The 72,089-nt window shown below is 35.8% G+C and overlaps 2 protein-coding genes across 2 annotated transcripts; both read right to left on the bottom strand.

Annotated features, from left to right (window-relative positions):
• Positions 1–13,230: 13,230 nt before the first annotated feature.
• Positions 13,231–53,059, bottom strand: LOC131152151 (probable RNA-dependent RNA polymerase 1). Its single transcript, XM_058103834.1, has 5 exons — positions 52,460–53,059; positions 50,533–51,184; positions 17,834–19,734; positions 14,931–15,081; positions 13,231–14,286 (listed from the first exon to the last, which is right to left on the bottom strand). Exons 2-5 carry the CDS (start codon positions 51,046–51,048, stop codon positions 13,459–13,461), a joined length of 3,396 nt encoding a protein of 1,131 aa, XP_057959817.1. The 5' UTR covers positions 51,049–51,184; positions 52,460–53,059; the 3' UTR covers positions 13,231–13,458.
• A 508-nt stretch (positions 53,060–53,567) lies between these two features.
• Positions 53,568–54,156, bottom strand: LOC131151487 (uncharacterized mitochondrial protein AtMg00810-like). Its single transcript, XM_058102727.1, has 2 exons — positions 53,883–54,156; positions 53,568–53,665 (listed from the first exon to the last, which is right to left on the bottom strand). The coding sequence occupies exons 1-2, from the start codon at positions 54,154–54,156 to the stop codon at positions 53,568–53,570; spliced, it is 372 nt and encodes a 123-aa protein (XP_057958710.1).
• Between the last annotated feature and the right edge of the window lie 17,933 nt (positions 54,157–72,089).

Below are 72,089 nucleotides of genomic sequence, written 5' to 3'. Positions count from 1 at the left end.
GAATCCAAAGAATAGTTATCTCCTTCCTTTGCTTCTGCACCTCCCGAATGTCAAAAATTATAGGTTGCATGATGTTAAGCTCCTCATGAATATACTTCATTTCTCAAAAGTAATCTATGATGCTCCTATCTACTTTTATAATTGATTACTCCTAGGATAAATCATATATACTTGTAATGTTACTAAGGTATAGAAGCTTGACATTCCCAAATCTCCTTGCATGTATCTAGATGCATGCATATCTGTGCAATCTAGGTGTCCATCAAATTCTACAAGAGGAAAAAAAATTAAGGCATCTTCCTGAATGCCCACTTTTTTATTTTCTCATTAGAAGGATTAAATTAGAGCAAGTGGTCAAATTTTCCTTACCCTGCTAAATAAACCTAAACAAAATTAGACCATTGAACATAATTGTTTTCATCTAACTTTTGAGTTGTTATCTATGGAAGCAATGAAGGAAACTTGTTTTTGAGATTCATAGACTCCATTATAATACTCAAAACCAGCAGCCACACCAATGTCAAACAAGAAGAACAATCAAAACTAATTGGAACAACCATAAACGAAGCACCAAAACAACCATGGACAAGGTGAACTACTTACCAACTGATATAATACTGTCACAACCTCACAACTCAACTTATGAACACTGCCACTGCTCCAAGAAGCTCACAAAAAGCCCTTTATGAACATCAAACAACAACTAATGGATTACCATAAATGCACGGTCGAAAATGGTTGGATCTTTGAACAAAAAACATGTTCAACACTTTGATAATATAATATAGGGAAGGAATCAAAACATGGTCGAGGAAAAAAAATAAGAAAAAGGTGGTTGAAATCTCTCTAATGCGCTAGTGCATGGGGTCGAGATTATCAATAGTCTGTCAATGTGCGGTGACACATGGGTTACTCTTTGACAATGTGGTTTTACAGTGTTTGTAGAAATCCAAAAAATTATAGTAATTAAATAATTAAAGGAAGGAGAAAAATAGAATTTCAAAAAGAGTGTTCAGCAGGGTCTTGTCAACGAGTGCAGAGCGTTCGTCGTCAAACAAGCTTCTTGGACTCGTCAACATGGACACACGCCTTGTCGACAAGAATTTATCGAGAGGGCTGTTTCTAGGGTCTGCAATTGGTCAACGAGGGTTAAGTGTTCATTGACGAATCTCTTCTTAGAATTGTTGATGAGGTGACGTGACTCGTCGATGAGGCAGTAGTGTATAAATATGCTTAACTCAGGTTTTCAGCGAAATTTTCATGCAGCAATTCTCTCTCTCTCTCTCTCTCTCTCTAAAATAATCTCCTTTACCTTCTCTCTTCATTTTCGGCTTCAGTTCTCTCAAGTTTGATGATCGGAAGCCTCCACGCTACTCCTAGGAAGATTCTCTACAAGTTTGTTGGAGTAGATTGTTAGTTAGGCCAACTTGGGTACCATCCTAAAATTTGGGTAAGTTGGATATTTTAAATTTTATAAGGTATTTGGTATTTATGGACTGAGGAAAGTGTAGTAGATGGAATAATACTGAAGTTTTGTTGGGAAAAATATAAATTTCAGGGTGTTGAGCTGGGAACACCGTGGGTGTAGGTTTGGATTAAATTGTGAGTATCTCAGTAAGTCAGGTAAGGGGAATAAATTATAGCAGTATTTTTATGGAAATTATGGATTGGAAAATATGTGAAAATGGTATATGATATTTACTTGAAATTTATTTATGATATAAATATCAGATGGAATTTGTGTGGCATATAAATTATGTTGGGAAACGTTTAAATTGGGATAAATGAATTACCCTGTGAAATATGTGATATTGAAATGTGTTATGGTATGAGAATTGAATAGTGGGAAAATGATGAAGTGAAATATGCAGGAAATGTATTTTTCTGAGAAAATGAGGAAATGTGAAATATGTGAATGTGTTTTAAGAAATATTGAATATTTTTGAAAAGAGATATTTATATGATAAAATGTAGTGAAATGAATCATGAACTGGGGAAGTATCATTGAAATGCTAAAATGTGTTGAGAGTACTGATTTTGAAATGTGTATATTGCAATGCAAAATTATGTAATATGAATATGAGGAATGTGAACATATGAAACATGATGATAAGAAATGTGAATATGGGAAATGAAAATATTGCAATGTTAATTTTGTAATATGAAAATGTGAAATATGATTATGGGAAATGTAAATATGTGAAATGTGAATATTGCACTGTTAATTCTGCAATATGAATACTAAATTATGAGAAATGAAATGTGGAATTCCGCACGGGGAATACAGACATGTGATGGATGAAATGCCAATACCACATAATGATTATTGGTATGTGGCAATGAAAACCATGATGGATGAATATTGAAACCCTAACGATGGGTTATGATATTGAGAGCATGGTACTGTTGCTAGTGGAGTAGTGCAACCACATGGGCTCGTGAAGCGTGTGGCATGACAGTAGGCTGAGTCGTATAGTAGAGTTGTTGTGCCCCCTGAGTCCAGATCAAGGCTTTGGCCGGCCAGTCGTACTACATACATGAGATATATGGTGACATTTGACCTAACCGGGTCGGCTAGCCACAGTTAGGTCCAGCCTTCGAGCCGCACAACCCTATTCATGGAGGGAAGCATGATGTGGAGCGAGATCCTCAGGGCAACCATGAGTACAAACACAAATACTTCAATATGGTGACACTCATGAGTTAGATATGGAAATGGAAATGAAAAGGGAATGAAAAGTGAAAATGAAAATGGAAAATGTAGAGGAAATGAGAATGGAAATGAACATGTAAATGGGAACAATAATGAAATGAGAGATGAATAGCGTGATTTAACAAATAATTAAAGCGAAGTAAAACACACCGCCAGAAGGCTTGCTGGGTAAGGTGAGTGCTCTGATAAGTATCAGTTGTAGCTGAACCAGAGTTAATCTGGTTAGGATGCAAACGATATCAGGGTAGAGGGAAGTTGCTTATATGGGTGGGTAAGCTTCCCTATTCCCATGAACTTCGCAGGTAAATTTGGGTTATACTAAATGATTTTGGAAATGGAAATAAAAGCTTTTTGAAAGCTTATTTTACATATCTATATTATAGTAAATGTGGAATGGTATATTTTCTCAGAAAATACTAACACTGGTATGCTTATATGTTATGATATAATGAATATCATATTTGTCACCCACTGTAGATAATTTATTCCGTCTTACTGAGATTTGTCTCACCCAATCAATTAAATATTTCAGGAAACAGAGATAGACCCGATGATAGAGCTCCGAGATAGTGGGGAGCAGATACCCTGAGTAGTTAGGGTGAGTATTTTGGGCTAGGGAGGTTTGATTCCCCTAGAGTTTCTGTACATTTTGTGTATATGGATGGTAGTACTTTGGTATGTGTATTCGTTGTGGTATGTATGTTATATGTTTGAAATGACTTCTGCTGTCAGGATTATGTATGTGTGTATGATGTACACCCGGTACCCACTTGCGTGTTGGGCTATGTATGATGGTATCAGTGGTTGACATGGCCAATATGTTAGGTTTATATGGAATAAAAAAAAAATATTGGTATGAAAATCAGGGCGTCACAGTGTTAGTTTCAAAGGGTTCTATTTTTGGCTATATGGTTGGTTTTGTGAAATATTGAAGGGTGGCGGTGGATTGGATAAGGGCGTTGATAGGAGCGTGGTTTTTGAAGATGGTTGAGTTTGACAAGGTTAGGTGGATCACGCTCTAATACCCTGTTGGGATTGTTAAGTAGCTAGAGCCAAAGACACGGTGCCATGTGTGAGTTGTTGAGCCATGTTGAGCTATAATCCGCGACTGTCCACGACTATTGATTGAAGTCAAAATTGATTACAAATTAATCCGCCATTTACTGTATTTTCTTTAGCCATCTATAAATAGAGAATTAAGTGCAAGTGAAAATATGTGTGTGTGTAGAAAAAGTGTGAGGAAGAGTGTAAAGAGAGTAGAGAGAGAGTTTGTATTTTCTCCCAATTTCATAGTGGATTGTGGTGTGCTCTGTGGACATAGGTCAATCTAGACCGAACATGTAATTTATGGTGTTTTTTATTTTTCTGGCATGTATTTATTACTCATAGATTCCTAACAAATGGTATCAGATCCTAGTTCGGAGCAGAAATGCCAGATTGGAGAAATTCACCGAAAATAGAGCCTTGTCTAGTGTCTCGAAATTGAATTTTAAGGCCACCATCACGTTTATCTTGTCGAGACGAAGCCAATGGTGCAACCCGAAGCTCGAAAGGAACTTAGACGGCACCACACGCGCCAGCACACGCCATGCCGGAGTTGTCTGTGTTGTCATGTGCCTTCACGCACCAACGACCTGCCGGCTATGCACCTGCATGTGCTCCACGCGTCTTCCTCACCTGACCACTTTGACCCGACCCGATAACCCGCTCCAGACCCATACCGTACCCGACTCAGATGCATATCGATTGATCCAGACCCGACCAACCGACACGTGGCATCCCTGTCAGTCACCACGTGGCAACTGCAGCAACTGACACGTCATCTAGTGAAACCCATAGAATTTGTCAATAGGTGGGCCCCACAGTGTCACATCAGCAGTGGACCCCACACTCTGCCACATTAGGGTGTCTATTAACGGTGTCAGTGATGCCGTCAGGAATATTCTGACAGTCAGAGGTATATTTCGTTAAGTTTGACTGTGTTTAACTAGATTTAACCGACGGTTTGATTGAGTTTTTTGAAGACATTTTGGAAGACTTAAACCATTTCTAAGGTTTTCGACCGTTCTGGATCCAACTGTGCTTTCCATTTGAGCTAATTCCATCTCTAGATTAGTGAATCAAGATGTCAAATGAAAAGAGCTTAAAGATCGAGATGTTTAGCGACAACAATTCAGTTTCTGGGAGATGTAGATTGAAAATTACTTGTTTGGGAAGGAGTTGTACTTACCATTGAAGGGAAAGCCAAGATCTATGAATGAGGATGAGTGGGAGTTGCTTGAACGGAAAGCTTTCGGAGCTATCAGAATGACGTTGTCAAAGTTTGTGGTATTTAATATCAAGCACATATCATCCACTAAGTCTCTGATGGATGCACTTTCTAACATGTACAAGCAGTCGTCATCTGCTAATAAGGTACATATTATGAAAAGGTTATTTACTATGACCATGTCTGCAGGTGAAAGTTTTAGCAGACATTTGAATAGTTTCAACGAGTTTTCGGATCAACTCGCTTCAATCGGGATTACATTTGATAGTAAGATTCGTGCCCTACTGATTCTCAGTCAGTTGCCCGAAAGTTGGAATGGTATTGTTACTGTAATCAGTAGCTCCGCACGAAAATCAAAGCTAGTATACGATGAGGTCGTCATCATGATTTTGACGGAAGAAATCAAAATCAGTCAAACCATGGTTTCACTTCGAGTTCAGCCTTGAACATGGAAAGTCGAGGTAGAGGAAGCAGGCATGGACAATCAAACAATCACAGAAGATCTAGGTTCAGGCGGTCCAAATCCAAAAAACCCAAAGGTTCTCAAGACACAGGTTCCCAGGGTACAAAGAATATTGAGTGCTGGAACTGTGAAAAAAAATTAGTCATTACAAAAACCAGTGCAAAGGTCCGAAGAAAGAATATAAGATGAAGGCGAAAACAGAAGCAAATGTTGCTTCAGAAAATGATGATATGTTGATATGCTCTTTGGAGAGCAAAAATGAGTCTTGGGTGTTAGACTTTGGAGCTTCATTTCATGCCACTTGCAGTAGAGATTGCCTAGAGGAGTATACACCAAATGACTTCGGTAAAGTATACATTGGCAATGATCAATCTTGCGACATTATCGACAAAGGGACAATGAAGATCAAGATGAACGGGTTAATATAGAAGTTGAGAGATGTTAGATATATTCCAGAGAGGAAGAACTTGATCTTAGTTGGTCAATTGGAAGATGAAGGATATAACACAACTTTCATTAGTGATGAATGGAAGATTTCGAAGGGTGCGTTGACGATTGCACGAGGTAAGAAAAGTGGAACTCTTTATGTAACCCCTAATGCATGCATGTCTATTACAGTTGCTACAGGAAATGATGATAGCAACATTTGACATCAACGACTCGGACACCTAAGTGAGAAGGGACTTAGGGTGATGCACTCAAAAGGAAAGTTGAGTGATCTACAGTCAGTGAAGATTGACCATGTGAGGATTGCATACTTAAGAAACATAAGAGGGCCAATTTCCAGGCGAACACCAGTACCCCAAAGAAGGAGAGACTTGAGCTAGTTCGTTCAGATGTATAGGGACCAATGACCATTTCATCCACAATTGGGAAGCATTACTTCATAACATTTATTAACGATCATTCTCGGAAGGTTCATGTTTACTTCCTGAAAAAATTTGATGTCTTTGATGCTTTTAAAATTTGGAAAGCAATGGTGGAAAATGAAACTAGTTTGAAAATCAAGAAGTTGAGAATCGATAACGGTGGTGAGTATGATGACACCGGGTTCAAGAAATTCTATTATGAGCATGGTATCAGAATGGAAAGAACTGTACTAGGTATGCCTTAGCACAACGGCGTAGCAGAACGGATCAACAGATCGTTGACAGAAAAAGCCAGAAGCATGCGTATGCAGTTAGGCTTACCAAAAATGTTTGGGCATAAGCAGTCAACACAGTAGCTTACTTGATTAACAAGAGTCCATCAATACCATTGGACTATAGACTATGGAGCGGTAAAGAGGTAATACCTTCACATTTTAGAGTTTTTGGTTGTGTTGCATATGTACATATCAATGATCATGTTAGGAATAAGCTTGATCCAAAATCCCAGAAATGCACTTTTGTCAGTTATAGTGGAGATGAATATGGGTATCGCATTTGGGATGATGAAAACAAAAAGGTGATCAGAAGCAGAGATGTGATTTTTGATGAAAAGGTAATGTACAAAGATATACACACGAAAAAACCTACATAGTTTGAAACAACCTATGTAGATGTGGATGATGTCCTAGAAGGTATAAGGACACGTCAGTGGAACATTGAGAATCCTCAAGAAGAGGAACCTGTGGAGCAGATTGTTGCACCACTACCTCCTACTCCAGCTCTAGAGCTTAGGAGATCTTCTTGGCAGCATATACCAAATAGGAGGTATGTGAATCATTTATTTCTTACAAATGGAGGAGAACTTGAATGCTATGTTGAAGCATGTCAGGCAAGAGATTCGAGCAAATGAGAGCTTGCAATGAAAGACGAGATGAACTCTCTTACCTCCAACAAATCATGGGAACTAGTTAAGTTGCCCAAAGGTAAGAAGGCTTTTCACAACAAATGAATGTATAAGATCAAAGAAGAGCATGATGGATCCAAGAGGTATAAAGCTTGGTTAGTAGTCAAAGGTTTTAAGCAGAAGGAAGGAATTGACTACACTAATATTTTTGCACCAGTTGTGAAGCTGACAACCATTAGATCTATCTTGAGTATTGTTGCCTCAAATGGCTTACATCTTTAGCAGTTGGACGTGAAGACGACATTTCTTCATGATGAACTTGTTGAGGAAATTTATATGTAACTGCCAAAAGGTTACTTAGCTAAAGGTAAAGAGAATCTTGTATGCAGATTGAACAAGAGCTTGTATGGTCTCAAACAAGCTCCTAGGCAATGCTACAAGAAATTTGGCAACTGTATGTAGAGGAAAAATTTTCAGAAGTGCAATGCCAACCATTGTTGCTACTTCAAGAGGTATCGTACTAGCTATATTATCCTATTGTTATATGTTGATGATATGCTAGTCGTAGGATTAGATAGAGAAGAGATTAGAAAATTAATGCAGCAATTGTCAGAGGAGTTTGACATGAAAGACTTGGGTCCTGTAAAGAAGATTCTTAGGATGTAGATTTCTATAGATAAGCAATAAGGTACGTTGCGGTTATCTCAGTCAGAGTACATTAGTCGTGTTTTACAGAGGTTTAACATGAGCAACACCAAAGCAGTAAATACACCATTGGCAGGTCACTTCCGTCTCTCTAAGGATCAGTCTCCCCAGACATATGAAAAAAAAGATTTCATGGCTTAGGTACCATATGCCTCAGCCGTTGGAAGTCTTATGTATGCTATGGTTGGTATCAGACTAGATATTGGCCAAGTAGTGGGAGCTGTCAACAGGTATATGTTAAATCCGGGGAAGACTCACTAGGAAGCAGTGAAGTGGATTTTGAGATATCTACGTGGCACTATTGATAAGTGCCTATGTTTCGGCAAAAGCAACTTGAAAATTCAAGGGTATGTAGATGCTGATTTTGCAGGTGAAATTGATCATCACAGAAGCACCACCGGATATATATTCACTATTGCCACAACGGCTGTTAGTTGGATGTCATAGATACAGAAGATTGTTGTTTTATCCACTATAGAAGCTGAGTACATAGCAGTGACAGAAGCAAGTACAAAGATGATTTGGTTTCAAGGTTTGTTAACTGAGCTCAGAATAAAGTAGGAAAGAAATGTTTTGTATACCGACAGTTAGAGTGCGATACATCTGGTAAAGAACTCTACATTTCATTCCAGAACCAAACACATTGGATTACGTTATCATTTCGTCAGATCTCTATTAGAGGATGGAGTGTTGACACTGGAAAAAATATAAGGTAGCAAGAATCCGGTAGATATGTTAACAAAGGTGGTGACTACAAAGAAGCTGAGGTTGTCTTCAACTTCAGTTGGTCTTCATACTTGGAGACATATTTGAGCACATCATTTATCACTGGTTGAGGAGGCGTCTCCGTCTCCAAGTGGGAGATTGTTGAGTAGCTGGAGTCAGAGACGCGGTGCCGCATGTGAGCTGTTGAGCTGCGTTGAGCTGTAATCCGCGGCTATTGATTGAAGCCAAAATTAATTACAAATTAATTCGTCATTTACTGTAATTTCTCCAGTCATCTATAGATAGAGAAGTGTGTGCAACTGAAAATATGTGTGTGTGTAGAAATAAGCGTGAGGAAGAGTGCAGAGAGAGTAGAGAGAGAGTTTGTATTTTCTCCCGATTTCATAGTGGATTGTGATGTGCTCTGTGGACGTAGGTCAATTTAAACCGAACCACGTAATTTCTAGTGTCTTTTATTTTTCTGGCGTGTGTTTATTGCTCACAGATTCCTAACAAGGATTTTGATTAAATGAATGACCTAACTTGAAGATAGGCCTCTACCTCTATTTATAATAGATATAAATAAATTCTAAGGACCATAACGCCCTTACTCTTAACTCTCAATAATTAACATACTAACACACTTAATAATAATACTAAAAAACTAAAATAACCTTGAATAGTTTCTATAAGACAACAATGTCTAGTGCAATATTGTTGCTTCTCTCATTGACTTCTACTTGTTGAGTGGAACCATCTCAATTGATTGATTGATTTGCTATTTCAGCTTTTGACAAACAACTCATGAACCATGTGATACATAATTGAATTTTTGTACATAAAGTGTGGCTTGGCATAGTTGTGCGATATTGGCCTATACATATGGTTGTTTTGGTTGATACTTGACATTGAAACATGCATTTATACTCGTAACATGGTTTGTGTGATGTCATTTGATCATCGATCATTTATAAGCTCGCTAAGGGCTTGCTCGATTTACATGACCCTTATAGAATCTAGCACACATTAAAATCACATGCCTTTTATAATTAGGACCATTAGACTTTTTATGACATTGGTAAGTAAATTACTTCCATTTTAGGTATTCACATTTGCTTTAATTATCATATATACTATTTTTAAACCTTTTATGTATACTATTGCCATGATATGTTTACATTCTACTCATGATATTGGTATGGTAAAACCGGAGGCAGTGCAAGCCCTTTAGCTTATAGAGGACGAGCATTGCATGGATGTAGTTGGTCGGGAGGTGCTAACTTTCTGCACCGAATCACATATGCCACTAACAACATCTACTTAATAGTTACTTAAGGCCATATAATGATAGGAAAAGGTGTAACAAGCTAGGATGACAAAAATTCAACTACATCATAGAGGTGTACATGTATTCTCCTTAGTTTAGGTTTGACATATGTGACATAACTTTTAGTAGGGAATTGTTCCATCAAAACATATGTTGATATAAAAAGTGGAAAATAGGTCAAATAATTTAAATACACACAAAACTGTCTGAAGGCATGCCATATCATGCTATGGTTGTAGGATAGACATAACTATATGTGCAATGTTGCAACTAATTAATAGCACCTACTAATTAAAAGGTCGCATCAAGTTAGAGAGACAAATAAGTAAAAATAAGTTCTTTTCTTAATTGTTCTTGTATATTTGTACTGCTCCTTGAATCATATACAATGAAAAATTTCTAACCACATTTATATTTGTCTTGTCTATCAAATTGAACTTCATATGGTCAATAGGTTTAGAGAAATCATGATGGCTAATAAATACTTTATGGATGCCGACCCTGAGCGAAAGAAATTTATTGATCTGGGCGTATGTTATAAAAAACTAAGGAACGAGTGTGATTGAGTATCACATCAATAATTTGACTGAACTTAGTGAGCAATTGCAACAACCTTTCCCTTGGAGCCTTTCTGAACATTAATGCTAGAAAAATAAGGAATCATATCTAACTAACTATGAAAAAACCATCCAGTGAATTCAATAGGAGGATGATTTTATGCTTCTTCAAAGAGGTATTACATGCTACAACAAATTAAGCACTTAAGCTAGTTATTGTAACAGGGAGATACTTTAGAGAAATGGAAGTAGACTTGACATACTTAACCACGAGAAATGTGTGTCTAAGCAAGAGACAATATCTAATGAGTAGTAATTTTATTGGTTTTCATGACTTTGTTTGTGTTCTCCTTTATTATAATTAAGTACGCATTAGTAAGACACCCATCTAATCAATTAATAATATTCATTTTAACAATCATAACAATAGAAAAAAAAAATTATTAAATCATACACATGAAATAGCAATGTAATATCTTGTGACACAACTAAATTTTTCTGTGGTTGATGGAGTTTAAAATTTTATCAATGAAAATATATACGGAGACATTGGGATATAATATGACTCATTGCAAGTGAAACCAAATTTTATGTCGTGCCTAATTCTACTTATTTTATGTTGCTTCATCTCCATCTTGACCTAAAAAAAAGTGGTTACTTATTCAAATTTGCATGTGATTATTTTCCCCTAATAAGTGATTTAACTAATTAATCAACAAGGTATACTCTTAAATATTTCACATTCTATGATCTTATACCCTCATTATGTCATCTAACTCCATTGTGGAGAAAGATGCAGACATTCAATTAGTGTGTCAACTTATCTTCATGCGCCCAGTTAATTAACCCATCAATTTATGAATACATTGTCAAGAGTAAATTTCATGTTCGTACCTTTTGTAGACAATAAAAACCAAAATTTGGACATTGCTAAAAGAATAGTATGCTATATATGCAACCATTTATGTATGTGTGTACACATATAGGAAAAGAAATATAAGCAAGTGAATTTCTAAGATATTGTAAAAGCTGTGATTTTCCATTACTTACCTTCTAACAAAAATTTCTACCATACCTTTTTCTTGCATTGACAACTTATAAATTTTGGACTATGGAAACTTGTATTGGGATAGCACATAGTAGATAGAAATTACTCATGAATGAATGACGCCCATGTATACACAAAGAATGGCATTCACCTATATATACAACTTTACACTTGATTCATTGTTAGTACATTAACAAGAGGGAGAGAAAGATAAAAAGTGTTGACATGATAATATAATCACTTGGTGGTGCTCATTGAACTATAATGGCCATATTAAATAGGTTGACCAATGATAGTTAATTATTGAGACAAAAGGGGGGTAGAGAGAGAGAGAGAGAGAGAGAGAGAGAGAGAGAGAGAGGGTTACATTTCCAAAATTTAAAATATTGATTTCTCTATATAATAGTGGGAGCATTACAAGTCCAACAAGAGGGATTTTCATGTGTTACTTTTGGTTAATACAAGGCCAACAATAGGGATTCTCATGTCTTTTGGTTTCTCACTTGACAACTAATAGGGTAACATACCTCTCACCAAGTACAAATAAAAAAGAAGAAAAAAAATAACTTAGCATACAAATCCTTTCCTGGTAAAGTATAACACCACATAGAATAAAAGAACCAATGGATTATGAAGAGAAGCAAATCAATTTCTTTTATAATTTTTCAAGGGCTAAGAACTGCTAATTAAACTCATTTTGTTTTTATATATAAAAAATGCATTTAAACCCTTCTAAAATAGCCTAATTATTACATCTTCTCACTGAAAATTCAAAGGTAATAATTTAAATATCCTTAAAGTATTGAATTTAAATTTTTATGTTATTAGTCCAAAATGTCATACAAAATTATATTGAAATTTGTTCAAATCTATACAAATTCAAACCAAAGGCATGAAATTCATGCTCTCAAACACATATTAAGGAATTTCTCCATGATTTGCAATCTTCCCAAAGTCTTTTAAGTGTTGAATATTTTAGAAATGGAATAAATGTGCCATTTCTAGCCAAGTGAGTTTGGGATACATAAAATGTCAAAGCATCTTCTCATCATGAAATCTTTAACAATTTTTTTACTTGGCTCATTTTTTTTTTTAATAAGATAATATATAGCTAATAATGAGAATGCATTGAATCACCCTTAATGGAGTTCTTTTTGGGCTTGCTTCTTCTTTCTCATAAACTTGTTGAATTTTTTCTTCTAATCCTCTTTTCACTCTCATCTTCCTTCATTGAAGAAGCTCTTGTGGGGCTATACTCTTCATTTTCCCATCATCTTGATCACTTTGTGTGGACTTCACAAAGCATGTATGAACCTCCTAGCTCATTATATAGTTAAAACTTCTGAGCTACTTTATTTTTCGAGCCGGGAGAGAGGGGGGGGGGGTCATCTTAGGCTTGCATGATTAATGTAACAGTGAATTAAAGAGGCCTCTCACCAAAATCTTAATAGTAACAACGACCACATCCCTTCATAGGTTCATAGGGCCTCATTTTGAAGAATTCATAACTATGCACAAGCATGTTTACTATTAGACTCCAGTAGCATGCATTAACCCATGAAAATCATCCATGGCCTAGTTTAAAGCCTCCACTTGTATATGATGTAACCAATTTAACAAGAAGAAATACCAATTGTTTTAGTTATCGATAGGGTAAAAGCATAGATGTAACTATTTGCAGCTTCTCAGCATGGGCCAAAAGCATAGGACTACTTTATTTTAGCCTGTTGGTATATTCAAACCATAGACTTTTACTAATTCGCAATCATGTAGTGCCGCCCTGGTTTCCCAGTTTCTTGATTTCTTCCAACAAGATAGATGCTTAGAAAAAAAGATAATAAGTTCACTCCATACTAACAAAACACACAAGCACATGAAAAGAAAGAAGAAACAGCTTCTCAAATCAACTTCACACCATTGCTGAACTGGTGCTCCAGAGATGAAACTTCGGGCATCCATTTTTTGGCACCAATTTTATTCCGTTTGATGTAAATTAACTTGTCATATATGCACCATGGGAAACTCAAGAAGTGGTTCCTATTCCCCTGTTTGTAGTAGCATCCCCAATACATGGGATGGTATGTCACATGATACCATGCCGACGCCTTGGCATACTCATCACCAGCTGCTTGAGAACCTGATTCGCTTCTCTTCTCGGAAAACCAAGCTCTAACTTCCTTCTTTAAAGACTTCACTGCCAAATCCACAGCCTCCACATCCATATACTTCTTAAATGAATTTGACATGTACCCGCTAATTACTTCAGCTTCAGTTTTGATCTTGAAATAGTCCATGATGCCCCATAATTTGGTATCATATTCCATTTTACAGTGGAAGGCATCATCCACATAAGCCTTAAAGCCATCAACTTCCATCTCAAAGTCATATGATCGCTCCACCACTTCTGATGAGAAGGATTCCATTGCTTGGGAAGCAAGGTTTTTCACCTCTTGAAATAGCTTCCCAATCACGCGCTTTGATTTGTACATTGGCTTGTCAAACTTTTCCATGAAATCTGGAAACTCTTTGGCCTGTAGATGCGGGGGGATTCTAGCTGGGACACCAGTCTTTGCAAAGTCAACAGCAATTGAGTGGAGCCTTGCAAGCTCTTGACAAACATTACTCTCTGCTTTGTTATATTCCTTATCAGCAAAAGCAAGGTGGGCATTGGAAATGATTCCTAAGCAATCATTGACCATGTAGTCTACAAAGTATTCCTCAACTTCCTGCATATAAAAAAGGGGAAAAAAATCAATAAATACTCTTTTCAATCGGGCAGTCACAAAGATTAATATTGTGTTAAAGAAGTAAGATGCTATTGTGATTTGCAAAACCCACAAATACTCCTTTTCAGCAGGACAGTCGCAAAGGAACTGTTAAAGTGACCATGAAAAATTATTGCCCCATGAAATTGAATAGATAAAAATTTAACATTAAGCATGTGTCATACTATGGTATGCATCATGTGTTAGGATCTTATAAAATGATTTGATGCATTTATTAGATACAAATCTTCCTTGAAACACTCAAATTTACCTCTTCAGGCATGCAGATGCACTTTGGTCCTGTCTTTTATTTTTCTTTGAAGAAAAATAATATTTTGAGCAAGCCTAGTCAATATTACATATATTCATGTAATATTAATCATTTATATTGCTTAGTCTAGCAATTATTTTCAATTAATAAGATCAGCTCTATTGCTTAGTTTAGCCTTTCTAGCAATCATTTTCCATTCGTAAGAACCTGACTTCCCAACCACTGCTACTATCCTTTAAATGTACTTTAACTTGCATTCTAATTCTGGCCGAAAAACAAAAGAAAAAACAAAAAACAAATTAAAAAAATCTATATAAATATGTGAGATTCATACCTCAATCGTAACCACATGATCCAATATGATAGGTTTTGGTGGAGTATAATCCATGGGTTTGACCTGGCGAGGGGGAATAAGTTCTGGATCCCAGCTGACAAAGTAAAAATCTCCATCCAAATCACTGCCTGAACATTCATTTGGGTGAGGCCTAAAACAATATATCAAGGAAACAATTTCAGAAGAAACCTGAGAATCTTTATTGTGTCTGTTTCATTTCTTAATATAATACATAATTAATTAAAAATAGATTATGCACAAGAATTCAGAGAGCCTAAACAATGGCCTGCCGCAATTGTAATGTGGTGGATTTGATGGGCAAGAACTAGAGGAAAGGGTTAGGTATTTGAAAGGTATACAAAATTATCTTTGGTTAGACTTGGTCAGATGGAGGAAGAAATTAAGCTGAAAACCTGAGTGCACAAGCGTGCGAGAGAGAGAGAGCTTGGAAGACGGAAGCAGGTTCACACAAATACAAACTAAAATTCTCATTCATTAACACTATCAAGTAAAGATCATTGTATTACTACAGTGATTTGATTATGAGAGAGAGAGAGAGAGAGAGAGCTTGGAAGTGTGAAGAAGGTTCACACAAATACAAGGTAAAATTCTCATTCATCAACTCTATCAAGTAAAGATCATTGTATTACAACAGTAATTTGATTATGTGATCACTCATGTGTCTTTGGGCCATTCTATGTCCTAATATTCTGGCTTTATTTTTCTATGCTCCCTTCTATTTATCAGTAATTTAATTTCTTTTAGGAAAGTTATTTAATAGGTCCAGGAGAGTCTTCATGGGCAGGCTTCAACCATGTATATAAACACACATGTTCTGCTCAAAATTTTCAACTGTACACACTTACAAGTGAAATACTCAACATTATTTGACCTTTTAAATAGTTGTACGACTATTCAAGTGTTTTTTAGTGAGTTTGATATATATTTTTTTTATTTTCTGCTAAACAGATTTACAGTCCTTAGACTAGTTCAAAATAAAGGCTACAATGTTTAGCATCCAAAGAATCATTTAAAATCTTTGTTCCAAGTTGTATTGTGCAGCTTTTGGATGATTTAACGCTATTCTACAGCCTGCTACAGTAGGTTCTTCATCTCTTGTTCTGCTAGAGATGGACACGTGATTTTTCTTACTCTCAATCTGTACGGGTGTTCATACTTCATAGTTTGGGTAACTGAACCAAATTGCTAAAGAGTAAAATACTGAACCAAACCATGGGCATTGGTTTAGCAATTTTGATAGTTGAAACAGAACCAAACTCATTGTTTAACTGTTGGTGGTCCGGTTCAGTTATCCAATCTGAAATGTCCTCATGATATCACAAATTATTTAAAAAAAAAAAAATCCTTAACACTCCAAAGGAGATTATCATTTCAGTCCAAGCTCCAATATGTAATATTGGTGAAGGGGATGAAGGAGACTAATTCAATATCCAAAATAACCACAAGTAGTGTTTTGCAGTTTTAGGATATATTATAAATATTGTTTTAAAATTATATATATCATATATTATAAATAAATACATATATTGGTTTGGTTTGAGTAATCTTCGGTTCATGAACATTAAAAGTGAACTGACAACTGAGAAACATAAAGCGGGTGAAAAAACCGGTTAACCAAAATTTTAGTTTGGTTTGTGTTGGATTTGCGTCATACAGGAATACTAACCTAGATACCATGTTTGGCTAGCTAAAAAAGTATAAAAAAGAAAGGGGTTACAAGAATACTAGGCGTCTATGGAAACTCATTGGCAAGCACTTGACCAAGCCATATTTTAGATTTGCACACTAAGTCTGACGAAAAAGATGACTACAAGTGGCTCATCACCCAAAATTACAGCCCATATCCGTCAAATAAAAAATTACTAATGCTCTTTGTTCTCAAAACTTCAAAGGCATGAAAAAAATTAAAATTAAGAATAAAAAACAACCATGGACGCTGTTTTTTGGACAAAACATTCTTGCCTAGTGTAATGGTTCACCTCCAATGATGATATGCCTTTGTCTAATGAAGTTGCTACATCACTGGATCTTCCTAGAACATTTCTATTCTTCATGATCTCTGCTTTTTATTCTCTGTCGAATGATGCTGCAATCACTTCTATCATTTGCTCCAAAAGAAGAATATAAATGCATGGGTGATGGGGTTTAGGAGTTGAACTTTCTAGAACATTTCTATTCTTCATGCACATGTTTTTCATATGTTTTCCGTATAGGCATGTTTAGATTGGTTTATTTGGATTATTGTAGTGGTTTTTTTTTTTTTTTTTTTTATGCCTGGCATGGTTTTTATAACTTATGTATAAATCCCACATATCCTACTCGTAACCACGGCATGCCTCCGCCATAAGCGAGGGCTATCAATAAAATTAGGGTTTCGTAAAAAAAAAAAAATGCATATGTTTTTCACAAGAACATGTATAAATGTGTGTTTCCCTGTAAGCATTACACAGGGGGTATGCACAAATGCAAATTATTGGAAGAAATTAAAAGGAAAAAAGAAAATTCAGATTCTTTGAAATGCATATCATTTCATTAAATTCAACAAAAATAGTTCAATTCTGCTAAAACAAACATACCTTACGAATGGAAGTTGAGACAGAATGCTTAAAGATATTAGATCAGAATTTCTTTTAACTGTTTTGCAAACTGCAACTATCTATAAATTTCTATAGACAAATAAGAAGATAATATAAGTTAAATCTAAAACATTAAACATATTTCAGTGATGAACAAGGATACATAGGAACTAATTACATCAACGAATAAAGATCATCCAGCCTGTTACACATGCTCAAATGCAGTATAAATTACATAATTAGGGGAGTGATACAGAATCTTTCAAACAAGTGCTATACAGAACAGGAAATTATAACATGTCTCACCGTTTTCCTTTCTGTGGAAAAACAACGCAATCCACCATATGGTGCAAAGCTGGGACATCAACAGCAGACAAGACACGGACATCACCAGGGTGGAGGCAGGGGTTTTTAGCAACAATTACTTTCCCACATACGACAAATCTTTGGTGGTTTGATTTGTTTCTACCTAATATAAGCAAAAAGGAAGCCCCTTGTAACCGAAAAGGGTTGATATTAGACACTTGCACAAATACCTGCCCATATTCCAAGGTTCTAGTTTCATCAAGACATCCCATCAACTGCCTTGCATCAGGAATGAATATTCTTGTTTTAGTCTTCATTTCGAACAGTTTGGATGCTCGAAATGCCTTCAGCATCATTGAAAGGAAGGGTTCAACATCTGGTTTGTAACCACATTTGAGCATTTCCTTGAGAAGGTTGGTGGTCTCTCCCTGGGACATGATGGCCAATGCTTCCTGTGCACCTAATGGATCTGTTAAAATGGTGTCCAATTGATCTAAAGCTGCCTCTTGTTTTCTCTCGAAGACATCATCATCCACACCAAGGGTTGACAATAGAGTGATAACTTGACGGTTTAGGAAACAGGGTTGAAACTTGCTCCGAGCTAAAACATCTAGGCTTTTAAGTTTAGACTGGTACTTGCACATGCTATCTCTCAAAGACAAATTCATCGTTGATGTAGGATCAACAGCCACTACGCCTTTATAACCGCCATATCTTATTTGGAACGCAGATGGAATGCCATCAAAGCCGCATTTTATTGCTACTTTCTCTGCAAATTCAGCAGATATTTTCCCAATACCATCAGAAAAAACATATTCCACTCCTCCTGTTTCAACTTTAACATCAGGAATAATTTCAACCTCATGTTCGTCAACAACTAATGTTTCTTTCGAGGAACTGAAAGATTGTCCAAGTCTAGCTCCATACTTTGGCACATTACGTATCTCATGAAAGTCGCCCATCCACTCTCTAATATCAGCAGCAGTAAGTCCATCTCTTGAACAAAACATCCATGCCGAATTTTCTCGCAATTGGCTTGATGCATATGCTAGGAAATCAAACTTTTTATCACCAATAGTGATTCCATTTTTCAAGATGGAAAGTATTCTGTAATAAACTCTAGTATAACTTTTATCATTCGCTGAAGATAAGCGTGGAGATAAATTTGATGAATGCAATTTATTCGTGTCCTCATCAACAAAGGAAATACGTATAAAATTATCAATATCGTCAGGATAATTACGCAATACGCGATTGGAAACACTAACCTCTGGACCACAAAAGTATACTTTTGTAGGAGTAATTTGGACTTTGTGAACATAGACCAAACCAGAATCCAAGGAAACAGGAGGCAGCTGAGAATGATTAGGCGATGTACTGTGTCTCATGTAATGCTCATTGAGCCACTTGACAGGCTCATAGCAGCCATACTTGATATTATACAACTTTTCCAATGCATGTTCAATGGAGGCAATAGGTATTCTCTGAGGATCAACCAGCCTGAAAAAATCAGCATCAAGTATTGGCCCTGGAACGCACCCGTTTTGTACCAGGGCACAAACCTTAAATAAGATCTTGAAGGGCAAGTCAACTCCTTCAGGAGGGCTGACAATAGGGACCAAATCCAAAGTGTGAGAAAAACTAGCACCGTTCTCCATGATGAATCTACCTTCACAATCTTTAAAATCAAGAAATTTCTTATAGAAGTCTGGGAGTCCACAATTGTATGGAAGCTCCAAACAAATAGCAGAAGCTTGCCCAATGCAACATGATGGAGTGAAATCAGTTGCTCTCACCCACTCATAATCTGCATTATCCATAAAATAGCTTGATTTGGGGTTTTGGGATATATTTGCTGCAGAGGACCTATATTTCTCATATATATGAGGGGCACCAAATACCTACAAAAATTTTCAGAAAAATCATGTGAAAATTTGCAGTCATATGCTCCAACTTTAATAGGATGTTTGAATGAACATTCTGAAGTGAGTCACATGGAGCTACAGGATGCAAAATGAACTGATAAGGACTCCAAATTGAATGATTATCTTATGATGTCAAAGACGTAAGTCACAATGTCTGGGTATTATTAAAAATTAGAAAGAAAACAAGGGTTACATTACCAAGAAAATAATATTGATGGGCTAGTATTGGAGGAAGGTTGGCCACAAGTGAGAAAAATGGAACAAGATAGTTTAAAGAACATAACCACTCAACATTTTTTGAGATTAATAAAATTCTTACTGTAGGGACACAAACAACTTACTAGTTGATAATCAGCATCAATGTTTGTTATGTTTACACATTCTCATAATAATTGTAGGTTAACAAAGAATTTTGTTCAAGTTACACAAACCATAAAATACCTAATTTAATTTAGTTATCCTAAAGAAAGATATATGTTTGAACAGTTTTTGTGGATGTATATTTCAACAGATGGAAATGCACCACTCTGGTTTGCAGCCTGGAAGCAGAATTCAACTCCCTTAAGGGGATGCAAAGCCAAAAAAAAAAAAAAAAATCCATAAAAGGGGAAGTGTTGGGGGGGAATGGTGTAAGCGACATTTGGCTGCCCCTTTGCGGGCAAATGTAGATAGCCACACTGCAAAAAATAAAATAAATAAATAGATTAAATAAGCACACGACCTGCTATATGTTGGTTTTTTGTTCCACATTGGTGGAAAGATTTTTTTAAACTTTTAGTTTGAGGGTATAAAAGGAGCTTCCCTCATCATTTGTAAATACACCTCTCATTTGTAGAGTTACAATTAGTATTTGTACTCTAGGGTATTTCTAATTTGCTCAAGTTGTAATTTTCTGGAAGTAGTGGATTGATAGTCGGCACCCAAGGACGTAGGTAATTCTGTACCGAACCTCGTAAATTCTTGTGTTGTTCTTTATTGCTGTTTTTTATTATTAGTTTCTTCATTGCTTTAGTTTTGTTATATATTCAATAGAAATAGTTATTGTATTGGTGTTTGACACAAGTGGGGTGCCCGACACAACAATTGAATACGTAAGGAGTCACCAGTTGAAGAAAAGACCAGTAGTACTCAACAATAGGTGGAGGTTGAGACAATTTTGGGAAACCCAACGAGAAATGAGGCTACACGATATAACTCTCTAGTTATAGTGGGGAATAGTGTACAAGAAGAGGAGATTTCAATCCGAGAATCTTCACAGCAACAAGAATCAATTGTTTCTCAAAGGCCAAGAAGAGAAATTCGAAAACCTGCTCGGCATGTTGGGATGGTGGCCTATGCACTTCCAGTTGTACATGATGATATTCTTTGCACTTTCAAAAAAGTAGTGAGGAACTCTGAATCAGACAAATGGAAAACAGCGATGAATGAAGAAATGCAGTCTCTTCATAAGAATCAGACTTGGGAGCTAGCCTAGCTATCCGAGGGTAAGAAAGCAATTGGTTGCAAATAGGTTTATACAAAGAAAGAAGGATTTTCAGACACAAATAATGTTCGCTTCAAAGCTAGATTGGTAGCTAAAGGGTACGCACAGAAGGAAAGTAATGATTATAATGAGGTATTTTCTCCAATTGTTAAACATTCTTCCATCCGAATTTTGTTGGCTTTGGTAGCATAATTTGATCTTGAACTAGTTCAGCTCGGTATAAAAACTGCATTTTTACATGGTGATTTGGAAGAGAAAATCTATATGATTCAGCCAGATGGATTTAAGGTTGCTGGAAAAGAAAATTGGGTATGCAAAATGGGAAAATCGTTGTATGGTTTAAAATAGTTCCAAGACAGTACTACAAATGATTTCATCAGTTTATGATTAGTCACAAGGACATTAGAAATAAACATGATCATTGTGTTTATTTTCACAGACTACAAAATGGATCTTTTATATATTTACTTTTGTGTGTTGATGATATGTTGATAGCTTTAAAGAAAAGGGAAGAAATCAACAAATTGAAAGGTAAGTTAAATCAAGAGTTCGAGATGAAAGATCTTGGTGAAGCAAAGAATATACTTGGCATGGAGATATGCAGAGACAGAGTGAGAGGGAGAGTTAGTTTGACTCAAAAACAATATTTGAAGAAGGTAGTACAAAATTTTGGCAAGTCTAAGAAATCAAAACCAATTACCACTCCGCTTGTTCCTCACTTCAAACTTAGTGCATCTTTATCTCCTAATTCAGATGAGGAACTTAAGTATATGTCGCAAGTTCCTTATGCAAGTGCAGTTGGTAGTCTGATGTATGCAATGGTTTGTACAAGACCTGATATTTCACAAGTTGTTAGTATGGTGAGCAGGTATATGCATGATCCGAGTAAAGGGCATTAGCAACTGTGAAATGGATTTTACGATACATTATGAATACTATTGATGCTGGTATAGTATTTGAGAAAAATAATACTATTGATCAACATGTTATTGGATATGTGGATTTTGATTTTACAGGTGATCTGGATAAACATCGATCAACTACTGGATATGTATTTACATTTTCTAATTGTCGAGTGAGTTGGAGGTCTACCTTACAGTCTACTATTGCTTTGTCTACTACAGAAACCGAGTACATGACAGCTTTAGAGGCTGTTAAGGAAGTTATTTGGTTGCAGGATTTACTTGGAAATTTGGGAGTTGTTCAAAAGCACATTGCGGTGTTCTGTGATAGCCATAATGCTATTCATTTGGAAAAGAACCAAGTCTACCATGCACGAATGAAGGACATCGATGTTTGATTTCACTTTATGGGGACATAATTGATTAAGGCAAAATACGTCTTCAGAAGATTGCCGCAATTGAGAATCCCGCAGATATGTTGACCAAGATTGTGACAACAATCAAGTTCAAATATTGTTTGGACTTAATCAATATCCTGCAAGTCTGAATACTTCTGGAAGGCACTGATGATGTGGAACTCCAGAGAATGTTTGTGACTGAAATTTTTTTTGAATTTATCGTCAAGGTGGAGATTTGTTGGTTTTTTGTCCCACATTGGTGGAAAGGTTTTTTTAAACTTTTAGTTTGATGGTATAAAAGGAGCTTCACTCATCATTTGTAAATACACCTCTCATTTGTAAAGTTACAAATAGTATTTGTACTTTAGGGTATTTCTAATTTGCCCAAGTTGTAATTTTATAAAAATAGTGGATTGATCGTCGGCGCCCGAGGACATAGGTAATTCTGTACCGAACCTCATAAATTCTTGTGTTGTTCTTTATTGCTACCTTTTATTATTAGTTTCTGCATTGCTTTAGTTTTGTTATATATTCAATAGCAATAGTTGTTGTATTGGTGTTTGGCACAAGTGGGGTGCCCAGGACAACACTATCATGTTTTTAAATACTGGGCATGACCATAGAAAAACAGATTTTAAGGGTTTCAATAGTGCTACACCCTGCAAAGTGTTCGAATGAATGAAACTAATAAATCTAGTAGCTGCCACAAGACTGCAAGAGCTGCTACATGAAGGATACGAATAACAGCTTTAAGAGTATTGAAATGTAATGAAAAATAAAACTTAGTCATAACATTATACTTGACCTTTCTATCCTTTTATGCTTGATATATTTGCATAATAATTAATACTTAACTGATTTATGAAGCTCATTTACATTAATTTGAATATGAATATGCTTAATATAGTTATTACACCTTATATGCTGCATAATTGTTACTGATGTACTAAATCTTGCATTATTACATTAATTTACAGTTTCTAAACTTCTGTAAAAAAAAAAAAAAAAAAAAAATCCATGCTTAGTTATTAGTTTCCTTAATTTTTAAAATTCAAAATCAAAGCCAAAGTTGACATACAAATTTCCATATTTTGAAATCTCAAAATTTTAGTCGAAATTGAAATTTAAAACCCTGCCACTAACAATAGAGATACATGAATGTTCTTATCACCACCCAAAAACCCCACAAGAAGCAACCAAAGAAATACAATCTGTTTACCCTAAGTATTATGGTTTAATGAGTAGCATAATGAGATGTCTCGTTCACATCACCTTTGCTCTTGCACGTTTTGAACTCTATTTTAACCAAACTTCTGACTCAATTTTGAAAATTAATTTCCCTTTAATTTTGAAATGTTTGGATTATTAGATATATCATTGATTCATTAGAATGAGGCCAATTATCTTATCTTCTGTGCTTATCTTCTTATATTGGCGGCAATTATTTTGGTAGTTGAACTGGGGATTGGTTCAAATCAGTAGTTCTTTTAACTTTTGAATCTTTATATCATGACAAGGTAAAGTTCTTTTGGAGGTTGTGGAGAAGGAGATGTGTGGCTAGAATGGAGGGGAAATTGGAGAGTAGTACAGATGTGTGGCTTTCCATTAAGTATTGGGTGAGGGTTTTGAGCAGGAACATGACAGGAATAACTCAGTTAAAAGATGCTGATTTTCGGATATTGCAGAATTTGGAAGTGCAAATTGTGAATAAAAGAATTAAAACTATGCAATGTGTGAGATGGCTAAAACCGGGGCAAGGGAGGTTGAAACTAAATTTGGACGGGAGCAGTTTGGGGAACCTAGGGCCGGTGGGTAGTGGTGGCATCCTTAGAGACCATACAAGTTCTTTTGTGTTTGGTTTTTCAAAATATTTTGGTTCTTGTTCAAATAAAGAAGCTGAATTGAGAGCTGTGTTGGAGGGAATAAAGATTTGCAAACATTTGGACCATACTAGCATTGATATTGAATGTGATTCGAATATTGTTCTAAATTGGATTAGATCAAGTAGGTGCTCCTTGTGGTATTTATGGGATTTTTGGGAGCAACTGATCGATTTATTGGAGGGAGTAGACTTTTCGATAAAGCATTGGTATAGAGAAGGAAATAAAGTGGTAGATGCCTTGGCTCGTCAAGGTGCTAGGGGGAGGAATAGTTTGTTTACAAATAATAGTCAACTCCCTAAAGTTATCAATGGGTTGTATAAATTGGAGAAGATGGGTACGACTTATATGATGTATGTTTAACTGATTTCCTGTTGGTTTTGGTCTATGCATTATGATGTTTATCTTTTGTTTGTTTTGTTGCGTGATATTTGTTTTGTCGGTCCTTGTTTTGATTTGTTTTGATTGGACTTGTATCCTGTTTTGGCTGGATGTTGGTGTTGTTATTTGGGAGGCCTTTAAAGTTTTGTCTTTTGTTTCTCCCTTTGATTATCTTATAACCACGGTATTCCTCCGCCAAAAGTGAGGGTTTATCAATAAATAAATGGAGGTGCCGCCCTTCTTTTAAAAAAAAAAAAAATGACAAGGTAAAGTTCTTATATCTTGATAGGCCTTCCTTTTTTTAAGTGTCCAAACGAAATTCAAGGTCATCTTTTCTACGATTTTTTTTGGTACACGTAATTTTGAAAGAAGCAAGCTTAAACCAAAGGACATTTTGAGAATTTAATGGATAATGATTTTTTTACCTAGTTTGTAATCCAACAATACGAATATTATTTGTGAGGGTGTGGGTGTTTTGTGCTTTGTTTGGCCTTGCAAGAGGAGAGATAGAGACAAGAAATACAAAATGAAAAATACTGAAGAAAAAGAAGCCAAGAGTTGCAAAATTTTGAAAAAGAAGCCTTTGTTGTGTTTATGTTGATTTTCCTCCTAGGTTCTCTCTGGATGCTTGTTATACATCTTGTTGTTGAAGCAAAAAGAAACTTACACCTCTTTCTTAAACTGCTTCAGTTTTGCTTGAGCAACCCATTACTCTTCTCACAAAGTGTATTGTCCCACAAAGTGTACTTCTCGTTCTTGAGGAGAACATCACATGACCCAACCCTTCAAACTCAGTACTCCTAAGTGATGGCTACTTCTATAAAATTTCTATGAGATTTCTAATGTTAGTTATATTCCTTTAGTTTGTTTTGTTTTTTGAAAATTGGATCAGGCATCCATTGGATCAAGTACCCCATGCATAGGATTAGGCACGCGTACTAAATACCTATGCGAGTTTCTTAGTCAGTGCATGCAAGTCATATGAGACCGAACCACTATAGATGCTGTGTGTGATTGTTTATATTGATTTTCTTGTCTAAATTTTGTGATTGCTTCCACATTTTGTTGATAATTTTGTATTGCACAAGAAGTTTGACTCCCAATTCACCCCTCTCTTGGGTGCCATAACCAGGCCAACAAAATTTCAGAAGTTGCCAAACAAAAACTATGCAGAATTCAACTCTATTAAGTGGCTAACATCTCTTAAGCTTCCAGGCCAAATGATGATTTAAGATGGAATCAGAGCTATGGTGACTATGAGGTTCTAGGTATGACTTTCTCATCCATGAAGATTCTCTATTCAAGGTGCTAGGTTATTCGTTCCATGCACTTATTTTAGGGATTTCCTAGTTTGGGAGGTGCACGTTGGGGGTTGGCTTGCCATTTTTTATAGATAAGATTATTGCCATAGTTGAGGATAGGTTCTATTTTGAAAAGAGATTTGGCTAGGAATCCTAGGATAGTCTTTGAGCATCGTACTTGTCAACTAGCTTAATCTAGGAAATAAATTCCTAGCCCTTATACCTCCACATGTTATTGTCGCACATGCCTTGGAGAAACTTGTAACGACCTGCTCCTTTTTCACATATATATATTTTTTTATATAAATTATCATCACATCTTACATTCCAGCTCAGCAGGTCACAATCCACCTAGGCCCGTGGGCACCAGGGATATATCAAAGCATCAAGCAGAAGCCCTAGTAGCAGAAAATATACAAACATGTACATCTCAATACCATATACCACAATATACCAGAGTTACTACAATCACTGTATTTTCATATATACATCCCCAAAATAAAACCTAGGGACATTTCCCACAAAACCTAACTGTCCCTACCAAAAACTTATCCTTCCAAAGAGGGCAAACAACTGATCTAGATCAGCGGGGCTTTTCTCGCTCTCCTATTAGGGGCTCCTGAAAAATGTATAAGATTTAGGGGTGAGACACCTCTCAGTAAGGGAAATAAACTAATACCAGTGTGTGGCAACATGAGTATTCTGTGTTCTACATATACCATACATAACATATTCAATACTGTTTATCAAATATGGGAAAATATATGCATATCAACACATAGCAGAATATACTGCATTTTCATAAACATATCTCATCTCATACACTAATAATAACATAAAACAATCCTGGTAGGTTAGCTGGCTGTTGTCATGTATTACCCCCACATGACTGGGTTGTGTGGCCCGAAGGCGGGACCTGACAATGGTTGGCCGACCACTGCCAAGTCAAACAGTAGTCTGTAGGTCCGATGGGTCTACCCAGACTGGTCCGTACACCAGGGGCGATAACAGCACACTTCTTGAAAATAACCACATCGACCATCCAATCTCACACCACTCCGTACAGCGGCGTTAACACAGATATCATGATCACGAGGACCATGGACACATAGCAACGGTACCGTGCAAGTGCTAGCCTAGACCAAGCCAACCAAGTTCTGATATCAAATACATATACTAAAACCGTGATACATAAATATCTCATATTATTTATTTTCACATCAATCATATCATTTCACATATATACGTGTATCATGAAAATCATCGGCCCGTACGCCAGTATTACACATTTTAACATAGCACGGCCCGTATGCTGGCAAATCACATAGCACAGCCCGTACGCTGGCAAACCACATAGCACGGCCCGTACGCCGGTAAATCACATAGCACAGCCCGTACGCTGGCAAATCACATAGCACAGCCCGTACGCTGGCAAATCACATAGCACGGCCCGTACGCCGGCAAATCTCATCCACATAGCACGGCCCATAAGCCGGCAAATCACATATACATATAAAAATATCTCAGCCCGTACGCCGGTTTTCCATCATAGAAATCCATATTGTCCCCATTCCAAAAAAAAACAGTATTTCACAACATTTTTATACTCATGCCACACTAAACAAATTTTCTACGTATTCAACGTATCATCATTTAAACAGTATTTTCCAAATATAAATCATATATATAAATATATTTATTTTTCCTGAAACCAGATGCTATATATATATACATACATTTTCTCAAAACAAAACTAGTTTAGTTTATCCCCTTACCTGATTCCTGAAAAGCCCCTAAGAAAATCTTCCCTGTACCCACAAGGTTCTCAACTCAATACCCTGAAAATGAAAACTCGCAGAATTAAAGTTTAGTATTTTCGTACGTACAACATTTTCTATAACTACCACTAAGTCAAATTCGACTTAAAAAGTCTTACCTCAACTTAGGGATGATTCCCAACATTCCCAATCAATACCCTGGAACTGAAAATTTCCAGTATTAAAGTTCAGTATTTTTACGCGTATATCATTTTCTTCAACTATCAAAAATCCAAATATTGAATATAAAGCCTTACCTTGGATTTGGGATGAAATCCAACTTCGTTTCCCTGACGATCCGCTCCGACAGACTTGTAGAGAACTTCGCCAGGAGCGTCGTGGTGGCTTCGGTTTGTCAATCCGGTATAAAACTAGCCCGGAATCGAAGAGAGAGAGTCGTAGGAGAGAGAGAGAAGAGAGAGAGAGAGAGAGAGCACTTCCAAAAAATATCCAAGTAAGCTTCTTGAAGAAGCTTTCCACTTTCTATATATATATATATACCTTTAACCTTTATATTAAATACATATCATAATAACTTACTTATATATATATACACACACACACACACACATATATATATACATGCTTCAATATATATATATATATATATATATTTTCCTTATCATACTATTCATTTTACTTGTTAATTTAATTAATTAATTTTATTTTATTATTTTATTATTATTATATTTTTTTTAAATTAAAATTTATTATTATTATTATTTTTTTCCCGGTTACTACAAACTCCTTGGATCAACAGTAAGATTGCTCCTTTGTGACCGGTTGGTCATAGGTTCGAGTCAAAGGAGACAACCTCTCTATATAAAAGTAGAAGCAAGGTTGCGTACATTGTGACGACCCTCCCCTTACCCTCACAAAGTGGGGAGCCCTGTGGCCCGAGGATGCCCTTATTAATTTGTTAAAAACATTTATTTTCACATACCATTAAGTGTTGGCCTAATAAGGCTTAATCTCGGTTTTGATGATAACAAACAAAGGCATCTAATTGTGCGTTGAAGTGAAGTTTCAGGTTTATATCTTACATGCAAAATGATAGCACAATGGATCTTATTTAAAGCTTAAAAAGCCATGAAGAAAACAAGGTAATTGAAGTTTGGCTAAAGCTTGGATGAAGTTAAAGCTTCATGACATGAGGACTTAATTTTTATTTGATGTGTATTGTATTAGAAGTCTCATGTAAGTACTTCTCAATGTTAAGATTGTGTATGAAGCTCATAGGATAAAATTGGACTTAGAGACCTATTTCAAAAACTCGGAAAATACCTTTTCAAACTTAAAATATTCTTTTAAAAGGAATACAAAAGAGTTTTGAAGTAAAGAACATTGAATTTCATGAGAATCTGAACAAACTGTTCTGGCAACAGTGAGTTTGGGCAACTGGACACTTGGTCCGGTCGACCAAAGTGGAAGCCAAGACAGTGTTGGTTCGAGTGACCAAAAAAAATGTTCAGGCGACCGAAGTCACGGCTCGGGTGACCGAAAGGCTACTGCCTGTTTGAAATTCAGATTTTTTTAATAAGTTCGGGCAACCGAAGTTTTGCGGTTAAGTTACAAACAGCACGATTTCTTTCCGTTTTGAGAATATATTGTTTCCAAACATTGGGCAAATGGTCAGATTTCAAAACCCACCTATTTAAGGGTAATCCTAATCACATTAGAGCATCCAATCACACATATTATCCATCGATTTCAACCTCCATAGCTGCTGTGCGCTGTTCTTCACTGCTGAAAATCAAACTCTAGTTTTTGATCTTCATTTTCATATTTTTTCAGTTCAGAAAACCAAGATTTCTCTTGAGCTTCATTACATCTTATTATTGAGAGTATATTTGTGTTTTATATTGTACAAATCAGCTCTTCTTAAAGAGTTTTCTACTTGTATGAAAATCTGCTGCTGTATTGCTTTTGAACTTTCGATTGAGGGATAGAATCGAACAAGCAAGAGGGTGTTCTTGCTTGAGAGGTGTCTCTACCTACTGAAAAGAGAGAGGGAACTCCACCTATTGAACGGAGAGAGTAAAGGAAATCCTCACAGCATGTTGCTTCAGGCAAGGACATAGGCAGGCCACCGAACCTTGTAAAAAATCTAGGTGTTCTTCTTTCCCTTAATCTCTTTACTTTCCTGCACTTATAAATTGATTATTATGTGCTGTGAATGAATTAAAATTGATTTGGGAATTGTATGAATGCTGAGAATGATTTAAATTTCCATTGTAAATCAAATGTTCCTGAAATTGAAAATTCAGAATTAAGTTAATTGGCTGAGATAATCTAATATTAATTAGTTAATTGTTCAAATTCAAGATTGATATTTGTATGGTTAAATAACTTATTATCAATAATGATTTGTTTTGAAAAAAATAATATACCTTGTGAGTTGATTATATATTTAGGATTGCTGATTGGTATAGTTGTTCGCTGTTTAGTTTAATATACCTTGTGAGTTGATTATATATTTAAGATTGCTTATTGCTATAGCCGTTCGCTATTTTGGATTGAAATAGTTTAGGTATGTGATAAATAAGTTTTAAAATAAATCAAGCTTTTGCACGATAAGATTTTAAAATACCCAATACACCCTCCTTTTGGGACTACACCATTTTTTTTCAATTGGTATCAGAGCATAGGTTGTAACATATCCTAATAGGTAGTTGCACAAAGATCACAATGGCTAACCTAGGTGTATCCCCATTCGGTGAAGGACAATCCTCCACTAGACCCTCAAATCTTTTGTGGTGTAAATTACACCTTCTGGAAACAAAGAATGAGAATATTCTTACAAATGATGGATTGGAGAGTCTAGAGAGTCGTAATCCAAGGAAACTATATTCCTTCTAAGATTATTGAAAATAAAGAAATTCCTAAGGAAGAAAACAAAATGAATGAGGTTGACATGAAACAATTACAGATAAACTTTAGTGACGACCCAATTTTTCTACCATTTTTTTTCATACAATAATAAACAATAACATTCCATCATTTACCACATATCCCTGATACCATATATCAATATAACCCGACTCAAAATGGGATACCGGGTATCTGACCATCAATACGCACAAACCATGCAGCGGAATACATAAAGTGTCTGGGTCTCAAAATACAATACCAGAGTGCTATAACCTCTACACCTATACATATACATCCCCAAAAATCCACAAAATACTCTGGGAATTATACAAGTCATATCCCCAACTCTAAACCACTTACCCTGAATACTAGGGTAACAGGACCTCCTCTACCTCAAAGCTCTCTCTGCTCGTCTGTCCTGATTTCCTAAAATATTTAAATTCTGAGTGAGACACCTCTCAGTAAGACGGAATAAATTATTCATAGTGTGTGGCAACATGAGTTAGGTTATATCATAACACATTCATTTAAATAATTATATCAATTGGAAAAAAACATACAAATTTGTACTCATAAAATCATATATATATATATATATAAACATAGTTTCATAAACTTTCATATCATTTTCATAATCATATACATAAGTTTTCATATCTCATAGCATATATACTTTTCATTTTCCATATAATATACATACTCATTCATTTCTTATATCATATACGTACTCTGTCATTTCTCATATTCATAATCATACCTTAGCCCATCGGTATCCACCAACATATAGCACAACGCATCTGTAACACATGGCTGTTCATTTCTCATATTATTTTTCATTTTCATAGTCTAGCTTATGAGTATCCACCAGTATAGAATACACTACGCGTCTGTAACTCATGGCTATTCATTTCATTTTTCACTTTTCATAAACATTTTCTAACTCATGAGCATCCACCAGTATAAAATACACGATGCGTTTGTAGCTCATGGCTGCATATTATCGCGTCTATAATGAGAAACCATCCTGAGGATAATCACTTTGTCATGTATTCACCCCACATGACCGGGTTGTGCGGCCCGAAGGCTGGACCTAACCGTGGTTGGCCTACCCGGGTTAGATCAAAACAGGGAATGCGTTTGTAGTACGATTGGCCTACCTAATCCTGGTCCGGAACCCAGGTCTCTGTTCAACATTTATGTACAAAACATCTATAAGTATTTCACATATCATAATTTCAGTATGAAACACATCTGTGTATTTCTCATTTCATCATTTCTTTATAAAACATATCTGTATATTTCATATATCATCAATTTTTAGTAAAAACATATCTGTATATCGCATTTCATCATTTTTATATAAAATATAACTAGGTTTCTCATATCATCATTTCTGTATAAAAATATTTATGGGTTTCTCGTATTTTCATATCTATATAAAATATAGTAGTATATCAACATTTCTCAGTACAAATCATATATTTCAATATCATTCACATTCTCAATATAAAGTTGTTATTTCATATTCCTCATGTCACATAATTTTAAACGGTTATTCACAATATAATAATCATAAGGAAAATATTCATATCATAATTTTCCAATACTATATACCATATTCATATCAATTAATTTTCCAAAAATATCTGTTATAATTTATTCCCCTTACCTACTTACTGAGAGAATTCTTGCAAAGATCCCAAAACCTAAGCCCGCGGGGTTTTGGAGCTCAAAACCCTGAAATCACATTTCCCCAGTTCAATCAACTCAACCCCAGAATTACAATTATTTTAATATTTTCTAGGCCCACACACTCCCAATAACTAATTAAAATTTTAAAATAATTAACAGATATAATTTCATTATCCTTACCCTAGCCTTGGAGTGGTGCCTAGGAAACCTAAATTAAAAATTTGCTTCGATTAAAATGACGAGAATTGAAGTTAGGATCCCGTGGTGGTGTCTGATCGTTGATTTGGCTAAAAATTTGAGGAAAAATTGAGAGGAGAGAGAGAGAAAGTTTAACTTATCCTAGGAGTGGTGCCTACGACGCCCTTATCACGAACCCACTCTGGTTAAAATGTTAGCAGTGGAGAATGGAACTCAGTGGTATTTTCCGCTCTTCAATCGGCCGAGAATCGGAGAAGAAATTGAGGAGAGAGAGAGAGAGACACCTTCCTGAAGCCAGAAGGTTTATATATATATATATTAATATTATAATATTATTTATATTAATATATTATTATATTATATTATTTAATTAGTAATTATTAATTAATTAATTTATTATTATTATATTTTTTACTTTTCCGGGTCTTGACAACTTTAGTGCAATGAATGCCCTGTATTGTGCATTAGACGCAAACGAGTTTAATAGGATAATGGGCTGTAAGACTGCCAAGGAAATATAGGAAAAGCTAGAAATAACCTATGAGGGAACCGTAGTTGTTAGGGATAGTAGAATAGACGTGCTCACTAGTAAATATAAAGCCTTCAGAATGAACCCAAAAGAATCTATATCGAGTATGTATACTAGGTTCACCCACATTATAAATTCCCTAAATGCACTTGGGAAAAACTACCTAACATACGAAATGATTAGGAAAATCCTTAGCGGACTTCCATCTGTTTGGGAACCCAAGGCCACAGCTATAACTGAAGGTAGGGACTTAAAAGCTATAACCTTAGACAAACTTATTGGGTCACTTCTCACGTATGAGATGACCATTAATGAAAGATCAACTGAAGTTGGAAAAGCTAAGAAATCCATCGCACTTAAAGCTTCCAAGGAAAGCTTTAGTGATGATGAAGATGAAGAGATGGATGATGATGACCTAGCTTTATTCACAAGACGACTAGGTAGATTCTTTTAAGAGAATAAGAGATTTGCTAGAAAATTTCGAGGATCAAAAATGGACAAAGGAGAAACAAACAAGAAAACTAAAGCAGAACCTCCAACATGTTATAATTGCAAAAAGGTAGGTCACGTAAAACCTAACTATCCACAACTTAAGAAAGAGTCTAAGAAGTAAAAGAAGGCGGCAATGGAGGCCACAACTTGGGACGACTCCAGCTCAAGCAGCTCGGAAAGCGATTTGAGTGATCAGGAAGTAGAAAACCTTTGCTTCATGGCATTACATGATGAGGTAAATTCTTATTCAAACTCATTCAATGACTTTAGTGATGAATCTTGCAATGAATCTTGTGATAGCATGCCCTCATACACCGAAATACAAATCAAACTATTTAAATTGCATAAAAGCTTTGTTAGAGTGTCTAAAAGAAACATCACACTAAAAAGCTAGAATAACATGTTAATGAACAAACTAGAGTCAACTCACTTTGTTGAAAAAGAAAAGGTCTCATATATTGCTAAACTTCGAAGGCTAGGGCTTTTCGGAGTTCGAACTTCAAAGGTGGAGGCAGGAGGCAGCAGAAATTTGGAATCAGGGGGTTTTTTTTTTGAAGTTTGAAGATGGAAGAAGAAGAAGAAGGCTTTTGAGAGTTTGAGCTTGAGGTATGTATCCGAATGCATGTTAATTTATAGAAATAATTTGTGTAGTGGTTGGTGGAATTATTTGGTTGAATAATGGATCTACAGAGTGCAGAGTATCTCTACGAGATTTTTTTTTTCACTGTATAAGCTCACGGGTTTCACAACGTGCACAATCACGTGGGAAAAGGCAAAAAAAAATCTGAGAATACTCAGAATAGTGCTGAAATTCCTCCCTCCAATTTTTTTTTTTTTCTTCCACATGATTTCCAGGAAATTTCGGAAGAACAGCCGAAATTTTTGAAATTTTTGAAATTTTGAACGAAATTTTCCGAAAGCTCAAAATTTCGGTCGAATTTTTTCAAAATCGAATCTGTCTCTCAATTTCCTTTCGGGACCCCTAGAAATTCGAAATTTCGGTTGAAATTTCGACATTTCGACCGAAATTTAAGTCCTTGACTGTGTGTAAATAAAAACAGTGGATGTAGTAACTCTGGTATTTTGATGGATGATTTTATATTTATGATATTATGATTGCATGTTTCTTGCTGCTTAGGCTTCCGTTGTGTGTTCTGATGTATCCCTAGTACCCACGGGTCCAGGTGGATTATGATCTGCTGAGTTTTGTGATATTGATTTTATTATAAAAAAAAATGTGGAAATTAAGCAGGTCGTCACACTAGCCACCCAAACCCTCTTTCTCTCCCACCCGAAGCTACGTCCTTCCCTCTTCAAGCCTTCTCCTACTCATTTTTGCTCCAAAACTTCATATCAAAGCCTAGATCTTGCTGTTTTCACTCGGAATTCTTAGTTTTCTTGAATCTTTTCTTTTGAAATCATGCCAAAGACAAAGCAAACCGCTAACAAGAACAAGTCTTCAAGCCAAGACGACACGGAGAACATCCATCGCTGGCTTTTGACTCCGGGGGCAAGGAAGATTTACAACAAACATCTTCGCTCCATAGAACCTATTCTTGGTAAGGTTTTAGATATGAATTTTATGGAAGCCAATTTTCCCAATGTTCTTAGGATGTTCGTTGTTCTAGGTTGGGATCGTTTCATTACTTATCAACCCAAAGGGGTTTTCCCGAACCTAGTTCGTTTATTTTACGCTAATTTAGGAAGACAAGGAAATATATATATGACCTAGATCATGAACAAAGCTATTGCCCAAACACCACAAACAATAGCTGAAAGATTTCGTATTCAGTTTGGGGCATTTGAATATCCAAATATTGAACAATCTTGGATTATGGATCAAGGGTTTACCCCTCAAGAATTTTTTCCCTTAATCTTGACAAATCAACCAACCCAGTTTGGTCATCCGCCTTTGTATAGGCAATTAACTCTTGAGGCAAAGATCATACATTTGCTGATAACATATAACATTCTACCTAGGAGTGGGTCCAGAGACCACATTTCCTATCTAGACTGTTTCGTTCTGTGGTGCATTTATAAAGCAAGCATTTGGATTTTCCTACACTTATACTAAAATGGATGATAACCAAAGAAGAGACTAGATGGGTTATACTCCCTTATGGAGGGATTTCGAACCTCATTTTTTAGCACCTGGGTCTAGCTAGCTCTTCAACTCTTTTTATTAGAAGGAAAACCTTAGATCAATTTTCATCGACCACCACTAAGTTAATGGGATATGAGTTTGCTGGTGTACTTTGTTGGGTCCCTAAATACCAACCACCTCCTAGAGAAAATGTACAAATGGAGGCAGGCAATGCACAAGAACAAAGAAATGATCCACCCTAAGAAATACCACCTGCTCATCTTGGTGCTAATGATCCTCCCGTTTGGTTTTCTGATTTTCGTTGGGATATGGATGTGCAATATAGTGCAATTCGTGCAGATATAGAAACAAAGTATAATGCACTTCAGCAGACCTTCCAATCCAGCTTTAGCTCCTTTGATTAGTGACTCGCCCACATTGAAAGCAACACGGGTATTGGTTCCTCTTCCATAGGAAAAGCTCCCATGGTAGCGAGTTTCAGTGAAGAGGAAGATGATGATAAGGAGGATGAGAGCTCATTTGGTGACAATGCTACTGAGGAAGATTAGATTACAGTTGTTGTTATTGTTTAAAACTCTTCTTTGAAACATTATAACGCTAGATGTAATTATTTTTATTTGTTTTGTTTGTTTTAAAAACAGCTTCATGATCTTAGTATCTATTGCTATATGTTTTAACTGAAATCATTATATATTGTGTTTGAGCAATATTGAATATGTCATCGTTGTGAATTGCATGCTGAATATTGAATAATGCCGTACTTATGAATTGCATGCTAGATGTTTGACAAACTTATGATTGATATGTATGTGTTCTTGAATATCCTTTTTGCTGATGTCAAAAGGGGGAGAATAAAGCAAAATATAACATATGTATTGAACAACATATTGAGAGAACTTTGCTGTGTATACTATACTGGGAGAACTATATGTATATGGACTTGACGTAGGTACTATGAATTGAAAGAACTATATGAATGTATACTTGCTGTGTATACTATACTGGGAGAACTATATGTATATGGACTTGATTTAGATACTATCAACTGAAAGAACAAGCTAAATGAACTAAAAGCAAATTGAAAACATGTTTCTTGTATTGAAAATATGTTTGTATTGAAAACATACTTGTACTTGTATTTTCCTAAAGGGGAGAATACTAAAATTTTATACTTGCATGATGATTATGCTTATTGTGAGGGGGAGCCTTATTAAGGTTACCTTATTTTACTCTTTATTTGTCATCATCTAAAAGGGGAAGATTGTTGGCCTAACAAGGCTTAATCTTGGTTTTGATGATAACAAACAAAGTGTTAAAATCTCAATCTTGAGTATCTTTGTAAATAATATACAAATTAGGGAAGTGAGTAATTATGGGGGATTTGATATTATTCAGTAGGAAATTGTTTCCTTGTGTAGAATAGGTAATCGTATTATATATTGGGATGTACATATGAACAAAATTAATGAAGAAAATATTTCAATTGTTTCTTCCTTCATGGTATCAGAGCTAGGTTTTCTTAAACCTAGCTAAACGATGGCTAACAGCAGAGGCTCTACCTCCTCTGCAAACATCACCGGCAACTTAGAGGCCACACCTGGTGGGGGTTTGAATGGGCTGGATAACACAGTCTTTCCACTCTCATTGGAAAAACTAGACGGAAAAAATTTCCGTGAATGGGCTCAGTCCATGAAATTGGTGATTGAGGGAAAAAGGAAGCTTGGTTATCTTACCGGTGAGTGGAGGAAACTAGACCCTTCCGACACTGTAGCCTTGCAAAGATGGAGGTCTGAAAACTCCATAGTCACAGCTTGGCTCGTCAACTCGATGCAACCATCAATCGGAAAAGTCTACTTATTCTTGCCAATGACAAAGGAAGTCTGGGAAGCCATACGTGAGACATACTCCGATGTTGAAAGCTACTCGCAAATCTTCGACATCAAGACCCGATTGTGGCAGATGAGGCAAGGTGAGAGAGGTGTTACTGAGTATTTCATGGAGATGACTCATCTCTGGCAGGAGCTCGATCTGAGCATCGACGAGGAGTGGAAGTGCTCCGGCGACAGCACGCGATACCGAAGGAGGCTCGAAAACGAGAGGGTCTTCGAGTTTCTTGCCGACCTGAATCGAGAACTCGACGACGTGAGGGGACGGATCCTTGGTCGACGACCTCTCCCTTCAACCCGAGAAGTCTTCGTAGAGGTCAGGAGGGAAGAGAACAGGAGGCGTGTGATGCTGCGGCCTCAAAATGAACCTGCTGGGCTGGGCTGGACCTCCCCGTACCTGTATCCGCCCAAAAATTAGATGGGCACGCTAGGCTGGATGTCTCGGCCCTTGTATCAAAAGGCCCAGGGGGACCTAGTCAATGATCACAAAGAGGCAAATTATGGTGCGAACATTGCTAAAAAACAGGTCATTTAAAAAATACCTGCTGGGAGATTCATGGAAAACCGGCAGATTGGAAACCGAGACAATACCAAAAAAATCGTGGGTACCAGGCTAGCACTGACGGATCATCTGAAAGATTACAAGGAGAGAACAACAATACCCCTTCCAGCAGTGCATTCAGTCCTGAACAGTTGGATCAGCTATATAAGATGATTTCATCAATGCAAACATCGAGTCAGTCTTCCTTTGGTTCCCTGGCTCACCGAGGTAATTATCTGTCAGCTTTAAATACCACAACCTGTTACAAATCTCCATGGATAATTGATTCGGGTGCATCCGATCATATGACTGGGTATTATCAATATTTTTCATCCTACTCACCATATGCCGGGAATTTGAGGGTAAAAATTACAAATGGCTCTCTCTCACCAGTTGCTGGAAAAGGAAGTATTCGCATATCTAATTCTTAAACTTTACAATCGGTCCTACATGTACCCAAGTTATCTTGCAATCTATTATCCATCAGTCGGTTAACAAAATACTCGAATTGTTCTGCTAAATTTGTTTCCTCTCATTGTGTTTTTCAGGACATATCATCGGAGAAGACGATTGGCACTGCTAAAGAGCATGAGGGACTCTACTACTTTGAGGAGGCAAGGTTGAGCGAACTATGTAATACTGCAATTTGTGATTCTGCATAAATAGTGAACTTTTGTTATGGCACTCACGGATGGGTCATCCCAATTTTCAATATTTAAAACGTTTGTTTCCTTCTCTTTGTTCAAATAAAATGGCTTCTAAGTTTCAATGTGAAGTATGTGAGCTCGCTAAACATCATCGTACTTCTTTTCCATCGTCCATATACAAACCATCTCGCCCATTTACTATGTTTCACAGTGATGTATGGGGTCCCTCATGTTCCCTAAATCGCACCAATACAAAATGTTTTGTTACCTTTATCGATGACCATACTCGTTTTGTTAGGTCTACTTACTGAAAGACAAAACTGCAGTCCGCTCCATTTTCATCAATTTTCATACCATGATTCATACATAGTTCCAGACTCATATTCAGATTCTACGTATTGATAATGGTACGAAATATTTTAATACCATCCTGGGAACTTATCTTCAAGATAATGGGATTGTTCATCAAAGTTCTTGTGTGGATACCCCTCAACAAAATGGGGTTACTGAACGAAAAAATAGACATATACTTGAAGTAGCCCGGGCATTAATGTTTACTATCCACATGAAACATTATTTTTGGGGCGATGCCATCTTAATAGCCACACATCTCATTAATCGAATGCCAAGTCGAGCACTTTCATTTGTCACCCCTCTTTAGAAATTCTAGGAACACTTTTCTACCTCTTGACTCCCTTCTAGTCTCCCACTGAAAATCTTTGGTTGTACTGCTTTTGTTCATGTCCATGCACACCATCGCGATAAATTGGATCCTCGTGCCATTAAATATGTTTTCCTTGGTTATTCACCTACCCAGAAAGGCTACAAATGCTATGATCTGGTCTCAAAATGACTGTTCGTTAGTCTTGATGTCACTTTCTTTGAAACCACTCCTTATTTCCCAAAGCCTTCTCTTTAGGGGGAGAAATGGAGTGAAGATCGGTTCTTTGATCTCTTTACTACTGAATCTGCGTCATTCTCTCCGGTTACTCCAGTTACTCCATTCCCTGACCCATCTATCGAGCCTTCCATTGCATTACTTCCCGACTTGCCAAACACAACAGAACACTTACCCTTAGGGGGAGATGCAGGAGAGCAAAACAACGCAGACATATTGGTTTACTCAAGAAAGCCGAAAACAAAGGAGAGGGAGAATCTCATACCTGAGGCACCAAGAGCATTGGAACCGGTGATGGCTCCGAATAACCATGAGCCCTTGCCTAATCTCGATCTGGTAATTGAGTCTTCCTTTGATAATCTTGCACCTGATGATATCAATTTACCTATTGCAATCAGAAAACAAACCAAGTCATGTACTCAATACCCTTGGTCGAAATACATGTCTTATAAAAGTTTGTCTACAGGATATCGTGCGTTTGTCTCTGACCTTGATAGGATGAAAATGCCAAAACATTCAGAAAGCTCTAGAAATACTAGAATGGAGAGAGGCAGTCATGGAAGAAATGCGAGCCCTAGAAAAAAATGGAACTTGGAAGTTGACAGATCTACCGGAAGGGAAGAAGCCTGTGGGTTGTAAATGGGTCTTCACAGTAAAATATAAATCTGATGGAACAGTTGAAAGATATAAAGCCGGACTTGTTACAAAAGGCTTTACACAGACCTACGGCATTGACTATACTGAAACATTTGCACTAGTGGCAATTTTAAATACAGTTCCGGGTTCTCTTGTCCCTGGTAGCCAATTTAGATTGGCCACTACAACAACTTGATATTAAAAATGCTTTCTTAAATGGATAATTAGAAGAGGAAGTATACATGACTATACCACCAGGATTCAGTAGAACAGGTGAAGAAAACAGAGTGTGTAAACTAAAGAAATCGTTATATGGCCTCAAGCAATCTCCTAGAGCGTGGTTCGACAGATTCGCAAAGGTACTAAAGAATCAAGGGTATCGACAAGGGCAATCAGACCATACACTATTCTTCCAACAGTCTGAAGGAGGTAAGAGAACAATTCTAATAGTGTATGTTGATGATATAATCCTTACTGGCAATGATACTGTAGAAATGGAGGGATTGAAGAAGGTTCTGGCTACTGAATTTGAAGTTAAAGACTTGGGACAGATGCGGTATTTTTTAGGCATGGAAGTGGCAAGAACGAAAAAGGGAATTAGTGTCTCAGCGAAAATATGTTACTGACCTCCTAGTTGAAACTGGCATGATGGGTTGCAAACCCAGCGAAACCCCGATAGAAACAGTAAAGAGGGTTTAAGATTGTGGAAAACCAGTAGAAAAGGAGAGGTATCAGAGATTGGTTGGCAAGCTGATCTAACTATCACATACTAGACCAGATATTGCATTTGCAGTCAGTGTAGTAAGTCAACACATGCATTCACCAAAAGAAGTTCACTTAGATGCTGTATACAAGATCCTTAGATATCTCAAGGGATCCTCGGGAAGAGGACTCTTCTTTAAGAAATGTGAAAGCAAGGAAGTAGAGATCTTTACAGATGCAAATTGGGCAGGATCAGTGGAAGATGGAAGGTCCACCACAGGATATTGTACATTCGTCTAGGGAAACCTCGTGACTTGGAGAAGCAAAAAACAAAATGTGGTGGCTCATAGTAGTGCTGAAACTAAATTCAGGGCAGTCGCTCAAGGGATATGTGAAGGATTGTGGTTACAAAAACTATTGGAGGAATTACGGGTCCTGGTGAACTTTCCTATCAAACTCTACAGCGACAATAAGGCAGCTATCAGCATCTCTCTTAATTCAGTTCAACATGACAGGACTAAGTAGACAGGCACTTCATCAAAGAAAAAATTGAATAAGGAATTATATGTATGACTTATGTACCAACCAAGGAACAAACTGCAGATATTCTCACTAAAGGGTTGGGACGACAGAGCTTTGATGATTTTATTAACAAGTTGGAGATGATTAATATTTATGATCCAACTTGAGGGGGAGTGTTAAAATATCAATCCCAAGTATCTTTGTAAATAATATACAAATTAGGGAAGTGAGTAATTATGGGGGATTTGATATTATTCAGTAGGAAATTGTTTCCTTGTGTAGAATAGGTAATTGTATTATATATTGGGATGTACATATGAACAAAATTAATGAAGAAAATATTTCAATTGTTTCTTCCTTCACAAAGGCATCTAATTGTGCGTTGAAGTGAAGTTTTAGGTTTATATCTCACAAGCAAAATGATAGCACAATGGATCTTATTTAAAGCTTAAAAAGCCATGAAGAAAACAAGGTAAATGAAGTTTGGCTAAAGTTTGGATGAAGTTAAAGCTTCAATACATGTGGACTTAATTTTTATTTGATGTGTATTGTATTAGAAGTCTCATGTAAGTACTTCTCAATGTTAAGATTGTGTATGAAGCTCATAGGGTAAAATTGGACTTAGAGACCTATTTCAAAAACTTAGAAAATACTTTTTCGAAGTTAAAATATTGTTTTAAAAGGAATACAAAAGAGTTTTGAAGTAAAGAACATTGAATTTCATAAGAATCTGAATAAACTGTTCTGGCAACAGTGAGTTCGGGCAACCGGACACTTGGTCCGGTTGACCAAAGTGGTACTGCATGTGTTAAAAGCCAAGACAGTGTTGGTTCGGGCGACCGAACAAAATGTTCAGGAGACTGAACATGTTTAGGCGACCAAAGTCAAGGCTCAGGCGACTGAAAGGCTACTGCCTGTTTGAAATTCAAATTTTTTTGTAAGTTCGGGCGACTGAAGTTTCGCAGTTAAGTTAAAAACAGCGCGATTTCTTTCTATTTTGAGAATATATTATTTCCAAACCAAATGGTCAGATTTCAAAACCCACCTATTTAAGGGTAACCCTAATCACATTAGGGCATCCAATCGTACATATTATTCATCAATTTCAACCTTCATAGCTGCTGTGCGTTGTTCTTCACTACTGAAAATCAAACTCTAGTTTTTGATCTTTGTTTTCGTATTTCTCAGTCCAGAAAACTTAGATTTCTCTCGAGCTTCATTACATCTTATTATTGAGAGTATATTTGTGTTTTATATTGTACAAATCCTCTCTTCTTACAGAGTTTTCTAGTTGTACAAAAATCTGCTTCTGTATTGCTTTTGAACTTTCGATTCGGGGATAGAATACAAGCAAGAGGGTGTTCTTGCTTGCGAGGTTTCTCTACCTACTAAAAAGAGAGAGGGAACTACACCTATTGAACGGAGAGAGTAAAGGAAATCCTCACAGCGGGTTGCTTGAGGCAAGGACGTAGGCAAGCCACTGAACCTTGTAAAAAATCTTGGTGTTCTTTTTTCCCTTAATCTCTTTACTTTCCTGCACTTATAAAATGATTATTATCTCTTGTGAATGAATTAAAATTGATTTGGGAATTGTATGAATGCTGAGGTTAATTTGTGGATATCTTGAATAATTTAAATTTCCATTGTAAATCAAACGCTACTGAAATTGTAAATTCATAATTGAGTTAATCGGCTGAGATAATCTAATAATGATTAATATTGATTAGTCAATTGTTCAAATTCAAGATTGATATTTGTATGGTTAAATAACTTGTTATCAATATTGATTTGTTGAAAAACATAATATACCTAATGAGTTGATTATATATTTAAGATTGCTGATTGGTATAGCCGTTCGCTGTTTGGTTTTTCATTTGTGCTTGAAATAGTTAGGGGACGTAATAAATAAGTTTTAAAATAAAATCACGCTTCCGCACGATAAGATTTTAAAATACCCAATTCACCCCCCTCTTGGGACTGCACCATTACTTTCATTTAGTATCATTTTAACGATAATATTTGAGTAACTAAAATCAATAGATACATATTAAACAACCATTATAAAAATTCCAAAACAAGTAGATACATTTTGAAATTTTTTAGTACAAAAATTTTAAAACAATTAGGAATCGATAACTAGAGGATGACAAATCTACTGCTTTTCATGCCACACTATATTGTTTTCCAACTATTAGGCACACAATATACATGTCTGATATTTTTATTTAATTTTTTTATAAGTTTAATTGGTCACTTTTATTTTTATTTTCTCTCCTTTGTTTTGTCTCTGATGCACTATGAATTATTGTAATTTTTGGTAAAATATGATGAAAGTAAGAGTAGATTGCTTTACTAAATTTAAATTTTTTATAAAAATATTTGTTAAAAAATTAACACAACAAAAAGAGTTATAGGTAGTTGCCTTTATGATATATTTATTTATTAGTTATTCGTAGCTATGAGACGCCTAATACATTCCTACATTGTCCTTGGCTTTATTGTTCAACCAATTTTTATGTAAACATATTTTAAGAAATAAAGTATACTTACACTGAAGTGAGAAAATACCTTACACATATGCAGTAAATATAGAAGAAATTAATATTGGAGGCTTTTGCGTGAGATATCAAACGGGTCTGGGAGTTAAATAAGACTTTGATCCCTCTTTTCACTTATAAATTTTGTTAAAATCTTAAACTATACTCTAATTTTATAATACTTGTGTTTGATCCCACTTTTCAACGAGGCAGGGCATTTAATAACAAGTATGAACTTTCCCTACGTACCCATTGAATTTCTCTAAAACCCAATGGGGGCAATTGCCGACACTGGACACAACATGGCTCCACCCATGGAGAGACTTGAGTATAGATTTCATTCTTGGACTCCCTAAACTGCCAGAGTACACACTTCTGTCTTTGTTGTAGTTGATCAGTTCTCCAAAATGGCACATCAAATCCCGTGTAATAAGACTTCAGATGCATCACATGTAGCTAAGTTGTTTTTTAAGGAGACTGTTAAATTGCATAGCTTGCTGGTTCCATAGCGTTTGATAGGAACATCAAGTTAGTTATTTTTTGGAAGATGCTTTGAAAATGTGACACTAATTTGATGTTTTATTCTGCTTGTCATCCACTAACTAATGGTAGAACTGAGGTTGTCATAGTTTGGCTAACTTATTTAGATATATCTTGGGAGAAAAAAACAAAGCAATTTGGACTTACTGTGTACCCTGAGTATAAGTCCACAGAGTCCTTTTAAGTGTGTATTTAGCTACAAAAACCCATGCACCCATTGCCCTTGTTCCTTTACCACCAAATGCCCATATCTCTAAGATTGTAGGGTCTTTTTGTTCACATCCATTAGTTGTATGTGCGGTTAGGCTTAAACTTACCATAAGTAATATGGATTGTAAACTTTCAAATGATGTGCATTGCTTAATGCAAATGATAGGATCATGCCTCATGTAGGTTCTGGAATGCCTCAACCATATTTCTCAGCCACAAGATACAGTTGAGGCCATTTTAGATAATGAGAATGTCGGTTCTCCTTAGGGTGGGTTTCGACAATATTTGGTTCAGCAGAGAGCCCATCCGCTTCAAAAGCTACATGGCTTCTTGATAATGGTGTCTGTACGAGTGTTCAATAGCTGTTAGACTGGTATTTACAGTCAACCCTTTAGGCTCTAGTTCCTTTAATCAGTCGGAGGAGTATGACAGGGCTTAGGAAACTAGTATTCATGTGTTACTATAAAACTCTATCAATGCTTTAATTACTTTGTAAATTGTAAATATGAGTTCTAGTTAACTGTAAAACGTGTAAATATTGGGTAATTGCATGTTGTTCAAGTGGTTGAGAATTTGAAACCAATCTGAATTTTCCCTCTTGAGTATTTCTCACCTTTCTCCTTCTTCCTCCTTCCTCCTCATCCTCTCCCCTCCTCTTCTTCTTCTTCATCTCTTGTTCCCTTTCTCATTCTTTTTTTTTATCACCTCTTCCCTCTCTCAGCTATCCTGCATTACCTTGTCATGATTTTGGATATTCTTTTAAGATGCAAGCCATATCTAGAATCAGCACTAGGCTGGAAATCACTTCTGGTTAGAAGACAACCTCAACCACTATGAAACACCAGTCTTCAAGCTAAAAATTTTGTAATAAATTTATATTCTCATTGGATTTATCAGAATGAAAGTATGTTATATCCGACTAGCCTCCCCATTTAGGGATCCAAAAGACAAGAGTAGCACTGTTGCTGTAAATATTTTGCAATAATTTTATGGGCATTTTCATTGGATTTATTGGAATGAATATCGAACTTTCCATTTTTGGGATCTAAAAGATAAGAATATCACTAATGTTGTCCTAAAAACTGCGTAGTTATATAACTCTACCATAGTCGTTGTGAACTAATTTTTTTCTTCGACATACAACGTCATCCTATTGGCCCTATATATTGACATAAAATTCATTTAAAGCTGCAGTCATTTTGTCCTCTTGCAAATGATCTATCACAACAATCCAAAATCTCTATAAAACTAGACTTCCAAATCATCAGAAAGCCTTTTCTCCCCTGTTATTCCATCTATTTGGGGGTTGGATTTTTGTTTTGCAGGTCAGCGGAAACCTTTCACAAGTAAACTGTAAAAAATCTACAAGTTTTCCAAGAATTTGGCTCTCCTATTCATTCATTAACCCATTAGTCTCAGCCATTTGTGTGTGTAAACTGTATATTTATATTTGAATGGAATTTAATGATATTGTAGAGCCTTCATGTTCCACCCACCCCTTTTAACCGAAGAAGTAAAGATTTTCATTTCAGAATTTTTTCTTTCAACCCAACCAAATTACTAGCTTTTCTTATCATAACTTCTAACCAAATTTGCTGCCAATAATACAGCAAATGAATACTCGCCCATTTTAACTGAAGAAGTAAAGATTTTCATTCTTCTTCTTCTTCTTCAACTTTCACTGCTTGACACCTTCAACTTTCTGAAAGGATACTAGTTCCATCTCCTACTCATGAAAGCTTTGGATTCTGGACATTTTCAAAATTGTATACATTTAACTTCTTCAGTAAAATCCTCCAACTTAAACACTAAACAACATTTTCTGGGACTGGTTACAATGCTTACTCCTTCAACCTATCAAGACAAGTGATCCTCCAACATTGCTGAGTAAGAAAACTAGCCAGCCTATGGTTGGACCTTCTAAATTATAACTTAATATTATATCAGTTAAGAAGACTAATCAATAATTTTGTTAATGAATATTTCTAAGAAATATGTATATATGAGATTCATGTCAACAAATCTTTCTAATTTTTTAGCTTCAAGACAATAAAATCAGTCTTTGTTTCATAAAGCACAATAAAATTATTTCCTAAAAATACCGAAGTCAATCTTTGTTTCATAAAACATTTATCTCACAAAAACATTAATTTTCTTCTCAATTTATCTTCAATGCACAGGTATGTACTGAGAGTCAAATAAACCCAACCTTGCCAACAAAATAACTTTTACGTAGCTCCGAGCCATGGATCAGGAAAACCCCTTGTGGATGCAGATTACATCCCACCTTTCTTCAATGCACAGCAAGGAATTTTTCACTTCTATGTATATATTAGATTTAAATGTTGATTGTAGGCTAAATATGTATCTTGGCATCTTACCAGGGAAAAGGTATCCACTGTATGCCTGCATATCATAATCATGCAGGCTCTTACAATGCACTCATATATGCATAAACTTGTCAATTATTTCACTAGGAAAAAGGTTGTGAGTGACTTCTCAACCTCCAAAACAGGATTGAACCAACCTTATCAATTTTATTGAGTTTTAATATATTTGGGATTTGAGTATGAATTATCCATAAAAAGAATAAGCACGAGAAAAATTCCTCAAACATTTCCCATGGAAAAGGCACAAGGAAGAATTTTCTACAGGACAAGAAAATCATGTGAGTGTAGGAAATGAGGGAGGATTTTCCACAAGATACATTCCATAAATAATGTAAGACTTATATGAAGCCACTTCAAGTGGAACTACTGATTATTTTTCCCCCAGAATAGTGGAATGTAGGAGGATCATCCAGTACAATCTCGATGTCATTTTAGTAAAAGAGAATTGGAAGCACTCAGTTGTTAGGAATATATGAACAAATTCCCGAAACCTGTGAGAAACAAATAGAGAAAGAATAACGCCAAAGAAAAATTCAATCACACGCACAAGACAATATTTACGTGGTTCGGCAATTTTGCCTACGTCCACGGAGTTGCAGGGATTTCAATATTATCAGGAAGAAAGCACAGAGAGTACGGCGATACAATTCTCTCGCTCTCGCTCTCTCTCGCGGATACAACCACACAAACCCTAATCACCCGAAAGCATCCTTTTTATATGTTGCGCCTAGGGTTCCGTTCCGAATGGGCTCCAGAAATTTTCCCCGGGGGCGTTGCCCCCGGACCCCCACAAGTACAGGGCCCAAGCCTTCGCTCCATGGACTAAGCCTTAGGATAGAAATCTCTAATTAAACAGAGGTCGGGTCGTCATCCAAATTAAGACACAACTAGGCTCCACAAAAGCCCAACATCAGTAGGATTCACATATCAAACCCTGAACTTCAACTTAATTCGAAATGATAAACAAGCTAGTTTATTGAAAGTTATGAATGACAACGTTCTATTTCTTTTTTAAATAACTGGCTTCATCACAATTCCTTTGATAAAAACTCATCTATGCTTAAGAAATCCTCAGAAAGCATTCAAATCTTCCCTTTTCCATGAACAATTGACCACAAGTCACACTTAGTCTTTACTTTATTTCTACAATATTAATTTGAGCTATACAGAGCTATATATGAACATAAAAAAAGAAATTGCATAATAAACATAGACTGATTACGCCACGTTGACCATTCTTTTCATTGCAAGAGCCCTAACCTTTTCAAACAAATTAAACACAAACTTCTTAAGCTCTAAATAGACAGGAAAAGATCTATTATAGGAGTAAGAAGAATTTTCATATACACTCATGACCTTACTGCCGAGCCTGCCACCAAGATTATATACTTCTGTATACATACATACATAAATACATGCTTACATTCACACACACACATGCATAAACACACAGATATGTCTTTAAATGTCTCTAACTGATGTCCTGTTGCTTCCACAATGAAGATAGCTTCAAAGGTCTTTGCTTCCGCAAGGAAGATAGCTTTTCTCAATAAACATTTTTCTTTCTTCTCCTTTACTTATGAACACCCATGTTTAAGAAAACTGTGCTATACAACTAAGTAATAAATTAACTTCCACGATAATGTAAAAAGAACTACCTACTTTCTTCATATTTCACACAAATCATCACTTGTAAAGTTGTAATTCAGATCTCAGATCATCTTTATACTACCTTTTTGTGGGCTGAATCCTCAACATGTGTTAGTTTCTAAGATTCTGACACCAAAATAGGTTACAATAGCGCACACAGGTTTCTTTTGTGTGTACATAAATGTGCTACAAAAAGGCAGGACTTCCCCTGCCTCAAATTATGCATTGTGTCACGGTCTTACATTCACATAACCCGTGACACATGTTGTCGAGCAACTTTGGATGATTATGGTGTTCTCATTTGATGGGTTATGGAATGAATTCTGGTTAGCTTGGACTTGAATAGAGAGATACCATAGGACATATTTTGAATGTCACTAAAGTTGTGGTCGATCCCGTCAATTGCCTTGGTGGCTTTCTCGAGCTAAGATATATGATCATTAGACCATGTTTGGTTACTCATACATAAACGAGAATGCTTCGAAGAGATTACTTTTTGGGGAACACCGGGTGAGCAGCCTACTATTGGATACTAAGTGAGTAGCCAGAGAAAAGCTTAGGGGCTGGCTCTTGACATCCTCAAGGGGTGTCCTAAGCTTCCTTGTAGGATCGGGAGCCCTATGGACAACTTTTTTGAGATTGAAGTTGTGTGTCACTCTTGATCTGGAGGTTGCAACATTTGCCCTTGGCTATACTCTTGGGCAGTTTCATCTTAGACCTAAATTGGACTATCGAGGGATGTTGATCCTTTGGATGTCTTACTCAAGTAGAGTATGGTGTCACTTCCCTTAGCTTCGGCTAGTGGGTGGTAAGTGATAGATACTCTAACATTTGGATTACGTTGTGGGGATGAGAGTTGTCCTCAGTGTTGGTAGAATGCGAGTTTAACTCCCTTACCATTCAAACATGGTTCCTTAGTGACGACCTCAGTTGGGACAAGGGCTTTCAAGTCGTGAGACTTGGCCATTGAGTTGGGCATTAGAGTGTTTCATGGATGAGGATCATTACGACTGAACAGGACTTGGCATAGTCTTGTCGCCACATGGGTGTGGCTCCAATTTCTGTCACACTTTAGGCAGATCAAGGCAAGGTAGTTCCTTGTGGCCTTGGAATTCTGCACATCCGTGGCACATAGCATATGCTAAAGCATGCCAAAAAAAAAACATCAAATCCCATTTTATGTTGTACTCAATACAAAAAATGAGCCAGAAAAACATGTCTTTGGATATAAAAATCTAACCATTTTCTCAAGAGTCAAGCATTGTCAAATGCTCTATTGCAGTGGAATAGCAATTACCTGCAAATAATGACTGATACTATACAAAAAATTCGCAGGAATATTTAAATTTAACTAATAGGATATAGAATTAGAATCATTGAACCCTTGTAAGATACAAATTTTCTAATTTCTGTGCCTCCTATACAATGTTATGGGCAAGTTGAAGGAAACAATTACCAGAAAGAATAGTGAGTAATTTTGAACTAAGGTGCATGCATGCACACAAATACCCCCAGCCCCCAACACAAGCTGTATATCAAGAAAAAGATGAAAAGAACAGCAACAAACCTGAATCAGAAGAAATTTTGTACCTCCACTGCCAGGGCGCCGTAGTTGTAACTGCCAAATGCTATTGCGGGACAGCTCAAGCTTGTATTCCGCATGGTGATGAGAGAAAAAAAAGTTCAATTTTATGGGATCAGACTCAAAGTCTGCAACCACATTCACTGCTTTCCAGAGAACATAAAACTTCTCATGTGAAATCTGGCAGCCAAAACGAATAGTTGTTTGTTTCACGCTAAGAATTCTGGTCCTTGGTTTTTGTACAATATCATGTTCTGGTCTGCAGTCCTTCAGAAAGAAACCCTTATAACAGAGGGACTGTTTGACCAAGGTGATTACAGTTTGAGCATTTCTAGAAGTCGTAAATTGTACCACAGTAACTGCTCTTGGTCCTCCACTGAAGGGTTGCTTAATCACAAGGGCATAAACGGTGTTCTCACCAGTATATCTTTCCAGAAAATCTTTAACAACTTCAGCAGACTCATTAGAAGGAAATCCAAAAACTCTTATTGTTTTTTCCATTTCATACAACAAAATGAAATTGCAGTCTCAGAGAGTGCTGTGCCAGGGATTGAAACAAACCCTTCACTTCACACAGAACTGCATTTTGAGTTGGGGAAAAAATAGTAGGAATGACAAGCACTCAAATCACAGAGGACTGCAAAGAGGAAAAGTAAACGAAACATAATTAATGAAAAGAAAAAGGCACAAATTTTGGGGAATAATCAATAAACAAGGTGTAAAAGTCCCTCCATAAGGACAAGAAAATAAAACTAATTTACAGTCAACCAAACCCAAACCTAAGTACAAACATATATACACAAACAAAAATACAAATGCACATGCACATATACAAAGTTACAAACTGCAAATAAAGCTGGTCATCAGAAGCTTCAGCTTCAGTTTTCATATCCTCTAGTCGTGTGCACAGTGCACGAAATAAAATAGAAATAAAACAGGGGAAGGGTCACAATTTCCAGAAACAGTGTACGTAAGTATTGCAACATCTTGATGAATTTAATATACTGAATCAACCATTAAAATTATTGCTAGATTAAATGAAGAAAGAAACTTGATGAAAGACGCAGCGCAGAAAATGATTTTGGAAGAGGTCCTATCCCAAGCACATTAAATGTGAAGGATTCTGAAGCATGTATGATAGGTTTGCAGACACTGTAAGTTTACCTTACACTCAAGAGCTACTGGTAGTGTATCAAACTTTTAATCTGTTGATTGCAGGTTAGCTGGTAATACAGAATGTAATGAAATAAAGGTACAAATACATGCTTTAACGACTATTAATTTGAATCTGCAAAAAAAAAAAAAAAAAAAAAAAAAAGAAACATGAAAAATGAATTTTATTGTTATTGGAATTTTGATAAACAAGATCAAAGATACATTTTTTAGTTATGATATAATAGAAGGAAAGTAACATATGTCCTTAAGGGAGTTGGATATTGCCCAAAGGTAAGAGAGCACTGCATCACAGTAACAGACATTGAGATAATTCTGAATTTCCTACAGAAAAAATCTTTAATTTTACCCTTTTACATAAACACATTAAACATCCAAAATATTAAACAAATTTAAGGCACTAAATCTTAAGTCCCACAAATTTCATTCCACTGTAGTATCTATCCAGTTGAAAAGAAAACGAAGAACACAAACATCAGACATCACTATTTTTTCTAAGGTTGAAAAGTTTTGAAGTTTAACAGAAAGGATGCATCCTCTCAAGCTACTATACATTTTTAATCCAATGGTTAGCTTTTTGATATGGAATTTGTGATCAGAAAGGGCTAAAGAAATATGCATAAAATAATTAAAACTATAATTATCTTCCATGGAAACAGGAAATGAAGTCCAGAAAACGTCAGAACAAAGGAAAGGAGTAGAAAACTAGAAATGAATTTTTTTTTAAAAAAAGTCTGACCTGAAGGTGGGATCATCTGCTCTGTGAGAATGGCTCAAGCAGAGAGAAGAACTATTTGGAAGAATTGAATAGACACCCAGATTGCTGTATAATCTTAAGAACCAATATCAAATTACTTAATCAGTGAATTGGAACTATTAAATGGACACCCACATTCCCCATGCGGAGCAATTACTTAAGCCCCAAGAAATATGTTCTTTGAAGTCCACTTGCAACGCCAGTCTCCCTCTCTCTCTCTCTCTCTCTCTCTCTCATGGAAAGTCTAATGGGATCTTCGCGGGGTAAAGAAGAGACGCTTCTGTCTTCTGTGCGTGGAGTCCAACGTTAACTCAGGAGGCATTAAAATGCCACACATTATCGTCTATGCAAAATATATATTTTTATTTAAACTTTTTTTCCGTGCATAGAGTCCAAACTGTGCTTGGAACAAGTTAAAAAAGCTGCATAAATGATTAGAAATAAGAAAGAAAAAAGCAAACAAGGGAAATAATTTAAGGGAAGCAAAGAGAAGGAGACGGTTGTGGGCAATGAGAGCAATGTAGGGAATGCTTGCTAGAAAAGTAAGGTGCAAGAAAATCTTTCTTGATATGTGTCAAAATTATTAAAATAAACAATATGCCTTCTATTTATAGTGTTGTAAGGCAATTTTAAAATTTTGGATGAAATATTTACGAGGTAATTATAGGTTACAAGAAAATAAAAATTATTATTTATGTAAGTTTTGGATCGAGTGAGTTGGCATCGGAGGATTCCAAAATGAACAAACAAACAAAAGGCTAATAACTAAATTTGATATTCCAAAGGACCCTTGATGCTTAATTGAACAAAGGAGATGGAAATCTTGATGTGGATGATTCAAGCTTTTGATCTTGCCTTCTCTTGAAAGGTTCCTCCCCTTTGATTATAGTTAGACTAGTGTTGAAATTTGAGAGGTAGTATGAGGTTGAGAAGAAAGTAAAAGAAAAAGAACTATACAAGAAAAAGTGAATATCACTTGGTATAATTAATTTACAACTTTGAGATGTATATATAGTTATACAAGAGAGTGAGATTATCCTAACATTCTGATGTGGGACTAAAAACTATACACTATGTTCAAGACTCCCCCTTAAGCTGAAACGAAGACGTTGACAAGTCGAAGCTTGGAGAGAGTAGTTTGTAATAAACTTGGGCCAACAGACTTGGTGAAAACATCAGTAACCTGACCTTTGGAAGAGATAAAGTGGGGAGAGATAATCCCAAAACAGACTTTTTTCCCTGATGAAGTGAATATCCACCTCAATATGCTTGGTCCTCTCATGTAGAAATGAATCAAAAAAGAGAGATATAGCAGACTTGTTGTCACAAAACAACAAAAAAAAGTCTGTCACAGGAAAGCCAATCTCAAATATGAGAGAGTGTAGCCACATGATCTCACAGGTACCTTGTGCCATAGCACGGTACTCAACTTCAGCAGAAGAATGTGAAACCACCGCCAGCTTCTTACTCTTCCAAGAAAGAAGGTGATCACCCTTGAAAGCACAAATACCTGAGATAGACCTTCTGTCAGTCTTGGACCCAATATAGTCACCATTAGTAAACACGGAAAGACCTGGTTGTATTCTAGATGAATATAATAAACCCAATTCAGGTGAGGTCTTCACATACTGTAAGATGTGATAGACGGCATCAAGATGTGAAGTCCGAGGAGAATGCATGAACTGACTTACTATACTCACTACATAGGTCAAATCAGGTCGAGTGTTGGTCAAATAGATAAGGCGACCAACAAGTCTTCGATACATCGAAGGGTCTATCAATAGATCACCAAACTCTACAAAAAAGGAAATATTAGGATCTAGGGGCGTAGAAGCAGGCTGACATCCCAACATACTAGTGTCCATAAGGAGATTTAGGGCATATTTCCACTAAGAGAGGGAAATGCCCTTGCAGGAGCGTGCTATCTCAATGGCTAAGAAATACTTGAGGGGTCCTAGATCTTTGATGTTAAAGGTGTCCCCCAAGTCCTTTCTAATATGAGCAATTCCAAACAAGTCATTACTTGTAACAATAATATCATCCACATAGACAAAGATAAAGGCGCGAGGATCATAGAAGAGACGCCTAATAAAGCAAGTGTGGTCTGACTGGTACTGAATAAATCCCATAGAGAGAACCACATCACTGAATCATCTAAACCATGCACGAGGTGATTGCTTAAGCCCATATAAGGACTTGCCCAATTTACACACCTTTCCTAAATACTCCCCCCTGAGCAAAAAAACCAATAGGGGGATCCATGTAAATAGTATTAGTAAGATCACCATTCAAGAAGGTGTTGTTGACATTAAGCTGATAAAGAGGCCAAGTGAAAGAAGTCGCCAAAGAGAGCAGGAGGAGAACAGTAGTAAGCTTTGCCACAAGAGCAAATGTCGCATGAAAATCCTGACCTGGAATCTACGTAAAACCCTTGGTCACCAAGTGGGCTTTATACTTGTCAATAGTATTATCTGCAAGGTGCTTAACGGTGAACACCCATTACAGCCCACTATGTGTGCACTTGAAGGAAGGGGAACAAGATCTCAATTATGCTGTTGCTGTAGAGCTTCCATCTCAGTACGCATGGCTACAACTCATTTGGGGTCCTAGAGGCCTCATGAACTGAGCGAGGTATGATAATAGCATCAACCTATCCCAAAAAGGCTCAATAACTCGAGGAAATATCCTAATATGAAAGATACTAGGAGATAGGGTAGTCAGTAGGACAGGCTAAAGAAAGTCTATTAGGAGCGCAACAGATTCGAGAAGGATACCGTGAGGAGGGAGCAAGGGGATTAGGGACTATAGAATACATACCTGAGGTGGGTGAAGATGCTGGCAGAGGCTCCAAAGGGCGCGGTCGGCGAGTGTAAACCTGTGGAATAAGAGAGGTATGGTCCTACCCAGTGGGGGCAGGGTTGGAGGCTCATAAGATGAAGACAACACTAGAGAAGAGGGCACTCGTTTAGATGGGAGAAAGATAGGCTTAGGTTGAGGAAGTGGAAATGGCATTGGCAGAGATATGGAAGGAGAGGAGTAAGTGTAGAAGAGGGTAGACTCATGGAACGTGACATCAAGAGAGTGATAAGTGTGTTGACCAACCAGAAAATAAAAGCGATATCCCTTAGACATAAAGAAATACCCTAGAAAAATGCACTAGATGACCTTATCATCAAGTCCGAGAAGGACTTCGGTCATGAACAAAGCAGAATGCATCCAAGTACTCTAAGGAGAAGGGAGAAAAGGGACCTGTCAGGATGTAGAAGATGAAGTGGAGCAGAATTATGTAATGCACGACTCAGGGTACAATTAAGAAGATAGGCTACAGTGAGAACGGCATGAGGCCAATAAGACTTGGGGACTTGCATTCCTTGAAGAATATAATGAACAATAGACATGATGTGGTGATTTTTGCGTTCATCCATGCCATTTTGTTTAGGAGTGTAGGAACATGTGTAGCTGTTGGAGAATACCCTGTTGACACTACTCAGCATGAAACTCATAGCTGAGGTACTCACGGCCATTGTCAAACCTCAAGATATGAACCACAGTATTGTATTATGTCTTAATCATTTGCAGGAAAGCCTAAAAATGAGTGAAAACTTTGAATTTATTTTTCACGAGGTAGACCCAAATAGAACGGGAGTAATCATCAATAAAGGCGACATAATATCGATGCTAAGTGAGTGAGGAGATAGGGGACGGACCCCAGACATCACTATAAACAATATCGAAAGCTATAAGAGAACGATGCATATGAGACGGATAAGATAAATGAACATGCTTAGATAATTCGCAAGTAGCACACTAAAAATTAAAATTCTTGCAAATATTTAAAATTTGCATGTCCCAAACGGGCATGCCACAAATCCAAGTTTTTTAAAGAGAAAACAATGGAAACATCAGAAGGCAAAATAGATGCTTGAAAGCCAAAAGAGGATGCAGGGCAGGAAGGTCGATTGCCAAAGTAGTAGAGCCCGCACCTTTCAAAGCCCTTGCCAAAAATCTTCCTCGAACACAGGTCCTGCAAGTAACAAGAGTTAGGTAAGAAAACCACAACATAGTTATATTGTTTGACAATACGACTAATAGATATGTTAATTTAGGTTTACTCCCTAGAAGGGGTGAATTGGGTATTTCAAAATTATTTAAGTTTATTTTACTGCTTAATCCCTATTTCAATATTTAACAAATTAATAACAGGTTTTGAAATTAATTCAAATTATTATCTCAATAAACTCAACTATACCCAATTGATATTCAAGTGCGTGTAATATTAATCAACATACAAACATGCAAAATTGATAATGAAATGCAAGTGGAAATTAAAAAAGAAAAAAAGAAAAGGGAATATAGAAGGCAAAGACAATTTTACGAGGTTCAGTCTACCCCACCCTACGTCCTCGCCTTGAGTAACCCACTCAAGGATTCCACTAAAAAATCCGCTCCTTTAACTAGGACAGAGCTTCCCAGACAACCTGTTGCTTACAAGAGGTGTAGCTAGCTACCTCCTTAATCCCGGTTCATAGCCCAAACTGTGAATACAATATAAAATTACAATTAATGCAAAAACTCAAATGCTTTTACACAAAACTAGTGAATACAATAGAAATCTAATACATACTCATATGATAAAAAAGATGAAGTTCAATGAGTGTGTAAGATGTTATCAATGATATTTGTATATCAACAAATGTATGATCTTTATATATATGTATGATAAAATTTCTTCAAGGATATGAATACAAATCAGTATTTTTCAAAACTATTTCTCAAGGCTATGTATCTTAAAATCCTTAGGATTTGCTTGTCAAGATTTTTGCAACTATATTGTAAGAAGAAATCTTTGAGTAAAATATAAGCTTGAATATGCACAAAGATTCATATTTTAACAAAAACCTTTCTCAAATAAGCCTTTCAAATAATAAAACAAGGATTTTTCTTCTCAATAAAAATCTTAGATGTAATAGTATGAGAGATGAAAAGGCTTTGAATAAATCACTTATTGATCAAACCTCAATCACCACGGATTGCCTGCAAATGTGTAGATGAAATCCCTTTTGAAAAACTGAGATGATTTGCCCAAGAAGTATGAATGCAGTAAAGTATTGGTAGAATCTTTTTAGTGGAGGCACACTTAGCACAAGATAACAAGATTAGTCTCTCTAAAATGTTTCTTCCTTGTGTCTCTAGGGTTTTGGACATGTTTAAATAATGTTCTCACTATATAATTCAATCTTGACCATTGGATCATTTAAAAATAAGAGTTTTCGTCCGTGTCTGTGCTGAAACATGAATTAGCGCCCCGACCTTCGTCGACAAATGGGTACATTCATTGACGAGTGTACAACACTCGTTCGTTGACGAGGCCGTGCATTCGTCAACGAGAGAATTGTCTGAACTTTTTAGACTCTCAAAATTTTTCTATCTAAGAGACAACACTGTTCATCGCCGAGTGGCCTTTATGAGTTCATCGAAGAGGCCAATGGGTTCATCAACGAGGCCTCTAAAATTTGCCTCTAAAAATTCATTCAACCTAGAACTAATGCAAATGTATTTTTCATGAAATACATGATACCTAAGGTTTGTCTAAGGTATATTTGAGTTTCGAATTATATCATATGACATATGTAAATACATTCAATTCTAAATACCCATTCCCATGAAGATCTTGTACTTGACGCTTGCATCTTCATTCTTCTACACTTTTAGTTCCATAAATTGAGGCAGATGGTATGTTCTTTAGGTTTCTCGTGGCTTCCATATTATGCTTACCATTCATGCATTCTAACTTATGATCATGTTCACAAACTCAATTGCATAGGTCAAATACCAAGTGATTTGTCATTATCAAAACAAAATTGGACTCATAGAATCAACAATTTTCCCCTTTTTGATGATGACAAACACACGAGCAAAAACGAAGAATGGGTTACGCCTAACAAGCCCCCCCCCCCTTCAATAATGCACAATTTAGAATTTAGCAATATGAAATACACACAATAAAGTTCATATACAACATAGAATAGGCGATATTTTTGCTAGTATATATGTCTATACTGTACTCCCATAAAATCACTAACTTCTCCCAAAAACCATTTTATCATTTTTGCTTACTAATTTCTCCCCCTTTTTGGCATCAACGAAAAGGTATATAAAAATTGTTCTGACATAAATATATCTCATTTTACAATCAAAAATATATTTTCCCATGTTACTTAATTTACTTCTCCCCCTTTCTAATGTATATCTTTGCATCAACATTTGTCATGTATAAAAAAAAATTTAACATGCAATAACCTTGCTTTAAATTCAATACCAAATGTAAGAAAAATTTTGCCAAATGTGAAATATTTAACCAAATATTAATGTTAATGTAAGTTGCTCCCCCTTAATTTTGTCGTCTAATGTAATTCTAAGCAACTTTTCGACTATCCATCAAACCTAATTTACGTCTAATTTGGATAAACCTATCCTCCATAAGTGGTTTCGTGAATATGTCTGTCCATTGTTCATCTGTGCATACAAATTCAAGTGTCACATCTCCTTTTTGCACATGATCTCGAAGAAAATGATGTTTAGTTTCTATGTTTTTAGTTTGTGAATGTGATATAAGATTCTTTGAGATACTTATTGCACTAGTATTATCGCATCTTATAGGAACTATGTCATAGTTTAATCCAAAATCCATAAGTTGTTGCTTCATGTATAGCGTTTGAGCACAATAACTTCTAGTCACTATGTATTCAACCTCGGCTATGGATAGTGCAACTAAATTTTGCTTCTTTGAAAATCAAGATACAAAAGAAAGTCCTAAGAAATGACATGTGACGCTCGTATTTTTTTTATCCACTTTACTACTGGCAAAATCAGCATCTTAAATGATGCGTGCTTAGGATACCACAATCCAAGTTTAATAGTTCCAATCAGGTATCTAAGTATCCTTTTAACAACTAAAAAATGGGACCCTTTAGGTGCAGTCTGAAATCTTGCACATAAAAATATGCTAAACATTATGTCAGGTCTACTGGTAATCAGATATAGTAAGCTATCAATCATCCCATGGTAAAGGTTGACGTCTACTGGTATACCTTATTCATCTTTGTCTAATTTCAAGGAAGAGTTCATAGGTGTTCATAGTATTTTTCCATCTTCCATATTAAACCTTTTAAGCAAGTCTCTAATGTACTTCGATTGGTTTATAAAAATTACCTATTTTGCTTGTTTGATCTGAAGTCCTAGGAAGAAATTTAGTTCACCCATCATGCTCATCTCAAATTTGTTTTGCATACAACTTGCAAACTCATTGCACAACTCTTCATTTGTTGCTCCAAATATGATATCATCTACGTATACTTGTACTAGGAGAAAATTTTCATTTTTAGCTTTTATGAAGAGTGTTGTATCAATCTTTCCTCTAGTAAATCCCTTTTTTAGTAGAAACCCGCTTAGCCTTTCATACCTTGATTTTAAAATTCTATACCCCTATCACTTCGGATTTTAGTGATAGAGTATCCTTTTTCATTTTGAATTTTCTTGCACAGTTTAATAAATTGTTCACATGCTTCATCTTTGTGACCTAAAAATAGTATCCATGTAAATCTAGAATAATCATCAACAATAAAATATGCATATGATTTTCCTCCTAAATTTTGAATTGGGTTTGGAAAAAATAAATCTAAGTATAGCATTTGAAGTAGCCTAGTAGTAGAAATTACTTTCTTCTTCTTAAAACTGGATCTTGCTTGTTTTCCTAATTGACATGCATCACAGATTTTATCTTTCATGCATTTTGTCTTAGGCAATCCCTTAACTAAGTATCCCTTAACTAGTTTATATATTAAGTCCATGTTTGCATGTCCTAGTCTCCTATGCCAAATCCAACTAATTTCATTCATAGCAGAAAAACATGTCACACTTTGAGAAGTTAAGTTATCAAAGCTAGTGGTATATACATTTTCATGACGCTCAACAGTGAATAATATTTTATTATCACTTTTATATTCAACAATACACTTGTCATGCTCAAAAGATACTTTATAACCTTTATCACATAGTTGACTTATACTTAATAAGTTATGTTTTAAACCATTAACCAGTAAAACATCATCTATAATAAGTGATGGATCGTTACCAACTTTACCTACACCTATGATCTTCCCTTTTGCATTGTCTCCAAAAGTGACAAATCTTCCGTCCTTTGGTGTGATGGATGCAAATTTAGTTTTATTCCTAGTCATATGACGTGAAGATCCGCTATCCATATACCATCTATCTTTCAAGGAGGATGATTTCAAGCACACCTGCAATAGACATTTAAGTAATTGTTTTTGGTACCCATTTTTTCTTGGGTCCATGGGGGTTAGTGCTTGAATCTTCTTTAACTCTCTATATCTTTTTCATTTTAACATCTTTGTTCTTAAACGGACAATCAAATTTTATATGACCCATCCTTTTACATTTAAAGCATGTAGTATATTTATAAGAATCTTAAGATGGGGCATAAGCTTTTGATTCTCTTATAAAGTAACCCATGTAAAGATGTTTTTGTTTTAAATTTTCCTTTCCATTAAAATCAAATCCTTCTTTATCTAAGGAATTTCTTTGTGCTCTAAGGAGTTTTTCAAAACTATTTTTTCCTTCTGTAAATTTACAAATAATCTTATTTTTATTTTTCAAATTCCTTTCTAACTCCTCAATTTTCAAATCCTTGTCTTTCATTAAGGATGCATGATATTCATTCTGTCTTTCTACTAACTTTGAAAATTCCTTCAATTTCAATTTCAAATCAGAATTTTTTTTTTATTAATTTTCTCAAGCATTTTAAGAGTATACAAATATTCTTGTTGCAGTTCATCATAAGAAAGCATGCTATTTTTATTTTCTGAATCACTGGAATAATAAGATGAGGTAGAGCAGAAAGATTGTACCTCGTGGTCTTCATGAGCCATCAGACACAGATTCGCAATTTGGTCATCACTAGATTCAGATTCTGAACTACTAATACTTGAGTATCCCAACCAACCTTTAGTGTTTTCTTCTTCTTTTTGGACACTTTCTTCAGCTGGGGACAATCTGGCTTGATATGCTCAACTTCTCTACAGTTATAGTATGTAGGAAGATCATCCTTTTACTTCCTTATACTTGACTCTCCCTTTTATGTTTTTGAGTCATTGAATTTTCTAGTATATTTCTTGTTCTTTCTTAGGAACTTTCCAAATTTCTTAGTTAGAAGAGTCATGTTATCCTCTGATTCTGAACCGCTCTCTTCACTAGAATTGCTTCATGAAGCCTTGAGGGGTGTTACTTTTCTTGTTTTATTCTGCTCACCCTATCTCTCGTTGATTGTCAGCTCATCTGCTATGAGTGACCCAACTAGCTCATCTACTGTCACAACCTTTAGGTTTCGTCCTTCAGCTATAGCAGTGGCTTTTGCTTCCTAGACTGTTGTTAGTCCCCTAAGAATTTTCCTGATCAACTCATAAGTGGGGTAAGTTTTACCAAGAGCATGTAAAGCATTTGTGATGTGGGTGAATCTCGTGTATATGGATTGAATACATTCATCAGTAGTCATTTTAAAAGCTTCATATTCACTAGTGAGCCTATCTATCTTATTATCCTTTACATCTTTGGTGCCTTCATAGGCGACTTCTAATTTTTCCCAAATTTCTTTAGCAATCTTACAGGCCATGACTCTGTTAAACTCATTTACATCTAATACACAGTACAATAGATTTATAGCAGTGGCATTAACTTGAACTGATTTTTAATCATCATATGTGTATTCCTCTTCAGTCTTGGGTACACTTTCTTTATCAACAATTTTCATAGGGACATGGTCTCCTCTAGAGACAATTTTCCATACTTTCCAGTCAGTGTGTTTTAGGAAGATACACATTCTTTGTTTCCAATAAGTATAATTTACATCACAAAAGATGGGTGGTCGTGTGGATGAGTGTCCCTCACCAAATGGAGTTACACCGATGTGTGTCATCACGATTTTTTACAAAAGTAATGATTAAGTCTATGTAACCTCACTCTGATACCAAATGTTAATTTAGGCGTACTCCCAAGAAGGGGTGGGGGTGAATTGGGTATTTCAAAATTATTTAAGTTTATTTTACTACTTAATCCCTATTTCAATATTTAACAAAATAATCACAGGGGTCTGAAATTAATTCAAATTATTATCTTAATAAACTCAATTATACCCAATTAATTTTCAAGTGAGTGTAATATTAATCAACATACAAATTGCAAAATTGATAATGAAATGCAAGCGGAAATTAAAAAAAAAAAAAGATAAGGGAATATAGAAGGCAAAGACGATTTTACGAGGTTTGGTCTACCCCAGCCTACGCCCTCGCCTTCAGTAACCCACTCAAGGATTCCACAAAAAAATCCGCTTCTTTAACTAGGACAGAGCTTCCCGGACAACCCACTGCTTACAAGAGGCGTAGCTACCTCCTTAATCCCGATTCATAGCCCGAACCGTGAATACAATATAAAATTACAATTTCTACAAAAACTCAAATGCTTCTACACAAAGCTAGTGAGTACAATAGAAATCTAATACATACTCATATGATAAAAAACATGAAGCTCAATGAGTGTGTAAGATGTTATCAATGATATTTGTATATCAAAAAATGTATCATCTTTGTATATATATATATATATATATGATAAGATTTCTTCAAGGATCTGAATAAAAATCAGTAAATTCACAATTATTTCTCAAGGCTATGTATCTTAAAATCCTTAGGATTTTCTTGTCAAGATTTTTGCAACTACTGTAAGATGAAATCTTTGAGTAAAATATAAGCTTGAATATGCACGAAGATTCATACTTTAGCAAAAACCCTTCTAAAATAAGCCTTTCAAATAATAAAACAAGGATTTTTATTTTAAATAAAAATGTTAGATGTAATAGTATTAGAGATGAAAAACCTTTGAATAAATCACTTATTGATCAAACTTCAATCACCACGGATTGCTTGCAAATGTGTAGATGAAATCCCTTTTGAAAAATTGAGACGATTTGCCTAAGAAGTATGAATGCAATAGAGTATTGGCAAAATCTTTTGAGTGGAGGCACACTTAGCACAAGATAACAAGATTAGTCTCTCTAAAGTGTTTGTTCCTTGTATCTCTAGGGTTTTAGGCATGTTTAAATAATATTCTCGCTCAATGATTCAATCCTGGTCATTGGATCATTTAAAACTAAGAGTTTTCATCCATGTCCGCACTGAAACATGAATTAGCACCCCAACCTTCGTCGACGAATGCATATGTTCGTCGATGAGTGTAGAACACTCGTTCGTCAACGAGGCCATGCATTCGTCGATGGGAGCATTGTTTGAACTTTTTGGGCCCTTGATATTTTTTCGTCGATGAAACATCATTGTTCATCGCCAAATGGCCTTCTTGAGTTCATCGACGAGGCCAATGGGTTTGTCGACAATGCTTCTAAAATTTGCCTCTAAAATTTCATTCAACCTAGAAATAATGTAAATGTATTTTTCATGAAATATATGAGTCCTAAGGTGTAGAGGCCTGAATAATTATAACAATTAAATAATAAAAGAAGTAGAGAAAAAGGAATTTTCTTAAAGGATTTTAGCAGGGTCTCGTCGACAAGTGAAGAAGTGCTCGTCAACGAGTAGGATTCTAGGGCTCGTCGATGTGAACATGCATCTCGTCGATGAGAAGTTGCTGAGAGGACTGTTTCCAGACTCTAAAACTCATCAATGAGGAGAAGGTGTTCGTCAACAAGCGCCCTTCATTAACTCATTGACGAGGAGTTGTGGCTCGTTGGCGAGGTCACAAGGACAAGCTTTCTATATAAGCTTAAGAACTCACTTTTCTTGTGAAAAAGTTTACAAAAACACACACTCTCTCTCTCACTCCTACGACTCTCTCCCCCTTCTCTCTCGAAATTCGGCCCCGTTTTTCGCCAAATTGAAATTTCTCAACCGCCACGTTACTCTTGGAAAGATTCTCTACAAATATACTGGAGTGATTTGTTGGTTAGGCTAACTTGGGAACCATCCCAAAATTTGGTTAAGTTAGTTAATTTCAGTTTTATTAGGTTTTTGGTGTTTCTAAACTAAGGAAAATATGTTAGGAAAGATAATACTAAAGTTTTGTTGGGGAAAATGTTAATTTTAGAGTATTGTGTTAGGAACACTGCAGGTGTAAGATTGGGTGTTTTGGGGCTTCTCAGTAAGTCAGGTAAGGGGATAAACTAAGTCAGAAATTTTTATGAAATTATTTATTATTTTACAACATTAAATTTTAGGAAAATATGTATATTATAAAATTATGTTTTGTAAATACTGTTATGAACATGGATATGATTTAAATGTGTTTTGTCAGAAATTATGATTTTAGAACAGAGTTTACATTCAGAATGTTACCCATTTTTGTGTGACATGAGTTTAAATTTCAATGTAATTATGTATATCAGAATAATATGTTTTTCCAGATCAAGTATGATATGATAGTTTTTAGAGCAATTATAAAATAATACAAGAACCATGATTTTATTTTTGTAATATTAAACAGTACAAAGAAATAATGTTCAATGTATTATGACATGCCAACGCAGATGATCCATGTTATGTTATGCCGACGCAGATGCCATGATTCATGTTATGTTATGTCGGCGCAGATGTCGTGATTTATGTTGGCGTAGATGCCATAATCATGTATGATAAGATAGAATTTATGAAATATTATCATGTCAGATATTATTATGAAATACGAAACAACTATGTTCAGTATACGAAACTTATTATATGATATTAGAACCTGAATGGTATGGCTTAGTTCAGTTTCAAGAGCACGGTACCATAGCTATATGTTCAGAATTATGATAATACTACCACACGACCAGTAGTGTGAGAGATGGCAGTCGATGGGGCTTTAGTGTAGAGTGGAGTTGTTCCCTTGGCAGTTTGAGACCAGGTGAAATGGGTCCATCGTACTTACAAACTTATAATTAATCTAGCATGGTCGGTCAGCCATTGCTAGGTCCCGCCATCGGGCTGCACAACCTAGTAATGTGGGGGTAAGACATGATACCAGCTAGTTATCCATTCTGGGTGTTATTTCAGTATTGTACAGTCATATAAGATGATTTTCATGTATAGAAATCAAGTATGCTTTATTATGATATAACAAATCATGTTTTACTCAGTTATGCTACAGACAGATTTTACCAAATATGTTTATTATATTGTTTATATATATAACACAAAAATGCTCATAACGCCACACACTGATGTTAGTTTATTTCCCTTATTGAGAGGCGTCTCACCCCAGCTATATAAACATTTCAGGAGTCCCAAATAGAAGAGCGGATAGAGCTCCGCAACGTTAGAGGTCAACTGTTCTACCCTGTCAAAAGGGTAAGTTGTTATGTTAGGATTCTTGGGTTATGACCCTAGGGCACCTTTTTGGTCTTTTGGGATATGTATATGTATCTAATAGGTTGGTAAAACTCTGGTATTGTATTGGTTGGATGACTTGTTATGTATATGTTTTTATGTTTTTCGCTGCTTAGGTATCAGAGTTGTAGTTCAGGTATATCCTCGATACCCATGGGTATAGGTTGATTATGTTATATCAGCTGAACAGAATAATAGGATTATTATATTAAATGTCATTATGGAAAAAAAATAATTACAGTAAAATACGCAAGTCGTTACATAAGGTCTGTCTAAGGTATATTTGAGTTTCAAATTATATCATATGACATATGTAAATACATTCAATTCTAAATACTCATTCCCATGAAGAACTTGTACTTGAAGCTTGCATCTTCATTCTTCTACACTTCTAGTTCCATAAATTGAGCCAGATGGTATGTTCTTTAGGTTCCTCGTGGCTTCCATATAATGCTTACCATTCGTGTATTCTAACTTACGATCCTGTTCGCAAACTCAATTGCATAGGTCAAATACTAAGTGATTTGTCATTATCAAAATAGGATTGGACTCATAGCATAGTAATCCGAATAATTATAGAAATTAAATAATAAATAAAAGAGAGAGAAAAAGGAAATTTCAAAGGAGACTATGCGTTCGTTGACGAACAGTCTTCCTGGGCTCGTCGACGTGGACACATGACTCGTCAACGAGAACTTATCGAGAGGACTGATTTCAGGGCCTGAAACTCATTGAGAGTTAGGTGGTCATCGACGAACCCCCTTCTTGAACTCGTCGACGAGGTGTTATGGTTCATCAACGAGGCCACGTGGCAAAAAGCCTATAAATAGCTGAAAACGACGTTTCAGTGTGAAAATTCATTTTCTCTCAACTTTTTCTCTCTCCTGCTCGGTTTCTCTCCCCTTCTCTCTAGATTTCTTACCTTGTTACTCCCCGGTTTGACAATCAGAAGCCGCCACGTTGATCCTGGGAAGTTTTTTTACAAGTCTGCTGGAATAGATTGTTGATTGAGGCAACTTGGGCACCATCACAAAATCAAGTTAAGTAGATTATTTGGGTATTTTCAGTTTTATCATGCTTATGTGAGTTTAGATTTTGAGTTATATGAGAATATACTTGAGTTTTGTGAAAAAAAAATTAAGGTGTTATATTTTCAGGGTTGGGGGTGTTTTGGGACCCTGCAGTCATGGGTTGAGGACCCCTGCGAATATCTTTCGAGGAGTCCAGGTATATTATAATTTAGGAAATTATGAGTAGGTAGGTTCAGGAAATATGAGTATGATAATTTTCTAGGAAAATTCAATGTTTTATTGTGGAATATGTTTATATGCATTATTGCAGGATTTTAGGGATAGTACACCGTGAGCGTAAGAATAGAGTTGGAGGCGAGCCGCCCAGCTAATTAGGTAAGAGAAATATGTTATGCCAGATAAGTTAGAATTTTACCAGTAAAGATAGTATAAGATTATGAGTCTTTTTAGAATAAATATTATACAGTTATGCAAATTATATTTAATGAATTATTAACTGTTGTGTGACATGAGTAATATGAGTATAGTACTGAATTTATACAAATGTGACAAAATCATGAATGGTTATACAGTTTTATAGAATTTAAGATATACAGGATATATAGTTATTTACAGAGCATATTATACAATATTTATTTCAAAGCTATGATTATCTAGTATTTTACAAAATTATGTACAGTTCAATAGAAAGTATAGTATACAGTTTTACAGTGAGCATGTTATATATAGTTTACAGAAATAAGTTATACAGCTTTCAGAATACCATGATATACATATCTTAGAGCCATAACAAACAGATATACAGTTATACAAGTAAGTTATTACAGTATATATTCAGAACATATAGTACATCTTATACAGAATAATTATTCCAGTGTTATGACTATTATAGTAGAAATAGAATCATGGTAAACAGTAAAATACATGTATATACCAGAGTATTATATATATAGTATCAAACTCTGATGGACCATTATAGATTAGATACAGAGCACAATACTGTAGCTATACAGTGGAGAAAGTGCAACCACACATCTTAGATAGAGTGTGGCATTTTATGGTCAATTGTGCCATTGGAGAGATTGCAGACTCCTTGGTAATCTGATCCGGGAAGAGGGGAGCGATTGCAGTGCTCCCTGGACAAACCTAGGTTGAGGGGCCAATCATACCTTAGTGGAGTTTCAATTGACTCATTCTAGAGGGCCGACCAGGATCAAGTCCCATCTACGGGCCGCATAACCCTATCATGAAGGGATTTGAATCATGACATATAGTTATCCATCCAAGAAAGTTTCACAGCTATTATATACGTACAGAAATTAGAAGATATATTTATAATTATTAAAAGTATGTTCAAATAGAAAAGTTCAGTAATAGATGTATTTTAAGAAACCCATATGTGAATTATATTGTATATCTTTGTTACATACCATTTTAGATTCAGTTATTTGCAGTATATGTATACTTTACAGAAACTTTTATGTCACACACCGGTAATAGCATATTTCATCTTACTGAATGTTGTCTCATCCCAGTGATATAATATTTTACAGGTGATCCAGTTAGATGAGCAAAACAGGCTCGTAGATAGAGGAGTTATCAGTATTGCCCTATCTATAGGGTAAGTTATTTTGGGAGATATGTATTTTGTATATAGCCTAGAGGATCTGGTATCTAAAACTAGAGTGATGTGTATAAGTATTGAGAAATTCTATATTGTGTTTTTGGTTGTACACTTTATATTTTTTCGCTGCCTAGGTATATGAATATGTTGCAGGGTATCAGAGGTTGGTTTCTTACCAGTTAGCGTTATTATTAAGGGTAAAAAAAAAAAGGCATGAAAAGTGAGGTCATTACACATAGAGTCAACAAGATAACAAGTTATAGGAAAATTGTGGAACATAATAAACAGGGAATAAAGATAGAGTCGAGGATAAACAGACAGTGCCTTGGGTATGAATGGAATGAGAGGTAGCATCAAAAATGTGGACATTACGAACCAACGAAGGTACATGGGATGTAATGAAAGATTCCTCACCGGTCAAATGGTTGTTCACCCTTGAGTCCAGTATCCAAACGAGTGTTCCACCGGGCGTTCTAGACTTACTTAAAAGGGCAGTAGGGTTACCTACAACAAAGGTGGCTGTAGAGGAGGATGCAGTTGGTGCAGCAAAGGCAAGGAGGCTAATCTGAGACTGAAGTTGAGTACACTAAGTCTGCAGTTAAGAGAAATCTGAAGCAGCAGTAGGTGCAAGAGTAAGAGAAGCCGGAGGTACAAGAAGAGATTTTTCAACAACTCCAATGTTAGAAGGTCCTTGACCTTTTCCACGACTACGAACATGAGAGGCCTGTTTGGAGTAATGCTCTTGCAGCTCAGGGTGGAGTGTAGGGACCTGAACCTAGAAAAGAAAAGAAAATAAATAAAAGAAGAGAGAAGTAAAGGAAAAGAAAAGAAAAAAATGAAATTGGTTTGGTAGGACCCTAAACTGTCAACGGTTTCACTGAGCTCATGAAAAACCGTCAACGACTATAAACAACTGAGAGGATTGAACTGCCAAACCGTCGACGGTTTTAGGAATCCCAAGAAAATCGTCGATGGTTTTCCTACGGGCTGGGTTACTTAAGGGCTAGGTAATACATTTTTTTTTTATAATAACACTCACTTCTCTCTCTTTCTAAATTAGGTCTTTGAGACTTTCTCTCTACTCTCTCTCTCTCTCTCTCTCTCTCTCTCTCTCTTTCTCTCTCTAAATTAGGTCTTTGAGACTTTCTCTCACGTGGCTCTCTCTCTCTAAGATCACTCGGAGTCTGTTATTGGTTCCCAGTCACTTTTCTTTCCTCTCTCAGCTTGCCGGCTCACTTTCAGCGGTGAGTTCGGAAGGCTAGGGTTTTCTTTTCTGAAATGTAATCAGCTTATTTTTCAAGAACATGTAAGGAGATTAAGTTATGTCAAGTTTTTATTGAATCTGAATCAATTAAACTGAAGTACTTTGTTATAAGAATACTATGTGTGACTTTTGGGTGAATTGGGTTTATAAAAATGCTGATTTTGATGGTTATGTATTTGGAAAAAATCAACGGGAGTAGAGTAATTATCTCCGTTTTCTTAAAAATCATATACTTGAAATAAACTAAAACCTAGAGATGATTATATCCTTGTTTTTAATAAATTATACTTTTTCTAGACTATTTGTTTTATTATGGTATATTACTCAAATAAGTGTGGCATGAGATTGATGTTTTGGTTTAAATGAAATTGCTGGTTTCTTATTGAAATGTGGAAATTGATATGCCAGTTTAATACCGAGGGTTTGATATATTGGTTTAATACTGAGGGTTTTGATATATTGGCTTAATACCGAGGGTTTTGATATGCCGGTTTTATACTGAGGAATGAATGAGTTTGTGAAAATACTGAATTGTTTTGAATGTCTTATGAAATAAAACCAGGTTAAATGAATGAGTTTGTGAAAATACTGAACTGTTTTGAATGTCTTATGAAATGAAACCAGTTTACCGTTTTTATTACTTAAATTGCATGATATGGTTTATGTAATGCCCCAGAAAATGATATGTTTGGGAATATAAAAAAATAAAAAAATAAAAAAAATAAAAAAATAAATAAAAATTTTAAGATTTAAAATTAAATTGAATAATAAATAAATTAATTAAATAATAAGAATTATGAAATAAGTAATATATATATATATATATATATGGGTTAAAAGTTATTATTATTATTATTATTATTATTATTATTATTATTATTATTATTATTATTATTATTATTATTATTATATGTTTACCTGAAGCTTCTTTGAAGCTTTAGGAATTCAGGATTTGTGAAGAAGCTGAACACCCCCCCTCCTTTGGCTTCTCACGTCTCTCCCTTCGTCTCTCTCCCATTTCCTTCAATTTCTCGACTGATTTTCGCCCAATCGAAAATCAAGAAATACTGTTGGACTCCATTTTCCGCCATCGTCATTTCTACTAGAGCGAATTTGTCATAGGAGCGTAGGCACCATTCCTAGGGTAAGGTAATTGTTCCCTATTTTCTCAATTTTTCCTTAGATCTTCAGTCAAATCGATGATCGGGCACCACCACGGGGTCCTAGTCGCAATCGTCATCATTTTGGCTTAAGTAAATTTTTAATTTAGGTTTCCTAAGCACCATTCCAAAGCGAGAGTGAGATTTGGGCAATTAAGTAAATTGGTTATATTTGAGGGTATAATTATTTATTTGAAGTTTATGGATCTAGGAAATATTAAAATAGTATTTTATTTAGGGTTGGTTTAATAGAATTAGGATTCTTGATTCAGGATTTGGGTGAGCGCCGCAGGCATCAGTTTGGGATTCCTATTGGTGTAGTTCAAGAAACCAAGTAAAGGAATAAGTTAAGTTAGTATTTTTCATGGAAATATTTACTATTTTACAGCATTTTATTCCAAGAAATTATGTATAACATAAAATTATGTTTGAGAAATTTACTGCTGTTAATAGGAGATTGTTTTAATACATTTAATCAGGAAAAACGATTTCAGTGCATATTTTATGAGTAGTGTAACGACCTGCTACCATTTTTTTTCCATGATAATAAAAATCGATATAATAAATCTAGCAGATCATAATCCACCTGAACCCGTGGGTACGAGGGATACATCAGAAATGCAACACAGAAGCCTAAGCAGCAGGAAATCATAAAATCATATACATCTCATATTACCGTTTAACACAATACCAAAGTTTACTACAACCATCATATACATCCCAAAACAATCAAAACCAATCCTAGGGTCATCACCCAAAAATCCATCTAACCCTAGCAAAATAATTACCCCTCAGATAGGGTTAGACTAACGAACTCTAGCGCTGCAGAGCTTTATACGCTTTCCTATCTGGGGCTCTTGAAATGTTCATATAATTTGGGGCGAGACACCTCTCAGTAAGGGAAATAAACTAATACCAGTGTGTGGCAACATAAGTATTTTCTTGTTATACATAAAACCATACATAAACATATTTAGTGAAACTGTCTGTATCATATCTGGGAAAACATATATAATCGTATCATGATAGAACATACTGAATTTCCATAAACATAATTCATCTTATATGATAATAATACAAAA

Source organism: Malania oleifera, chromosome 3, assembly GCF_029873635.1.
Source record: "Malania oleifera isolate guangnan ecotype guangnan chromosome 3, ASM2987363v1, whole genome shotgun sequence".
Classification (NCBI taxonomy): Eukaryota; Viridiplantae; Streptophyta; class Magnoliopsida; order Santalales; family Ximeniaceae; genus Malania; species Malania oleifera.
Note: the sequence above shows the minus strand (reverse complement) of the source record. Positions and strands in the feature narration are given on the sequence as shown.

Coding starts and splice junctions, on each gene's coding strand:
- LOC131151487 (XM_058102727.1), bottom strand. CDS start 54,156: ATGCATTCTCCTCGGACTTCACATCTTGATGCCGTCTATCACATCTTA. Junction 53,666..53,882: donor GTACCGTGCTATGGCACAAG/GTACCTGTGAGA, acceptor TCTCTTCCAAAG/GTCAGGTTACTGATGTTTTC.
- LOC131152151 (XM_058103834.1), bottom strand. CDS start 51,048: ATGGAAAAAACAATAAGAGTTTTTGGATTTCCTTCTAATGAGTCTGCT. Junction 15,082..17,833: donor TTTCCACAGAAAGGAAAACG/GTGAGACATGTT, acceptor ATATTGTTTTAG/GCCTCACCCAAATGAATGTT. Junction 14,287..14,930: donor ATCATGTGGTTACGATTGAG/GTATGAATCTCA, acceptor TTTTATATGCAG/GAAGTTGAGGAATACTTTGT.